We start from the raw sequence: 72,089 nt of genomic DNA, 5'->3' as shown, positions 1-72,089 counted from the left end.
TTTCATCCGAGACGCTGAAACAAACAAGAACAAGAGCCAGGTTCCTCCCACTGGCGTAGGCCCGGGGTCCTCCACAACTCCATGGCCCAAAGGCCGCCGCTTCCGGCGGCTTCGATGGAGGGAGGGTACTTAGAGGAACTCTAGCAGACCCCGCAAAAGCTCGACCCTCAAAACACGTTTGCAGTTTCACGAAGATCTCGTTTGCGGGTCGAAAACTAGCGTGGCCGAATAGAAACCTTATCTAAAACTGCATAATTTGAAAAAACAGTTTCGCGGGAGAAATTGCACCTCATTGACGCGAGTAGTTCATCACATACTACATAGATTTTACATGATTAAACACTACAAACATAGTTCATACTACATACTACGTTAATACTAGTACTAGAGGGGTGGGGATCTGACGGCGGCGAGGTCGCAGCCATGGACGATGCCATAGAGGAGAAGGATGCTCAATCCTCCTCGCGGGAGCTGCAGATGTCGATGTACTTCGCCCTCTGCTCCTCGTGGATGCGGCGCCACTCCTCGTCCTTCTCCTTGGCGGCGAGGTTGGCGGCGACCGCCTACCGCCACTGGAGGTCTTCAAGCTCCTCGGCGTAGCGCCGGCGCGCCGCCTCCTCGCGCATGCTCCGCTCGGCGATGACGGCCGCAGCGGCGTCGACGTTGGCGACGTAGTCTTCCGGCCCGACGACTCCACGACGGCCGAGCGGAGCGGGCTCCTCGGGCTCCTCCTTGATGGGGACGAAGTCGAACCCATCCGGCTCCTTGATAATCCACAAGTATAGGGGATCGCAACAGTTTTGGAGGGTAGAGTATTCAACCCAAATTTATTGTTTCTACACAAGGGGAGCCAAAGAATATTCTCAAGTATTAGCAGTTGAGTTGTCAATTCAACCACACCTGGAAAACATAATATCTGCAACAAAGTATTTAGTAGCAAAGTAGTATGGAAGTAACGGTAACGGTTGCAAAAGTAACAGTAGCAGTTTTGTAGTAATTGTAACCGTGGCAATGGTAAAGTAACTAAGCAAAGATCAATATGTGAAAAGCTCGTAGGCATTGGATCAGTGATGGATAATTATATCGGATGCGATTCCTGATGCAACAGTTATAACATAGGGAGACACAGAACTAGCTCCAGTCCATCAATGTAATGTAGGCATGTATTCCGAATATAGTCATACGTGCTTATGGAAAAGCACTTGCATGACATCTTTTGTCCTACCCTCCCGTGGAAGCGGGGTCCTATTGGAAACTAAGGGATATTAAGGCCTCCTTTTCATAGAGTACCGGACCAAAGCATTAACACTTAGTGAATACATGAACTCCTCAAACTATGGTCATCACCGGGAGTGGTCCCGATTATTGTCACTTCAGGGTTACCGGATCGTAACACATAGTAGGTGACTATTGACTTGCAAGATAGGATCAAGAACTCACATATATTCATGAAAACATAATAGGTTCAGATCTGAAATCATGGCACTCGGGCCCTAGTGACAAGCATTAAGCATAGCAAAGTCATAGCAACATCAATCTCCGAACATAATGGATACTAGGGATCAAACCCTAACAAAACTAACTCGATTACATGATAAATCTCATCCAACCCATCACCGTTCAGCAAGCTTACAATGAAATTACTCACGCACGGCGGTGAGCATCATGAAATTGGTGATGGAGGATGGTTGATGATGACGACAGCGACGGATTCCCCTCTCCGGAGCCCCGAACGGACTCCAGATCATCCCTCCCGAGAGAGATTAGGTGTAGCGACCAGAACTCAAATAGTCTGATCTACCGTGCACCAGTGTCATCCCTGGATCAGTAATGCTGACACGCACAGTACTTGGAGGATTTATAATAGAGTAGCAATCACACACTTATTACATCGAGTATCTCAAGAGAGAAATAAGTACGACAAATATGGCTTAAGGCCATCTAAAAACGATAACAGCGGAAGACTTGGAAGATAAGTGAGTCCATCAACTCCAACGGCATCACTGAGTATAAGACCACGACCTAAGGCACCTTACTCGTCGTCTGAAAAGTCTGCAACATGAAACATTGCAGCCCGAAAACGGGTCAGCACATGGAATATGCTGGCAATGTAACACATAGAGAGTAATGAACATAATAATGCTATACTACATGCATATATGGCTGGTAGAAGGCTCTATGGTTACGGTTTTGCGAAAAGCCAATTTTTCCCTACTGCAAAGGAATAAATTTTATTTAACTATCATGGTGGTTGTTAAACATTGAGAATGGTGGACAGCATTCTCAATCCCAATTAAGTATCATCATCAAACCCAACAAAATTAATTAAAGTAACATGATGAGATTCACATGATAATCCAAGTACTAGATACTCAAGATGTCCATAACCGGGGACACGGCTAATCATGATTAGTTTGTACACTCTGCAGAGGTTTGCGCACTTTTCCCCACAAGACTCGGTCGCCTCCGCTTGATTCTCGCACTACATGATGTTTGAGAAACGGATGACCGAGACACAGTCTTTCAGAAACAATAACTCTTTACTCCGGGTGGACAGTTACACCTACTTTCCCCTACATATATAGCCCACCTCTTCAAGAGATCATGTAACCTACTCAACTATGCTAGAGCCCATAATAGCTTGTGGCTGCACACGGAAGTTTCTAGCATGAATAATCTCATGATCCCTTTGAACCTGGGTGGCGGTCCAAAAGGAAAACAGGCAATCCTGGAATACCCAGGTACCTCAATCGACCCAGATGTGAGTTTTAGTTGCCACCTTAAGGTTAACCCTTAATTAACAATCTCACATCTTTCATGGTAACACTCAAACCCAATCCACGTCTACTAGCATAGCATAGAAATATGAGCAACCGTAGAAGTAACTCCCAAAGGTTTGATAGTAAACAGGTAATAGGTACTACCTCAACTACTTCCCAATACCCACAATTTAATTAGATCCTAATCATGCAATGTTTGAGGATTGGTCTAATGCAATAAAACTGGGTAGTAAAAGAAGTATGATCAAAGTGTTACTTGCCTTGCTGATGATCCGTGAAACCTAGAGATTCGAAGTAGCAAGCGGCGCACTCCGGGTACTCTATTGCAAATAAACAAGCAAACAATAAGCACTCATCTAATGCACAGGTAAAACTCAAATAAAGATCTAACCAGAAAGTTCAACTTAAGAACTCCGGTTTGCAAAAAGAATCGAATCAAACGAAGCAACGAAAGTCAAACGACGAAAGAAACAAGCTTCATTTACTAATCTGGATCTGAGTCAAATTTTACAGTAGCAAAAACTTGTTTGAATAGGTTAAATGGAAAGAGAATTTCGAGACGAAACTCTAGGCGCTTGAATTGCCTGATTCTGATAAACGAGCTAAAAGATATACCAGAACGAAAATCTGATCAGAAATCGCGATCTGGAATAATCGCGGAAATCCGACGAAAAAGAAAACTGATGAACAGTTAAACGAACGGACGTTCGTTAACTGCGACTAACCGGCGAACACGTTCGTTAAAATGAACGGGTCGGTGAACATTCAGGCGGGGTCTTCGGGTGCGGTGGGGTGCGGGGAGGCGACGGGAGGCGGCGGGGTCATCGAGGGGGCTCCAGGCGGCAGCGTTCGGGCTCCGGGCGGCGAGCTCCTTCGGCGGCGGGGTCGGGCGGCTCCGGCGCGGCTCCTGGCGGCTTCGGGGCGGGGGCGGGGTGAGGTGAGGGCGGCGGCGGGGTGGGGAGTATATATGAGGGGTGGGGTGCTGCCTTGGGGGAGGGGCAAGGGGCGGCGGCGACGAGCGGGACTCGGGCGGCGGCGGTCTCCAGGTCGGGGACGGCTCGGGCGGTGGGCTGGGCCGCGCGGCTGGGCTTCGGCCCAGTCGGCTCTTGCGCGTTTTTTTAATAATTTTGCCGAACCTAAAAAAATCATAGAAAAATAAGTAAAAATCCAAAAATGCCAAAACAAATTTTCACCGTCTAATTAAAATAAATAGAACGAGATGAACATTTTCTTGGCCCAAAAATGCAGTTTTGAAAACGTGCAATTTTTCTAATGCAATTAAAATTGCAAATAAAATCCGAATAAAATCAAATATTTGATTTTTAATATTTTTCCTCCAATATTTCAATTATTTTGGAGAAGTCATATTTTCTCCTCTCATTTATTTTAATACGAAATATTTTTCGGAGAGAAAAATAATTAAAACCAAAAATCCTCATTTCATTATTTGATAAAAATCAAATATGAAAACCGCGAAAAATCCCCAACTCTCTCCGAGGGTCCTTGAGTTGCTTAGGATTTTCGAGGATTTTGCCAAAATGCAATAAAATATGCTATGCAATGATGATCTAATGTATAACATTCCAAATTGAAAATTTGGGATGTTACAAATCTACCCCCTTAAGATGAAATCTCGCCCTCGAGATTCGGGTTGGCTAGAAAATAGGTGAGAGTGGTTCTTCCGTAGATCTTCCTCTCGCTCCCAGGTGGCTTCGTCCTCGGTATGGTGACTCCACTGAACTTTGCAAAACTTGATAACCTTGTTGCGGGTGACTCGCCTGGCATACTCAAGAATCTTAACTGGTTTCTCCTCATAGGTCAAGTCACTATCCAGCTGAATCGCTTCCAATGGTACCGTATCTCTCAGTAGTATCTCAGCCATCCCTGCGTGGCACTTCTTCAACTGGGAAACATGAAATACATCATGAACTCCTGACAATCCTTCAGGCAATTCCAGTTTGTAAGCAAGTTCGCCCATACGCTCCAAAATTTTGTATGGTCCTACAAAACGTGGCGCTAACTTTCCTTTAACTCCAAAGCGCTTCACTCCTCGAAGTGGTGATACTCGTAGGTAAACTCTGTCTCCGACTTCGTAAACTATCTCCTTGCGTTTAGAATCCGCATAACTCTTCTACCTAGACTGGGCTACCTTGAGCCTATCGCGAATCAATTTCACCTTCCGTTCAGACTCTTTAATCAAATCTGGTCCAAACAACTGGCGGTCTCCAACTTCGTTCCATAACAATGGTGTTCTACACCTCCTTCCATACAAAGCTTCGAAAGGGGCCATCTTCAAACTGGATTGATAACTGTTGTTGTAAGAAAACTCTGCATACGGCAAATTGTCGTCCCAACTAGATCCATAATCTAGCGCACAAGCTCTCAGCATATCTTCCAAAATCTGATTGACTCTCTCGGTCTGTCCGTCTGTCTGTGGGTGAAAGGCTGTACTGAACTCTAGCCTGGTACCCAAAGTTTCATGTAACTGATTCCAAAACTTTGAAGTAAACTGGGTTCCTCTATCTGATACAATGGTCCTCGGAACTCCATGCAGACATAAGATCCTGGTCATGTATATCTTTGCCAACTTAGCACTGGTGTAAGTGGTCTTCACTGGGATGAAATGAGCTACTTTCGTCAAACGATCGACTACAACCCATATTGAGTCATAGCCTGAACGAGTCCTGGGCAATCCCGTGATAAAATCCATGCCTAGTTTATCCCATTTCCATTCGGGTATCGGCAACGGCTGTAGCAATCCTGCTGGCTTCTGATGCTCTGCCTTCACTCTCTGACATACATCACAAATTGCTACATACTCCGCAATATCTTTCTTCATTCCGATCCACCAGAAAGTATCCTTCAAATCCAAATACATCTTGGTATTTCCTGGGTGAATCGAATACGGTGAATCATGGGCCTCTTGCAAGATCAACTTCCTGATCTCCGGATCATTGGGCACATAAACGCGGTCCTCAAACCATAAGGTATCGTGCTCATCCTCATGAAATCCCTTGGCTTTTCCTTTGCTCATCCTTTCCTTTATCTCGTCAATCTCCTTGTCTGTCTTCTGAGCTTCTCTGATCTTTTCCATCAGGGTAGACTGAATCTCCAACGTTGCTAAATAGCCTCTTGGAACTATCTCCAAACATAGCTCGCGAAGATCCTCGGCTAATAATTTCGGTAACTCTTTGGTCATGAGGGTGTTAACATGGCTCTTGCGGCTCAACGCATCAGCTACTACGTTAGCCTTCCCTGGGTGATAATGCAATCTCATATCATAATCCTTAATCAGCTCCAACCATCTCCTTTGCCTGATTGAACTCCTTCTGCGTAAAAATGTACTTCAAACTCTTGTGATCCGTGTACACCTCACAGTGATTTCCAATGAGAAAATGTCTCCATGTCTTCAAGGCATGTACTACGGCTGCTAACTCCAAATCATGGGTGGCATAATTCTTCTCATGGGGTTTAAGTTGTCGTGAAGCATATGAAACAACTCTTCCCTCCTGCATTAGCACTGCTCCAAGTCCTCGACGTGAAGCGTCGCAATATACTTCATAATCCTTGCGTTGATCTGGCAGAATCAGCACTGGTGATGTAACCAAATGTTTCTTCAACTTTTGGAAACTAGCTTCGCATTCCTCAGTCCAATTGAATTTGGTGTCCTTCTTTAACAGCTCTGTCATGGGCTTAGCAATCCTCGAGAAATTCTCAATGAACCTTCGGTAGTATCCTGCAAGTCCAAGAAAACTCCGGATCTCTCCAACTGATGCGGGTGATTCCCAGTTTGTCACAGTGTCGACTTTGGTGGGGTCTACTGCTATTCCTTCTCCGGATATAACATGTCCGAGGAATCCAACTTCCTTCAACCAAAACTCACATTTGCTGAACTTGGCGTATAACTGATGTTCTCTGAGCTTCTCAAGTACCAAACGCAAATGTTCCTTATGCTCCTCTTCATTCTTGGAGTAGACTAAAATGTCATCAATGAACACTACGACGAACTTATCCAAAAACTCCATAAACACTTTGTTCATCAGGTTCATGAAATAGGCAGGTGCGTTAGTCAGACCAAATGACATAACGGTATACTCATATAGCCCATACCTGGTGGTAAAAGCCATCTTAGGTATATCCTGCTCTCGAATCTTTAACTGATGGTATCCTGATCGTAGATCGATCTTGGAAAATACCTTAGCTCCTTGTAGTCGGTCAAACAAATCATTGATCATCGGCAGTGGATACTTATTTTTGATGGTCACTTCATTCAATCCATGGTAATCAACAACCATCCTCAACGATCCATCTTTCTTCTCCACTAGAAGTACGGGTGATCCCCAAGGTGAAGAACTTGGGCGAATATAGCCTTTATCCAGTAACTCCTTAATGTGCTTCTTAATTTCTTCCAAATCCTTAGCGGGCATCCTGTACGGTCTCTTAGATATCGGCCCTGTGCCTGGCAAAAGTTCAATCAAAAACTCTATGTCTCTATCTGGTGGCATGCCTGGCAACTCTTCTGGAAATACATCCGGGTAATCCTTCACCACTGGTACTTCCTCCTGTACAACTCCTGATAAGGAATTCACCCGAGTCCTCTTCGGCATATGCCGGGATACATACTTAATCCTTCTTCCTTCTGGGGTGGTAAGCAAAATCGTCTTACTGGCGCAATCGATGTTTCCCCCATACATCGATAGCCAATCCATACCCAATATTACGTCCAAACCTTGCGACTCCAAAACTATTAGGTCTGAGGGGAAAACATGCCTACCTATGGCCAATGGCATCTGAAAACATCCTTGGCTTGCCATATACTCTGCTCCCGGTGAGGTTACTAACATAGGTGTTCTGAGAACTTTGGTGGGCAACTTAAACTTATCCACAAATCCATTCATACATATCAAGGGGATTCAACATCAAGAAACGGGCTAAGTGGTCAACAGGTGGTGGTGGTGGGTTGTTGTTGTTGTTGTTGCCTTGGTTCTGTACTAACACTTGCATCAGGGCATTCTGCTGCTGAATCAACTGAGTGATCTCCGGTGGGAAAACAAATCCGGTGTCGCGTCTCGGAGGCATCTGATAGGTTTAGAAGAGATGAGAATTTAGAATAGAATGAGGTCTAGAGGGAAAACACTACCCATATGCACATGAGACAAACACAAACAATATCACTCAATCAAGCAAGGCATACAATCGACCTAACTATCGTTACAAAGTGCTCGGACTATACTATATACATGGGGGAAATACTACTACTGATTATGGGGGTCTACTAGAAATTTTGATCGGTCGAAAACTCCATGATATCTGCTCCAGCTTCATCAACAAAATCTTCTTCACTGGGGTCCGAGTCGGTGTCGTCGATGATGATGTAGTTATCCGGGCAAGTAGAATCGTCATCTTCTCCTCCTGGTGCTGGGTCTCCCATGAATACTCCGATCTTCTTTATCAGGTCGTCATTCTTCTCCAACAACGTGGCGATCTCCTCCTCATATCCATCGCACGTAGACTTGAGTTCTTCCTCCAACTCCGTGATCTTGGTCAATGCCTTCTTCAGATCTATCATGTCTGCGCACATCTGGTTCTCCTGGCGACGAATGTGTTGGTTTTGCTCCTGGATGAAAGCTGCAATTGATCCATCCTTCTTGGTGCTGATCATCTCCCATTGCTCATCTCGGCGTCCACAAATCTGATAAATAGTATCCTTAAGCTCCCTGTGGTAGACTTCTCCAATGCGTCCCATAGAGATGTGGGCTGCCATGCTCTTCCCTAAACTCCAAGTTGGTGCATCAAAGGAAAACTCTATAGGCTCAGTGACTAGCGTAAACGTCCTTCCTGGAACTTGAACTTGAATCTTCCAGCGCTCGTCTTCTGGTAGTGTGGCTTTGTAAGTCCCGGTGAAGCTTGGTATTCCGATGTTCAGGTACTTAGTGACTTCCTTCAAGTGTCGTCCAAAAGGTGCATCTTCATCCGGTTGCATGAACTTGTTCCTTGCATCCGCCATTCCTAAAAGAGTAGAAAGTGGAGGAGAGTAAGAAATGAGAAGAGAGTAGTGTTCTAGGGTTTAAGCTTAGTGGTCGTGTCCTACAGTCAGCGTGTGCTCTGATACCACCATTGTAGCGACCAGACCTCAGATAGTCTGATCTACCGTGCACCAGTGTCATCCCTGGATCAGTAATGCTGACACGCACAGTACTTGGAGGATTTATAACAGAGTAGCAATAACACACTTATTACATCGAGTATCTCAAGAGAGAAATAAGTATGACAAAGATGGCTTAAGGCCATCTAAAAATGATAACAGCGGAAGACTTGGAAGATAAGTGAGTCCATCAACTCCAACGGCATCACTGAGTATAAGACCACGACCTAAGGCACCTTACTCGTCGTCTGAAAAGTCTGCAACATGAAACGTTGCAGCCCGAAAACGGGTCAGCACATGGAATATGCTGGCAATGTAACACGCAGAGAGTAATGAACATAATAATGCTATACTACATGCATATATGGCTGGTAGAAGGCTCTATGGTTACAGTTTTGCGAAAAGCCAATTTTTCCCTACTGCAAAGGAATAAATTTTATTTAACTATCATGGTGGTTGTTAAACATTGAGAATGGTTGACAGCATTCTCAATCCCAATTAAGTATCATCATCAAACCCAACAAAATTAATTAAAGTAACATGATGAGATTCACATGATAATCCAAGTACTAGATACTCAAGTTGTCCATAACCGGGGACACGGCTAATCATGATTAGATTGTACACTCCGCAGAGGTTTGCGCACCTTTCCCCACAAGACTCGATCGCCTCTGCTTGATTCTCGCACTACATGATGTTTGAGAAACGGATAACCGAGACACAGTCTTTCAGAAACAATAACTCTTTACTCCGGGTTGACGGTCCAAAAGAAAAACAGGCAATCCTGGAATACCCAGGTACCTCAATCCACCCAGATGTGAGTTTTAGTTGCCACCTTAAGGTTAACCATTAATTAACAATCTCACATCTGTCATGGTAACACTCAAACCCAATCCACGTCTACTAGCATAGCATAGAAATATGAGCAAACGTAGAAGTAACTCCCAAAGGTTTGATAGTAAACAGGTAATAGGTACTACCTCAACTACTTCCCTATACCCACAATTTAATTAGATCCTAATCATGCAATGTTTGAGGATTGGTCTAATGCAATAAAACTGGGTAGTAAAAGAAGTATGATCAAAGTGTTACTTGCCTTGCTGATGATCCGTGAAACCTAGAGATTCGAAGTAGCAAGCGGCGCACTCCGGGTACTCTATCGCAAACAAACAAGCAAACAATAAGCACTCATCTAATGCACAGGTAAAACTCAAATAAAGATCTAACCAGAAAGTTCAACTTAAGAACTCCAGTTTGCAAAAAGAATTGAATCAAACGAAGCAACGAAAGTCAAACGGCGAAAGAAACAAGCTTCGTTTACTAATCTGGATCTGAGTCAAATTTTACAGTAGCAAAAACTTGTTTGAATAGGTTAAATGGAAAGAGAATTTCGAGACGAAACTCTAGGCGCTTGAATCGCCTGATTCCGATAAACGAGATAAAAGATATACCAGAACGAAAATCTGATCAGAAATCGCGATCTGGAATAATCGCAGAAAATCCGACGAAAAAGAAAACTGGCGAACAGTTAAACGAACGGACGTTCGTTAACTGCGACTAACCGGCGAACACGTTCGTTAAAACGAGCGGGTCGATGAACGTTCACCAACTAACTAAACCGAAGAAAAAATAAACCGATCTATTTTAAAAAATAAATCTAGGGTTTCGGAAAAAAATAAACCGAACGGTTTTAAAAAAAAACCGGCACAGCGGCGGCGGCTCGGCTATACCTCCGGCGGGCGGGACGGGGCTCCGGCGGGGTCTTCGGGTGCGGCGGGGTGCGGGGACGCGACGGGAGGCGGCGGGGTCGTCGAGGGGGCGACGTGCGGCGACGTTCGGGCTCCGGGCGGCGAGCTCCTTCGACGGCGGGGTCGGGCGGCTCCGGCGCGGCTCCTGGCGGCTTCGGGTCGGGGGCGGGGTGAGGTGAGGGCGGCGGCAGGGTGGGGAGCATAAATGAGGGGGGTGCTGCCTTGGGGGAGGGGCAAGGGGCGGCGGCGACGAGCGGGACTCGGGCGGTGGCGGTCTCCAGGTCGGGGATGGCTCGGGCGGTGGGCTGGGCCGCGCGGCTGGGCTTCGGCCCAGTCGGCGATCGCGCATTTTTTTTAAATAATTTCGCCGAACCTAAAAAAAATCATAGAAAAATAAATAAAAATCCAAAAATGCCAAAACAAATTTTCGCCGTCTAATTAAAATAATTAGAACGAGATGAACATTTTCTTGGCCCAAAAATGCAGATTTGAAAACGTGCAATTTTTCTAATGCAATTAAAATTGCAAATAAAATCCGAATAAAATCAAATATTTGATTTTTAATATTTTTCCTCCAATATTTCAATTATTTTGGAGAAGTCATATTTTCTCCTCTCATTTATTTTAATATGAAATATTTTTCGGAGAGAAAAATAATTAAAACCAAAAATCCTCATTTCATTATTTGATAAAAATCAAATATTAAAACCGCGAAAAATCCCCAACTCTCTCCGAGGGTCCTTGAGTTGCTTAGGATTTTCGAGGATTTTGCCAAAATGCAATAAAATATGCTATGCAATGATGATCTAATGTATAACATTCCAAATTGAAAATTTGGGATGTTACATTAGGGCTTGGCGGCGGCTCCGTATCGTAAAACGCGATGAATCCTTCTCTCTGATTTTTTCCTCCCCGAACGTGAATATATAGAGTTGGAGTTGAGTTCGGTGGAGCCTCACGGGGGTGGGCGCACCCTCCACCCTCGTGGATAGGGTGTGGGCCCCCTGGTGTTGATTCTTTTGCCAGTATTTTTTATTTATTCCAAAAATATTCTCCGTGAAGTTTCAGGTCATTCCGAGAACTTTTATTTTTGCACAAAAATAACACCACGGCAATTCTGCTGAAAATAGCATCAGTCCGGGTAAGTTCCATTCAAATCATGCAAGTTAGAGTCCAAGACAAGGGCAAAAGTGTTTGGAAAAGTAGATACGTTGGAGACGTATCAACTCCCCCAAGCTTAAACCTTTGCTTGTCCTCAAGCAATTTAGTTGACAAACTGAAAGTGATAAACAAAAACTTCTACAAACTCTGTTTGCTCTTGTTGTTGTAAATATGTAAAGCCAGCATTCAAGTTTTCAGCAAAGATTATGAACTAACCATATTCACAATGACACTTAGGTCTCATGTTTACTCATATCAATGGCATAATCAATTAGCGAGCAATAATAATAAATCTCGGATGACAACACTTTCTCAAAACAATCATAATATGATATAACAAGATGGTATCTCGCTAGCCCTTTCTGAGACCGCAAAACATAAATACAGAGCACCTCTGAAGATCAAGGACTGACTAAACATTGTAATTCATGGTAAAAGAGATCCAGTCATAGTCATACTCACTGTAAATTAATAGTAATGCATGCAAATGACAGCGGTGCTCTACAACTGGTGCTTTTTAATAAGAGGATGATGACTCAGCATAAAAGTAAATAGATAGGCCCTTCGTAGAGGGAAGCAGGGATTTGTAGAGGTGCCAGAGCTCGAGTTTTGAAATAGAGATAAATAATATTTTGAGTGGCATACTTTCATTGTCAACATAACAACCGAGAGATCTCGATATCTTCCATGCTACACACATTATAGGCGGCTCCCAAACAGAATGGTAAAGTTTATACTCCCCCACCACCAACAAGCATCAATCCATGGCTTTCCTGAAACAACGGGTGCCTCCAACTAGCAACACTCCAGGGGGAGTTTTGTTTGCAATTATTTTGATTTTGTTATGGGACTGGGCATCCCGGTTACCGACCATTTTCTCGTGAATGAGGAGCGGAGTCCACTCCTCGTGATAATAACCCACCTAGCCTGGAAGATACAGACAGCCCTAGTTGATACATGAGCTACTTGAGTATACAAAACATAATTTCATTTGAAGGTTTAGAGTTTGGCACATACAAATTTACTTGGAACGGCAGGTAGATACCGCATATAGGAAGGTATGGTGGACTCATATGGGATAACTTTGGGGTTTATGGTAGTGGATGCACAAGCAGTATTCCCGTTTAGTACAAGTGAAGGCTAGAAAAAGACTGGGAAGCGACCAACTAGAGAGCGACAACAGTCATGAACATGCATTAAAATTAATCAACACTGAGTGCAAGCATGAGTAGGATATAATTCACCATGAACATAAATATCGTGGAGGCTATGTTGATTTTGTTTCAACTACATGCGTGAACATGTGCCAAGTCAAGCCACTCGAATCGTTCAAAGGAGGATACCAGCCTATCATACCACATCACAACCATTTTAATAGCATGTTGGCACGCAAGGTAAACCATTATAAACTCCTAGCTAATTAAGCATGGCATGAGCAACTATAATCTCTAATTATCATTGCAAACATGTTTCATTCATAATAGGCTGAATCAGGAATGATGAACTAATCATATTTAAAAAACAAGATAGGTCGAGTTCATACTAGCTTCTCTCATCTCAATCAGTCCATCATATATCGTCATTATTGCCTTTCACTTGCACGACCGAACGGTGTGGATAATAATAATAATAGTGCACGTGCATTGGACTAAGCTGGAATCTGCAAGCATTTAATACACAGGAGAAGACAAGGTAATATGGGCTCTTTGTTAAATCAACAATAATGCATCTAAGAGCCACTTCAACATTTTCATCATGGTCTTCTCCTCTTGACCCCCAAAGAAAAGGAATAAAACTATTTACACGGGAAGGCTCCCAACAAGCAAAAGAAGAATGAGAAATCTATTTGGGTTTTCTTTTAATTACTACTACTACAGGCATGGAAAGTAAACTAGCTAAAAGCTACAACTAATTTTTTGGTTTTTCATAAGGTTTTTCAAACACACAAGAAGAAGGCTTAGAAAAGAAAATAAACTAGCATGGATAGTACAATGAAAAAGTATGAGCACCGACAACTGACATGAGTGTGTGAACATGAATGTAATGTCGGTGAGAAATACGTACTCCCCAAGCTTAGGCTTTTGGCCTAAGTTGGTCTAGGGCCACTGCTGGCCTGGCGGATATCCGAAGTTGTAGCTGGGGTCGTATTGAGATGCAGCGGCTACTGCCGACGAGCTGCAGCTTGGAGGCGAGCTGCCTCCGTCCTCCTCTCATACTCGTTCGCCTCCTCCCTGGTTATAACATATCTCCTTTTTGCCTGAAAGTCAAATAAAGTAGGAGCAGGGAGAGCAACATGGATAGTGCGACGTCTGTCGAAGATTAGTCGGTACTGGAGGAACTGTTCATTCCTCTCAACAAACTGATGGCGAACCATAGAGATATAATCTAGATAAGCAGGAGGTGACTCCAAATCATTTCTACGTATGGGTACATCAAGATAATTAGCTACACGAGTTGCATAAATTCCACCAAACAAATCTCCACTTGTACCGTTATGATGCAACCTTCATGCAACAATAGCCTCCAAGTTATATTGTTTATCACCTAATACCGCACTTTTGAGGACACAAAGGTCTGGAACACACATGTGACAAGCTTCATCTTTACCGTGAATGCATTTACCTATAAAGAGAGCAAAATAATGTATGGAAGGCAAGTGAATGCTCCCTATGGTAGCTTGTGTGATTTCTCTAGATTCCCCCACAGTGATACTAGCAAGAAAGTCTTTATATTCAGATTTGCGAGGTTCACTAACATTGCCCCCACTGCGGGACTTTGCAAGCATGATTAAAATCTTCTAGATCCATGGAATATATGATTTATCATAAAGATCAAATAAAACAGTGTGAGAATTGCGCGAGGATGTAATTTAAACCTTCTCACAAAGGAATCAGTTAGGTAGTGGTATTGCGGGCACTTATCTGACACGAAGTCCTCAAGATCAGCATTACACACATACGTGTCAAATTCATCCTTGATACCTGCCCGGACCATAAACTCTTCTGACGGCCATTCACAAGGCCGCACTTGAGCTTCCCTTGGTAGTTCAATGTCCGGCTCACGTATCGCGAGCCTGGGGCCTTGCTTCCTTGAGGAACCACCTTGGTACATTTTCCAAAACATATTTCTTCCTCTGAAAAATTTCTGAAATTTTTAGTGACTCAAAAATAAAAGTGAACCAAACTCAACAGGATTGATAGCAACTACTCCCACAAGTGCCTAGAGGCTATATCATGCATTAGAACTACTTGGGACCATATAAATTTGACATGCAAGCTCAAGAACAGGGTCACCTAGCAGCAAAAATTTGCAATAAATAAAGCACTAGAACAAAAACTAATGGGACCATTGGAGGAGTCACATACCGAAGAACAATCCCCCAAAGTAGTTTTGACATAGTTTCTTTTAATGGAGCATGGTATAGTTGGTACTCCTGGATCTCCTAGTTTCTTAGGTATTCCACCTTTAAAAGTATAATTGGCAAGCATGGTGGAAATTTTAGCTTCCGGTATCTTTCTTTTATTTGTAAGAATATCTTTCATATACTTAGCATAAGGATTCATTTTAAGCATATCAGTCAAGCACATACGCAAAAAGATAGGTCTAATCATTTCAGCAAAGCGCTCAAAATCCTCCTCATCCTTTTTCTTGGATGGTTTAGGAGGAAAAGGCATGGGTTTCTGAACCCATGGTTCTCTTTCTTTACCGTGCTTCCTAGCAACGAAGTCTCTCTTATCATAACGTTGATTCTTTGATTGTGGGTTATCAAGATCAACAACAGGTTCAATCTCTACATCATTGTTATTGCTAGGTTGAGCATCAACATGAACATCATCATTAATATTATCACTAGGTTCATGTTCATTACCAGATTGTGTTTCAGCATCAGAAATAGAAATATCATTGGGATTCTCAGGTGTGTCAACAACAGGTTCACTAGAAGCATGCAAAGTCCTATCATTTTTCTTTTTCTTCCTCTTAGAAGGACTAGGTGCATCAACATTAGTTGTCTGAGAATCTTGCTCAATTCTCTTAGGGTGGCCCTCAGGATACAAAGGTTCCTGAGTCATTTTACCCCCTCTAGTCATAACTCTAACAACATTACCATTTTTCTTGTTATTTAATTCATTGAGCAAATCATTTTGAGCTTTAAGCACTTGTTCTACTTGAGTGGTAACCATAGAAGCCTGTTTACTAATAAGTTTAAGTTCACCTTTAACTCTAGACATATAATCACTCAAGTGTTCAATCATATAAGCATTACGTTTCAATTTTCTACCAACATAAGCATTGAAGTTTTCTTGTTCAACAATAAAATTACCAAACTCATCTAAGCATTGGCTAGCAGACTTATAACGAGGGATATCACCTCCATCAAATCTATAGAGAGAATTTACCTTTACTACCTGTGTCGGGTTATCAAGACCATGTATTTCTTCAATAGGTGGTAAATTCTTAACATCTTTAGCTTTAATACCCTTTTCTTTCATAGATTTCTTTGCCTCTTGCATATCTTCAGGATTGAGAAATAGAATACCCCTTTTCTTCGGAGTTGGTTTCGGAGTTGGTTCAGGAAGTGTCCAATTATTATCATTACTCAACATATTATCAATAGAAATTCAGCTTGATCAACTGTTCTTTCCCTGAAAACACAACCAGCACAACTATCCAGGTGGTCTCTGGAAGCATCGGTTAGTCCATTATAAAAGATATCAAGTATTTCATTTTTCTTGAGAGGATGATCAGACAAAGCATTAAGTAAATGGAGAAGCCTCCCCCAAGCTTATGGGAGACTCTCTTCTTCAATTTGCACAAAATTATATATTTCCCTTAAGGCAACTTGTTTCTTATGAGCGGGGAAATATTTAGCAGAGAAGTAATAAATCATATGTTGGGGACTACGCTCACAACCAGGATCAAGAGAATTAAACCATGTTTTAGCATCACCCTTTAATGAGAACGAAAATAAATTAAGGATATAGTAGTAACGAATTTTTTCCTCATGAGTAAATAGGGTGGCTATATCATTTAATTTAGTAAGATGTGCCACAACAGTTTCAGATTCATAGCCATAAAAAGGATCAGATTCAACCAAAGTAATCAACTCAGGATCGATAGAGAAATCATAATCCTTATCAGAAATACAGATAGGTGAAGTGGCAAAAGTAGGGTCATATTTCATTCTAGAATTCAAAGATTTTTCTTTCAGCTTAGCTAACAGTTTCTTAAGATCATATCTATCTTTGCAAGCAAAAAAGTCTCTAGCAGTTTCTTCATCCATAACATAACCCTCAGGTACATCAGGCAATTCATATCTAGGGGAGAATCTTCATCATCACTTTCATCAATATTATCAGTTTCAATAATTTCATTCTTTCTAACCCTAGCAAGTTGTTCATCAAGAAAATTCACCTAATGGCACAGTATTATCAAGCATAGAAGTAGTTTCATCATAAGTATCATGCATAGCAGAAGTGGCATCATCAATAACATGCAACATATTAGAATCAATAGCAGGAGTAGGTTTAGGTGTCACAAGTTTACTCAAAACAGAAGGTGAATCAAGTGCAGAGCTAGATGGCAGTTCCTTACCTCCCCTCGTAGTTGAGGGATAAATCTTGATTTTTTTCATCTTTCAAGTTCCTCATAGTGATCAGCAGATATAAATCCCAATTGACTCAAAGAATAGAGCTATGCTCCCTGGCAACGGTGCCAGAAAATAGTCTTGATAACCCACAAGTATAGGGGATCGCAACAGTTTTCGAGGGTAGAGTATTCAACCCAAATTTATTGATTCGGCATAAGGGGAGCCAAAGAATATTCTCAAGTATTAGCAGTTGAGTTGTCAATTCAACCACACCTGGAAAACTTAATAGCTGCAGCAAAGTATTTAGTAGCAAAGTAGTATGGAAGTAACGGTAACGGCGGCAAAAGTAACAGTAGCAGTTTTGTAGTAAAGTGGCAATGGTAAAGTAACTAAGCAAAGATCAATATGTGAAAAGCTCGTAGGCATTGGATCAGTGATGGATAATTATGTCGGATGCGATTCCTCATGCAACAGTTATAACATAGGGTGACACAGAACTAGCTCCAGTTCATCAATGTAATGTAGGCATGTATTCCGAATATAGTCATACATGCTTATGGAAAAGCAATTTCATGACATCTTTTGTCCTACCCTCCCGTGGCAGCAGGGTCCTATTGGAAACTAAGGGATATTAAGGCTTCCTTTTAATAGAGTACCGGACCAAAGCATTAACACTTAGTGAATACATGAACTCCTCAAACTACGGTCATCACTGGGAGTGGTCCCGATTATTGTCACTTCTCTCTGATTTTTCCTCCTCGAACGTGAATATATAGAGTTGGAGTTGAGGTCGGTGGAGCCTCGGGGGGGGCCACGAGGCAGGGGGAGCGCGCCCCAGGTGAAGGAAATATGCCCTAGAGGCAATAATGAAGTTGTTATTTATTTCCTTATTTCATGATAAATGTTTATTATTCATGCTGGAATTGTATTAACCGGAAACATAATACATGTGTGAATACATAGACAAACAGAGTGTCACTAGTATGCCTCTACTTGACTAGCTCGTTGACCAAAGATGGTTAAGTTTCCTAACCATAGACATGAGTTGTCATTTGATAAACGGGATCACATCATTAGGAGAATGATGTGATTGACTTGACCTATTCCGTTAGCTTAGCACTTGATCATTTTAGTTTACTGCTATTGCTTTCTTCATGACTTATACATGTTCCTATGACTATGAGATTATGCAACTCCCGAATACCAGAGGAACACTTTGTGTGTTACCAAACGTCACAACGCAACTGGGTGATTATAAAGGTGCTCTACAGGTGTCTCCGATGGTACTTGTTGACTTGGCATAGATCAAGATTAGGATTTGTCACTCCGATTATCAGAGAGGTATCTCTGGGCCCTCTCGGTAATGCACATCACTATAAGCCCTGCAAGCAATATGATTAATGAGTTAGTTGCGAAATGATGCATTACGGAACGAGTAAAGAGACTTGCCGGTAACGAGATTGAGCTAGGTATTGAGATACCGATGATCGAATCTCGGGCAAGTAACATACCGATGACAAAGGGAACAACGTATGTTGTTATGCGGTTTGACCGATAAAGATCTTCGTAGAATACGTAGGAGCCAATATGAGCATCCAGGTTCTGCTATTGGTTATTGACCGGAGACGTGTCTTGGTCATGCCTATATAGATCTCGAACCCGTAGCTAGGGTCCGCACGCTTAACGTTCGGTGACGATTGATAATATGAGTTTATGTGTTTTGATGTACCGAAGGTAGTTCGGAGTCCCGGATGAGATCGGGGAGATGACGAGGAGTCTCGAAATAGTCGAGACGTAAAGATCGATATATTGGACGACTATATTCGGACATCGGAAAGGTTCCGAGTGATTCGGGTATTTTTCGAAGTACCGGAGAGTTACGGGAATTCGCCGGGGAGTATATGGGCCTTATTGGGCTTTAGGGGAAAGAGAGAGGGAAGGCTGCGCCCCCCCCCCCCAAGGCTTAGGGCAATTCCTAAACGGCGCCCGTTGCGCCAGTTACAGGCAACCGCGCAACCGGCCGCACACCCCCCACCTCTCTCATCGGGCTATATGGGCCGGCCTTCTAACCATTTTTCTGTTTAATTTTCCAAAAAAGGTGCAGCCGCAGGATTCGAACAGCAGACATGTTCTATAGAAGGACATCGCATTAACCACAAGGAAAGCTAGCGCTTTGTGCCTATTAGTTCGTTTCTCCCTTTTAGTCCGCTTCAGTTCACCCGAAGCCTCGGTTCCCAGCCGGTTTTACTTTTTTTTATCTGGTTTTTTTGGACCATTTTATTTGTTTTTCTTTTTTGTTTTTTACTTTCGTTTCCTTTACTTTTTTATTTTCTCAAAAGGCATGAACTATTTTCAAATTCGATGAATTTCTTTGAAACTCGATGATTTTTTCTTTGGTTTTGATGAACGTTTTTCAAATTTGATGAACTTTTTTTCAAACTCGATGAACTATTTTCAAGTCGATGAACTTTTTTTGAAAATTCAGAATTTTTTCAATTTTGATGAACTTTTTTCAAATTCGATGTACTTTTTTTCAAATTCATGAACTTTTTTTCAATTTTGATGAACATTTTCTAAATTTGATGAACTTTTTTTCAAATTCAATGAACTTTTTTTCAAATTCAATGAACTTTTTTAAACTCGATGAACTTTTTTTGAAAATTATGAACTTTTTTTTCAATTTTGATGAACATTTTCCAAATTCCATGAACTTTTTTTCATATTAGATGAATGTTTTTCAAATTCGATGATTTTTTTTTTCAAACTCGATGAACTTTTTTTGAAAATTCATGAAGTTTTTTTTAATTTTGATGAACGTTTTCCAAATTCCATGAACTTTTTTTTCAAATTATATGAACTATTTCAAGTTTTATTATACTTTTTGGAAATCCATTACAAAATTCAAATTTGATGAACGTTTCTCAAATTTGGCGAACTTTTAAAATATTTGACGAATTTTCTTTTCAAAGCCCACGAACATTCTTTCATATTTGATGAACTTTTTTTTTTGAAGATTGATGAAACTTTTCAGGTTTGTGAACTTATTTCCAAATCCATGAACTTTTACAAATTCATGTTTTTTTCCAAATAATTCAAAAATAATTAAGCGATACAATAGATTGTTCGGTGCTACTATTAAATAGTGCGGCGTTATTGTTTATTATGAATTTGTCGCTGATGCAAATCACTAATGGTAGGTAGCTTGAGTGGCTAGTGGGACTCACGGCGACCTTGATGTGCATGAGTTCGAGACCTGTAGATGTTTTTTGCGGTTTTTCCATTCGCTGTCTGCGCGTTTTTGTGGGCCGGCCCATCTAAGCGGCGTAGCGAGCGCCAGGGAGGAGTTCGGGCGCCTGAAGCGCCCGATAGGATCTCCCAAGGCTTAGTCCGAATTGGACTAGGGGGAGGGGCGGCGCCCCCTCCTTCCTTCTCTTCTCTTTTCCCTTTCCTTATCTCCTACTCCTACTACTTGGAAGGGCTCCTAGTTCTACTAGGAAAGGGGGAATCCTACTCCCGGTGGGAGTAGGACTCCCCTAGGGCGCGCCATAGAGAGGGCCAGCCCTCCCCCTCCTCCACTCCTTTATATACGGGGGAGGGGCACCCCATAGACACAAGTTGATCATTGATCTCTCTTAGCCGTGTGCGGTGCCCCCCTCCACCATAATCCACCTCGGTCATATCGTAGCGGTGCTTAGGCGAAGCCCCTCGGTAGCATCATCATCACCGTCATCACGCCGTCGTGCTGACGGAACTCTCCCTCGAAGCTCTGCTGGATCGGAGTTCGTGGGACGTCATCGAGCTGAACGTGTGCTGAACTCGGAGGTGCCTTGCGTTCGGTACTTGGATCGGTCGGATCGTGATGACATACGACTACATCAACCGTGTTGTCATAACGCTTCCGCTTTCGGTCTAAGAGGGTACGTGGACACACTCTCCCCTCTCATTGCTATGCATCACCATGATCCTGCGTGTGCGTAGGATTTTTTTTGAAATTACTACGTTCCCCAACAGTGGCATCCGAGCCAGGTTTATGCGTAGATGTTATATGCACGAGTAGAACACAAGTGAGTTGTGGGCGATACAAGTCATACTGCTTACCAGCATGTCATACTTTTGTTCTGCGGTATTGTTGGATGAAGCGGCCCGGACTGACATTACGCGTACGCTTACGCGAGACTGGTTTTACCGCCGTGCTTTGCACACAGGTGACTAGCGGGTGTCGGTTTCTCCAACTTTAGTTGAATCGAGTGTGGCTACGCCCGGTCCTTGAGAAGGTTAAAACATCACTAACTTGACAAACTATCGTTGTGGTTTTGATGCGTAGGTAAGAACGGTTCTTGCTCAGCCCGTAGCAGCCACGTAAAACTTGCAACAACAAAGTAGAGGACGTCTAACTTGTTTTTGCAAGGCATGTTGTGATGTGATATGGTCAAGACATGATGCTAAATTTTATTGTATGAGATGATCATGTTTTGTAACAGAGTTATCGGCAACTGGCAGGAGCCATATGGTTGTCGCTTTATTGTATGCAATGCAATTGCCCTGTAATTGCTTTACTTTATCACTAAGCGGTAGCGATAGTCGTAGAAGCAATAGTTGGCGAGATGACAATGATGCTACGATGGAGATCAATGTGTCGCGCCGGTGACGATGGTGATCATGACGGTGCTTTGGAGATGGAGATCAAAGGCACAAGATGATGACGGCCATATCATATCACTTATATTGATTGCATGTGATGTTTATCTTTTATGCATCTTATTTTGCTTAGATCGACGGTAGCATTATAAGATGATCTCTCACTAAATTTCAAGGTAAAAGTGTTGTCCCTGAGTATGCACCGTTGCCAAAGTTCGTCGTGCCGAGACACCAAGTGATGATCGGGTGTGATAAGCTCAACGTTCATCTACAACGGGTATAAGACAATTTTACACACGCAGAATACTCGGGTTAAACTTGACGAGCCTAGCATATGCAGATATGGCCTCGGAACACTGGAGACCGAGAGGTCGAGCGTGAATCATATAGTAGATATGATCAACATAGTGATGTTCACCATTGAAAACTACTCCATCTCACGTGATGATCGGACATGGTTTAGTTGATATGGATCACCTGATCATTTAGATGAATAGAGGGATGTCTATCTAAGTGGGAGTTCTTAAGTAATATGATTAATTGAAATTTAATTTATCATGAACTTAGTCCTGTAGTATTTGCATATCTATGTTGTAGATCAATAGCTCGCGTTTAGCTCCCCTGTTTTATTTTTGATATGTTCCTAGAGAAAACTAAGTTGAAAGATGTTAGTAGCAATAATGCGGATTGGATCCGTGTTCTGAGGATTATCCTCATTGCTGCACAGAAGAATTATGTCCTTGATGCACCGCTAGGTGATAGACCGATTGCAGGAGCAAATGCAGACGTTATGAACGTTTGTCAAGCTCGATATGATGACTACTTGGTAGTTTAGTGCACCATGCTTTACGGCTTAGAATCGGGGCTTCAAAGACGTTTTTGAAACGCCACGGAGCATATGAGATGTTCCAAGAGTTGAAATTAGTATTTCAGACTCACGCCCATGTCGAAAGGTATGAGACCTTTGACAAGTACTTTGCCTACAAGATGGAGGAGAACAGCTCAGCTAGTGAGCATGTGCTCAGAATGTCTGAGTACTACAATCACTTGAATCAAGTGGGAGTTAATCTTCTAAATAAGATAGTGATTGACAGAGTTCTCTAGTCACTATCACCAAGTTACTAGAACTTCGTGATGAACTATAATATGCAAGGATAACGGAAACGATTCCCGAGCTCTTCGCGATGCTAAAGGCTGCGGAGGTAGAAATCGAGGAGGAGCATCAAGTGTTGATGGTCAACAAGACCACCAGTTTCAAGAAAAAGGGTAAAGGGAAGAAGAAGGGGAACTTCAAGAAGAACGGCAAACAAGTTGCTGCTCAGGAGAAGAAACCCAAGTATGGACCTAAGCCTGAGACTGATTGCTTCTACTGCAAAGGGACTGGCCACTGGAAGCGGAACTGCCCCAAGTATTTGGCGCATAAGAAGGATGGCAAAATGAATAAAGGTATATTTGATATACATGTTATTGATGTGTACTTTACTAGTGTTTATAGCAACCCCTCATTATTTGATACTAGTTCAGTTGCTAAGATTAGTAACTCGAAACGGGAGTTGCAGAATGAACAGAGACTAGTTAAGGGCGAGGTGACGATGTGTGTTGGAAGTAGTTGCAAGATTGATATGATCATCATCGCACACTCCCTATACTTTCGGGATTAGTGTTGAACCTAAATAAGTGTTATTTGGTGTTTGCGTTGAGCATGAATATGATTTGATCATGTTTATTGCAATACGGTTATTCATTTAAGTTAGAGAATAATTGTTGTTCTGTTTACATGAATAAAACCTTCTATGGTCATACACCCAATGAAAATGGTTTGTTGGATCTCGATCGTAGTGATACACATATTCAAAATATTGAAGCCAAAAGATGCAAAGTTAATAATGATAGTGCAATTTATTTGTGGCACTGCCGTTTAGGTCATATTGGTGTAAAGCGCATGAAGAAACTCCATGCTGATGGGATTTTGGAATCACTTGATTATGAATCACTTGATGCTTGCGAACCATGCCTTATGGGCAAGATGACTAAGACTCCGTTCTCCGAAACAATGGAGCGAGCAACTGACTTATTGGAAATAATACATATTGATGTATGCGATCCGATGAGTGTTGAGGCTCGCGGCGGGTATCATTATTTTCTGACCTTCACAGATGATTTGAGCAGATATGGGTATATCTACTTGATGAAACAAAAGTCTGAAACATTTGAAAAGTTCATATAATTTCAGAGTGAAGTGGAAAATCATCGTAACAAGAAAATAAAGTTTCTACGATCTGATCGTGGAGGAGAATATTTGAGTTACGAGTTTGGTCTTCATTTGAAACAATGTGGAATAGTTTGGCAACTCACGCCACCTGGAACACCACATCGTAATGGTGTATTCAAACATTATAACCGTACTTTATAAGATATGGTGCAATCTATGATGTCTCTTACCGATTTACCACTATCGTTTTGGGGCTATGCATTAGAGACAGCTGCATTCACGTTAAATAGGGCACCATTTAAATCCGTTGAGACGACACAATATGAACTGTGGTTTGGCAAGAAACCAAAGTTGTCGTTTCTTAAAGTTTAGGGTTGCGATGCTTATGTGAAAAAGTTTCATCCTGATAAGCTCAAACCCAAAATCGGAGAAATGTGTCTTCATAGGATACCCAAAGGAGATAGTTGGGTACACCTTCTATCACAGATCCGAAGGCAAGATATTCGTTGCTAAGAATGGATCCTTCCTAGAGAAGGAGTTTCTCTCGAAAGAAGTGAGTGGGAGGAAAGTAGAACTTGATGAGGTGACTGTACCTGCTCCCTTATTGGAAAGTAGTTCCTCATAGAAATCTGTTCCTGTGACTCCTACACCAATTAGTGAGGAAGCTAATGATGATGATCATTTAACTTCAGATCAAGTTACTACCGAACCTCGTAGGTCAACCAGAGTGAGATCCACACCAGAGTGGTACGGTAATCATGTTCTGGAGGTCATGTTACTTGACTATGATGAACCTACGAACTATGAGGAAGCGATAATGAGCCCAGATTCCGCGAAATGGCTTGAGGCCATGAAATCTGAGATGGGATCCATGTATGAGAACAAAGTATGGACGTTTGTTGACTTGCCCGATGATCGGCAAGCCATAGAAAATAAATGGATCTTCAAGAGGAAGACGGACGCTGATAGTAGTGTTACTATCTACAAAGCTAGACTTGTCGAAAATGGTTTTGACAAAGTTTACAATGAGATTTTCTCACTCGTAGCGATGCTTAAGTCTGTCCGAATCATGTTTGCAAATTGCCACATTTTATGAAATCTGGCAAATGGATGTCAAAACTACATTCCTTAATGGATTTCTTAAAGAAGAGTTGTATATGATGCAACTAGAAGGTTTTGTCGATCCTAAAGGTGCTAACAAAAAGTGCAAGCTCCAGCGATCCATCTATGGACTGGTGCAAGCATCTCTGAGTTGGAATATACGCTTTGATGAGTTGATCAAAGCATATAGTTTTATACAGACTTGCGGTAAAGCCTGTATTTACAAGAAAGTGAGTGGGAGCACTGCAACATTTCTGATAAATATATGTGAATGACATATTGTTGATCAGAAATAATGTAGAATTTTCTGGAAAGCATAAAGGAGCATTTGAAAGGAGTTTTTCAAAGAAAGACCTCGGTGAAGCTGCTTACATATTGAGCATCAAGATCTATAGAGATAGATCAAGACGCTTGATAAGTTTTTTCAATGAGTACATACCTTGAGAAGATTTTGAAGTAGTTCAAAATGGAACAGTCAAAGAAAGAGTTATTGCCTGTGTTACAAGGTGTAAAATTGAGTAAGACTCAAAGCCCGACCACGACAGAAGATAGAAAGAGAATGAAAGTCATTCCCTATGCCTCAACCATAGGTTCTATAAAGTATGCCATACTATGTACCAGATCTATTGTATACCCTACATTGAGTTTGACAAGGGAGTACAATAGTGATCTAGGAGTAGATCACTGAACAGCGGTCAAAATTATCCTTAGTGGAATAAGGATATGTTTCTCGATTATGGAGGTGACAAAATGTTTGTAGTAAAGGGTTACGTCGATGCAAGTTTTGACACTGATCCAGATGACTCTAAGTCTCAATCTGGATACATATTGAAAGTGGGAGCAATTAGCTAAAGTAGCTCCATGCAGAGCATTGTAGACATAGAAATTTGTAAAATACATACGGATCTGAATGTGACAGACCCATTGACTAAGCTTCTCCCACAAGCAAAACATGATCACACCTTAGTACTCTTTGGGTGTTAATCACATAGCGATGTGAACTAGATTATTGACTCTAGTAAAACCCTTTGGATATTAGTCACATGACGATGTGAACTAATCACATGGTGATGAGAACTATTGGTGATAAATCACATGGCGATGTGAACTAGATTATTGACTCTAGTGCAAGTGGAGACTGAGGGAAATATGCCCAAGAGGCAATAATAAAGTTATTATTTATTTCCTTATTTCCTTATTTCATGATAAATGTTTATTATTCATGCTGGAATTGTATTAACCGAAAACATAATACATGTGTGAATACATAGACAAACAGAGTGTCACTAGTATGCCTCTACTTGACTAGCTCGTTGATCAAAGATGGTTAAGTTTCCTAACCATAGACATGAGTTGTCATTTGATAAATGGGGTCACATCATTAGGAGAATGATGTGATTGACTTGACCCATTCCGTTAGCTTAGCACTTGATCCTTTTAGTTTATTGCTATTGCTTCCTTCATGACTTATACATGTTCCTATGACTATGAGATTATGCAACTCTCGAATACCAGAGGAACACTTTGTGTGCTACCAAACGTCACAACGTAACTGGGTGATTATAAAGCTGCTCTACAGGTGTCTCCGATGGTACTTGTTGAGTTGGCATAGATCAAGATTAGGATTTGTCACTCCGATTGTCGGAGAGGTATCTCTGGACCCTCTCGGTAATGCACATCACTATAAGCCTTGCAAGCAATGTGACTAATGAGTTAGTTGCGAAATGATACATTACGGAACGAGTAAAGAGACTTGCCGGTAATGAGATTGAGCTAGGTATTGAGATACCGACGATCGAATCTCGGGCAAGTAACATACCAATGACAAAGGGAACAACGTATGTTGTTATCGGTTTGACCGATAAAGATCTTCGTAGAATATGTAGGAGCCAATATGAGAATCCAGGTTCCGCTATTGGTTATTGACCGGAGACGTGTCTCGGTCATGTCTACATAGTTCTCGAACCCGTAGGGTCCGCACGCTTAACGTTCGGTGACGATCGATAATATGAGTTTATGTGTTTTGATGTACCGAAGGTAGTTCGGAGTCCCGGATGAGATCGGGGACATGACGAGGAGTCTCTAAATGGTCGAGACGTAAAGATCGATATATTGGACGACTATATTCGGACATCGGAAAGGTTCCGAGTGATTCGGATATTTTTCGGAGTACCGGAGAGTTACGGGAATTCACCGGGGAGTATATGGGCCTTATTGGGCTTTAGGGGAAAGAGAGAGGGAAGGCTGCGCGCCCCCCAAGGCTTAGTCCGAATTGGACTAGGGGGAGGGGCGGCGCCCCCTCCTTCCTTCTCTTCTCTTTTCCCTTTCCTTCTCTCCTACTCCTACTACTTGGAAGGGCTCCTAGTTCTACTAGGAAAGGGGGAATCCTACTCCCGGTGGGAGTAGGACTCCCCTAGGGCGCGCCATAGAGAGGGCCAGCCCTCCCCCTCCTCCACTCCTTTATATACGGGGGAGGGGGCACCCCATAGACACAAGTTGATCATTGATCTCTCTTAGCCGTGTGCGGTCCCCCCTCCACCATAATCCACCTCTGTCATATCGTAGCGGTGCTTAGGCGAAGCCCTGCGTCGGTAGCATCATCATCACCGTCATCACACCGTCGTGCTGACGGAACTCTCCCTCGAAGCTCTGCTGGATCGGAGTTCGTGGGACGTCATCGAGCTGAACGTGTGCTGAACTCAAAGGTGTCGTGCGTTCGGTACTTGGATCGGTCGGATCATGAAGACGTACGACTACATCAACCGCATTGTCATAACGCTTCCGCTTTCGGTCTATGAGGGTACGTGGACACACTCTCCCCTCTTGTTGCTATGCTCACCATGGTCCTGCGTGTGCGTATGAATTTTTTTTGAAATTACTACGTTCCCCAACACCAGGCGGTGGGGGCGCCCTCCACCCTCGTGGATAGGGTGTGGGGCCCCTGGTGTTGATCCTTTCGCCAGTATTTTTTATTTATTCCAAAGTATTCTCTGTGAAGTTTCAGGTCATTCCGAGAACTTTTATTTCTGGACAAAAATAACACCATGGCAATTCTGCTGAAAACAGCGTCAGTCCAGGTTAATTCCATTCACATCATGCAAGTTAGAGTCCAAAACAAGGGCAAAAGTGTTTGGAAAAGTAAATACGTTGGAGACGTATCACTCCTCCGGCTCCTCCTCGTCCTCCGACCACTCCCTCTTCACGGGGAGAAGGCCCGCGCCGGAAGGTCTCGTTGCGGAGGAGAAGGACGCGCGCCGGCGGTCGTACTCCTCCGTTCACGGACGCGGAAGCTCGCCGGCGGCGACATGCCGCGGTTGGTCCACTTCCGGGCCCCGCGCTTCCTCACGCCGTCCGACCGGACGCGCCACTCGTGCTCTGGGTCGCTTCCTCTGCCGGATCTGCTGCCGGAGCCGCGTCCGGAGCTCCACATGCGGCCCCACATGGCGGCTGGAGGCGGGAGGTGGTTGCCGGCGGTGAGAAATGTGGAGAAAGGGGTGGGGAATCGCGTGGCTCGGCGGCGGCGGGGGATAGGGTTTCGACCCGCAAACGAGCCGCGGAACCGTATATATAGCGGTCGAGGCGTGCGGTTTGCGGGACGTGGCAATTTTTTTACGGGCCTGTCACATCCCTAGTTCTGGTAATGCTTAGTGCTAGCATCTTGTGTTGCATCATGTTTAAGTTTCAATTAATGTTGAAATGGGGATGGCAGAAACCCTCAACACCACTTAATCCAACTAGGGTTACCAAAATACTTTTTCAATGAACCTGAAATGCCCTTCAAAATGTTCATCATCTTTGCCTTGGTCTAGAACCTCTAACAAAAATGGTTCACATTTTTGTAGGACATCATTGGGTCACTGAATTAAATCATATGCTATTTGCATTTGGGCATTTAAATGCTATATAATATTTTAAATGTCCAAATATTCATGAACTAAAATGTTTACTATTGGAAATATTCCAAACAGTAGCCTTGAGCAGTTTCATGAATTTTGAGACTGTTTTGGTATTTTTTAATAAAGCCCTAAAGTTACAGAATAAAAGAAAACATAAAATAAAAGAAAAAGGAGACTTACCTGGCCAGACTCACCTCGCGGCCCACCACTGTGTTGGCCCATGCCAGTCAGCTGCTTCCTCCCGCCAGGCAGGCAGGGAGGTGAGCACCGGCGCGCCCGAGCTCGCCACGCACCTCCCAGCTCGCCTGCCTCACCCCGGACGCCGCTTCGCCGCGTGGATGGCCCCCTGGACGCCGCCCTTACCTCACCGACACCCCCTTTCGCCCCTGCACCTCTCCTTCACCCTCCCCCACAATTGTCAGCGCCGCTGCAACCGCACCGCCGTCGTAACCGGGGCCACCGTCGCCTCCTCGTCGCCCCGCCGTGCCCAGAAGCTCCGCCACCATCCGCTTCATCGAGCAGATCGAGCCCTGAGTGCTCGTTCGCCCCGGAGCCACCGCACTGACCTCGCTTCGCCTCGCCGTCGCCGGAGATCCACTTCGCCGCCCCGCTCGCTCCAGCTCGTCCCTGACCCCGCTGCCTAGCTCACCGTGACCGCTATGAGCTTCTGCCTCTCGTCCCCCTCTCCGTTCTCGCTGCTGCCCACCGTAGCGACTGCACGGAGCACACCCGGACGCGCCGCCGCCTGAACTCGCCGCCGGCGTGGCTCCGGCCACGCAACGGCCTCACCACCGTGCCCAACGCACTCACCGCACCGCGTAGGCCTTGTAGGAGCTAGCCCCGTGCCTCCACGTGCACCATAGCATCGAGTTCGAGCTCGCCCGTACTCCGGCAGCCGCCAAGCTCGTCGCCGGTGTCGTTTCCGGCGACCCGGAGCCCAACCACCACCACCAATCGACGCGGCTCACCTCCAGCTACACGTAGATGCCCTCCGCCGCCCTTTTGGTCGCCAGAGTGCGAAACCCGCATCCTCTGCCGCGTCTAGTCGTCGCCGGTGCATAAACACCAGCGATTTGACCCAGTTGACCTGGGATTTGACCCCCCGGGTCACTGACATGTGGGCCCCGCCCCTTGGTCAAACCTAGCTTAGCACTAAACTAACCCTAATTAGTTAGTTAACTAACTGTGTCACTGAGCAGTGTCTCCCACTGGTCAGGTTTGACCTGGACCGCACAGTTGACCTGATGTCATAGTGTTGACGCAATGCTGACGCAGTTATGGCCTTTTCTGGATTTATTCTTATTCACGAAATTCCAGAAGATAGTGCTAACTTCAAAAAAGCATAGAAATTAATCTGTAACTCCAAATGCAAAGATTTATATATGAAAAATTATCAGAAAAATGCAATATATCCATCTGTACCATTTTATGCATGACAAACTAAGTTATACCTGCTGTATAAGTGAAAACATGTTAATGGCATTTAAATAACCACATGTGGAGTTTGAATTTGAATCTTGGATTCAAACCAACTTCATTTAAATTGTTGCTAGTTGCATTAGCTCAAACCACAACATATTGCCATGTCATGATCATGCATCATATTGTTGCATTGCATTGATTGTGTTCTTTCTCTGTTTGCCGGTATTTGTCCCCTCTCAAGGGACGTAGTTCCGACGATGAATTCGACGACACCGATGAAGAGCTATACTATCTTTAGAAGTGTCAGGCAAGCAAAACCCCCTTGTTCATTCCGATACAATCCCACTCTCTCGCTCCTGCTCTCTTTTACCGCATTAGGACAACAACGATTCAACTGTTACATGCTACGGTAGTTGAACCCGTTTCCTTTGCATGACCTGTCATTGCCACAGTAAATAGATGAAACCCACTAGCATGAGTAGGAGTTATTTGAGCCCTGATGTGCCTACTAATTCATGCTTGTTGTCATGCCTGCTACTGCTTAGAGTTGAGTCAGGTCTGATTCATCGGGGATGAATTGGAAACTTGTGAACATGTCCTACTATTGAGAGCTAAGTGTGTGAACACGATTTGGTTAAGGTAGCCGTGAAAGGCCATGTAGGAGTACATGGTGGGTTGTCTCATTGAAACTGTCCTCAGGAACTGAGTTCTATGTTTGTGATCCATGAACAGCTACTACCACACATTGGGATCCTTAATTAACTATCTCTACTTATTAACCGCCCCTGTCCTCTGTCCAGGAGTTGCAAGTAGTTTCTGGTGTTTGTAGTATGATGGAGGCCGTGCACAGCGTTGACCCGAGGGGTGGGCTGTGATGCGGTAGGCACGTGGCCCGGTGTATCGAGTCGCCCGTTTGGTGCCTCGGGAACCCTGTACACATCGTTCGGGGCCGTATGTGGAAACCTCGGCTGGACTCCCTGCGGATGGAACCTGAATAGGTGATAAACCTGGACTAGGGACTTGTGTGGTTAGTCAGGTCGTGGCCGACACCCCCGCCAGGCTTCCGCTTGAAGGTTGACGAGATACATGACGTGTACATGGCGGTAAGTGGCGACAACGTGTGTGAAGAAGTACACCCCTGCAGGGTTATAAATGATCTATTCGAATAGCCGCGTCCGCGGTAAAGGACCTCTGGGTTGCCTATACAGTTCACAGACAAGTGAAAGTGGATACTCTAAAATGCGCAAGATAAGCGTGAGTGCTATGGATGGCCTTCTCGTAGGGAGACGGGAGCGGATCCATAGTGGTGTATTGATATGGTGAATATGTGGACTCGTGTGCCTCACCTCAAAGAGTTACTTGCAGTCGTAGTTCAGGATAGCCACTGAGACAAAGCTGGCCTGTTGCAGTTAAACTCCATCACCTCCCTTTGTTGATACTAATGCATATGTAGATAGATCTGATGTAAGTCTTGCTAGGTACATTTGTACTCACGTTTGCTTAATTTATGTTTTTGCAGAGAGACTTCAGTCTCGCTAGTAGTTCCGCATGGACTTCGACGTTTAGCTTGTTACCTCAGCTACGATCTTGTGCCCTCGGCAGGGTCTTGTAGATAGTCAGGCTTCTCAGCCTTTTCATCTGTAGTTGTCTGTACTCAGACAAGTTAAGCTTCCGCTTGTGCTTGTTGCGTGTATGACTTGAATGTTGGGTCATCAGACCCATGTCTGTAATATCTGGCTCTTCAGAGCCTAATGAATAAATACTTTGAGTTGTAGAGTTTTGTTGTGATGCCATGTTGTATTTGCACACATCGAGCATATTGTGTGTATGATTTGAAATGCTTGGTATGTGTGGGATCCGACAACCTAGTTGTTTATCTTGGTAGCCTCTCTTATGGGGAAACGCCTCCTAGTGCTTTCACTGAGCCATGGTAGCTTGCTATTGCTCCGGAACACTTAGGCTGGCCGGCATGTGTCCTTCTTCATTCCTGTGTCTGTCCCTTCGGGGAAATGTCACACGGTGTCTACCGGAGTCCTGTTAGCCTGCTACAGCCTGGATTCTCCGGAGTCCTGTTAGCCCAGCTGCTACAGCCCGAATTCACTCGCTGATGATCGACACGTTCGTTGTTGGGTCATGTATGCCTGTCCCTGTAAGTTCGTGCCACTTTGGATTCACGACTAGTCATGTCGGCCCGGTTTCTTTGTCATATGGATGCTAGCGACACTATCAAATACGTGAGCCAAAAGGCGCAAATGGTCCCGGGCCAGGTAAGGTGGCACCCATGGGAATACCGTGCGTGAGGCCGCAAAGTGACATGATGTGTTACATGCTAGATCGGTGTGACTTAGCATTGGGGTCCTGACAGCTTTGGTATCAGAGCCTGACTGCCTGTAGGATTACCAAGCCAAACTGGTCGAAGTTGAGTCTAGAAATGCTTTAGTTATATAAGGGAAGTGATTGTGGATGGGAACGTAAGGCTCTTTTTACTCCTTTACCTTATGCCCTTCTGATCTGAGTCACCCTCTTCTCTTCTACGGGGATTAAGAACTAGGCTTCTCATCTTTCTATCAGGATCACATGTTACTAATCCATATACTTATAGGATTGATGGATTCAAGTCTCAGTTCGGTTTCTACTACTTCCGTATGTTCATAGCTGGCCTCAGAACCCTGATATTGTGATGTTGCGTGGTCATGCCATTATTTCGCAGGATGTCTCAAATCTTTTTGAGCATTTACAGCCGTTATGCTGTCCGAGTCATCCCAGGTTTCTAAATAGTCGGATGCAATTGCAACTCCCTTCTTCTGTTCCCGATGTTCCTTTGGGTCAGATTAAGCACACTAATCGGTGTGTTGAGGTACTCCATTGCCTCGACGTATATGTTGAAGCTATTACCTTGACACTAGGGTATCTTAGAGAATCAGCTAGTAATCTAGCCATGTTTTGTGTTCCCAGTGTGATGATTCTGGCCATCATTCTCGAAAGCATCTCGTGATGCCATTTAGTTAGTAGGTATTCTATTCCTGGGTTCTTGAACCCGAGATTCACTCTACTTACTTCATGTTGATAGTGTTTGCTAGTTCCTTTAGGATATTAGTAACCTTTGTGATAGTCTTCGAGGTCCGTGGTATATCGTTCTTCCAATACCATGAACCATTATGGTAGAAGTTCTTTTGAATCAAAGTTCACAATCAGAGTGCTCTTGATGAGTTCTCCATCATGTTTGTGACTCTGCCAGTCCTACCTCTCTGCATGGATTATCTGGAAGAAACCTGTTGAACTTGGTTCGACATACTATTCTATGCATCCACAACTCAAAAAGTTATATGTTCCTTTGAGTTGTCCCTCTCTTTAGTTGTATCCTGATCTCTATCTATCATTTGATAGTCAAGAGCATGTCATGCATTCATGCTCATCGATACCTCATATTCTTGTGGTCTGTCAAGCCATTCTATTCTGGAATGACTAGGAGAAACAAACTCCAGTACCTTGTCCACTTTGAGGATTGGGTCAAGTAGTTGTGTTCCATGGATCAAAATGCCAATCCAGCTTTTGCTCTGTTCTACCATGGAGTGTTGTCGTCTTTATGTCAAGAATGTCATGAGAATTGCACCACCCCTTATGAATTCTTGACGCAGTGATACTTCTCGCCATCATTATTCATTCCTCGGTCCCATGTTGTTGTGACCGGAATGCCAACAAGTGAACTGTGATGTGTGAAATCAATACTCCTAGCAACCTCGTTGCTTGGTAGTTAATGGACAATACTCTCACTCTTAGCGTTCTGGTTATTGAATCATCATCCTAATATTGATCGTGCTACCTAGTCCTTATTTCTGGTGGACTCTTGGATCAATGAGTTAGGATTGTGTCAATCCCTCACTCTTTTGATCATATCGTCTTGCCCTTAAAAGCAAGATTGTTCTCGAGCTTAATAACATATCAGTGGTTCGTGATTTTCTGAATATCTTCTCGGAAGTATTACCAGGTTGTTCCCTGACCGCTATGTTGAGTTCATGATCATGTTGGTTTTTTTCTAAACCAGCCATTCTCCAAGAATCTGTGTTGGATACCCCTGAGCTAGTTGGTTAAGCTAAACAACAACTTGGAGAGTTGGAAGATAAACGCTTGCCTAACTTAGTTCGTTCTATGGGATATCCTTGTGTGTGTGTGTGTGTGTGTGTGTGTGTGTGTGTGTGTCGAACAGAGATGATATCTTCATCGATTGTTCCTCGTGATCGGTTGTTGAATCTATCGTCTTGTCCAAACCTTGATTTGAGTGTGGGCTATCATCAAATCAAGTTAGAACCAACGATATTTGTAATGTTGTCTTACTCGTGGTTGTTCCTCGAGCATACACCATTACATCTTTTGGTCTGACCAATACTATCACATTGTTCACATAATGGTGGAATTCCAGTGATATGGAAAATTCCGATGAGTTGCTGTTGAGCCCATCAACAGCATTTTGTCTCCTCCATGATTCATGTTGAACATCAACCTAGTGTTGGAAACTTTGTAAGCAATGCCTTCGTGTTCCATTCATGAAGCTTATGCTTGGATGGAAGAAGTGACTTCCTCGAATTCATGTGCATTTGGTGCAAGTTGCCGCCGTGAGTTCAAGAAAGATTGTTTTTGTTTCCTCTGGTACCATCCCAAGTCAGTTATGCATGTGCGAATGTATCCTATGGTTTGGTAGATTAATTACCTCCACTTCATATGTATTTCCTAGCAGACCAAGCCACTGATTGACTTGTTCAAGGAAAACAAGTCTAGCGCGCGTAAAGACTTCAAAATCTTTGATGATGGATCCTAACCTGAACTCGATAGTCTTTTACTATAAGACTACTATGTGGTCATTCTTGTCTTGGACAACATGCTCACATGTATGTAGCAGAACCAGCTTGTGTTTTGGAGCTTGCTATCGTAGTTCATTCCCGAGAATCTCGCAACGTCATCTCGTCGATTTGTGTTGCAAACTTTCTTTTCCAGACATGCTGTCTGAAATATTCCGTTACCAACCAGATCTGGATCTCAGGCAGATATGATGGTTGGAACTTTTCCAAGATCTATGATGTAGGTCCCGACAAGGTTGATGTTGGCCGACACACCTAGCCGGAAGATCTATTATTGTAGCATCTTGATTAAGCAATTTGACCATCTTCTCCATGAGGATTTGGTTTGACATATTCCACAAGTTGTTACTTATGGATTTTTGTGCTCTCGAAGTCCGACCTACACTTGATGGCCATGTTAATACTTTTAAGTATGATCATGGTATCTAGTACATCAAGGAGAACATTAGAAGCGGAGTGCTAAGTGTCTCTCGGTTGATCATTCAGGTATTGTTCCTTGGCATCTCTAAGGACAAATCTGAGAAAGTGTTGTGTTCCTTTGCATCTGCATCGCCCTTCACTATTCGTCATGGTAGTATGATGTGTTGCCAGGATCCTCGACACGGATGTTGGTAAGACTTTGATGAGTATGGAGATTCTCAAGTTCTTGAAAGCACAGTCAGACACTAGGTTATATCCCCGGTATCAATTGGAATGTGCCTCCCATATGCCGAGCTGTTCTATAACCGTAGTTTCCTTTCCGAACTGAGTATGCCATTTCTTTGAACTCCGTCAAACGATCAATTATGAATTGCCTTAGGCTGGTATGAAGAGTTCCAATGATCTATGTATCCAAAGTAATCCTTTTTGCCACCTAAGGGATAATTCCATGAGTCGCCTTCCCCCAAGGTGTCCCATTATGGAGTCATGGCAATTATTCCTCGCTACTTTGAAACCATGCACCATATTCTAAGCATGGAATTGTTGCCTACTAATCTGAACCTTTGTCACCTGCTTCTTTCCATTGCTCCTCATATGTGTTTTGTCCCTCAGCTCAAGAGATGTTTCTACGTCTCGTTCTGTGAGTTGATCATGTGATCATTAAGATGATCCATCCCTGTAGAGTTATCTCGCTCTTCTGTCCTCGTCTTGGGTGAAGATCTCGAAAGCAAGGATGTCAAGTTCAAGATGATGCAATGAATCAATATCTTCGATGAGGACAGTTGGATCATGAAGATTGTGATAGTTTGAGTCCCCTCTTCCTTTTTACCCTACGCTTGAATCTCGGGACGAGATTCTTGTTTAGTGGGGGTGAGTTGTCACATCCCTAGTTCTGGTAATGCTTAGTGCTAGCATCTTGTGTTGCATCATGTTTAAGTTTCAATTAAAGTTGAAATGGGGATGGCAGAAACCCCCAGCACCACTTAATCCAACTAGGGTTACTAAAATACTTTTTCAATGAACCTGAAATGCCCTTCAAAATGTTCATCATCTTTTCCTTGGTCTAGAACCTATGACAAAAATGGTTCACATTTTTGTAGGACGGCATTGGGTCACTGAATTAAATCATATGCTATTTGCATTTGGGCATTTAAATGCTATATAATATTTTAAATGTCCAAATATTCATGAACTAAAATGTTTACTGTTGGAAATATTCGAAACAGTAGCCTTGAGCAGCTTCATGAATTTTGAGACTGTTTTGGTATTTTTTAACAAAGCCCTAAAGTTACAGAATAAAAGAAAACAGAAAATAAAAGAAAAAGGAGACTTACTTGGCCAGACTCACCTGGCAGCCCAGCACTGTGCTGGCCCATGCCAGTCAGCTGCTTCCTCCCGCCAGGCAGGCAGGGAGGTGAGTGCCGGCACGCCCGAGCTCGCCACGCACCTCCCAGCTCGCCTGCCTCACCCCGAACACCGCTTCGCCGCGTGGATGGCCCCCTGGATGCCGCCCTAACCTCGCCGACACCCCCTTTCGCCCCCTGCACCTCTCCTTCGCCCCCCACCATGGCCAACGCTGCTGCAACCGCATCGCCGTCGTAACCGCGGCCACCGTCGCCTCCTTGTCGCCCCGCCGTGTCCAGAAGCTCCGGCACCGTCCGCTTCGTCGAGAAGATCGAGCCCTGAGCGCTCGTTCACCCCGAAGCCACCGCACCGACCTCGCTTCACCTCGCTGTCGCTAGAGATCCACTTCGCCGCCCCGCTCGCTCCAGATCGTCCCCGACCCCGCTGCCTAGCTCGCCATGACCGTTGTGAGCTTCTGCCTCTCCTTCCCCTCTCCGTTCTCGCTCCCGCCCACCGTAGCGACTGCACGGAGCACACCCGCACGTGCCGCCACCTGAGCCCGCCGCCGACGTGGCTCCGGCCATGCAACGGCCTTACCACCGTGCCCAACGCACTCACCGCACTGCGTAGGCCTCGTAGGAGCTAGCCCCGCGCCACCACGTGCACCGTAGCGTCAAGTTCGAGCTCGCCCGAACTCCGGCAGCCGCCAAGCTCGTCGCCGGCGTCATTTCCGGCGACCCCGAGCCCAACCACCACCACTCGACGCGGCTCGCCTCCAGCTACGCGTAGATGCCCTCCGCCACCCTTTTGGTCGCCGGAGTGTGAAACCCGCATCCTCCGCCGCGTCTGGTCGTCGGCGGCGGCTAAACACTGGCGATTTGACCCAGTTGACCAGGGATTTGACCACCCTGGTTCACTGACATGTGGGCCCCGCCCCTTGGTCAAACCTAGCTTAGCACTATACTAACCCTAATTAGTTAGTTAACTAACTGTGTCACTGACAGTGGCTCCCACTGGTCAGGTTTGACCTGGACCGCACAGTTGACCTGATGACACAGTGCTGACGCAATAATGGCCTTTTCTGGATTTATTCTTATTCAGGAAATTCCAAAAAATAGTGCTAACTTCAAAAAAGCATAGAAATTAATCTGTAACTCCAAATGCAAAGATTTATATATGAAAAATTATCAGAAAATGCAATCTATCCATCTGTACCATTTTCATGCATGACAAACTAAGTTATACCTGCTGTATAAGTGAAAACATGATAATGTCATTTAAATAACAACATGTGGAGTTTGAATCTGAATCTTGGATTCAAACCAACTTCATTGAAATTGCTGCTAGTTGCATTAGCTCAAACCACAACATATTGCCATGTCATGATCATGCATCATATTGTTGCATTGCATTGATTGTGTTCTTTCTCTGTTTGCCGGTATTTGTCCCCTCTCAGTGGACATAGTTCCGACGATGAGTTCGATGACACCGATGAAGAGCTATACTATCTTCAGAAGTGTCAGGCAAGCAAAACCCCCTTGTTCATTCCGATACAATCCCACTCTCTCGCTCCTGCTCTCTTTTACTGCATTAGGACAACAACGATTCAACTCTTACATGTTGCGGTAGTTGAACCCCTTTCCTTTGCATGACCTGTCATTGCCACAGTAAATAGATGAAACCCACTAGCATGAGTAGGAGTTATTTAAGCCCTGATGTGCCTACTCATTCATGCTTGTTGTCATGCCTTCTACTGCTTAGAGTTTAGTCAGGTCTGATTCATCGGGGATGAATTGGAAAGTTGTGAACATGTCCTACTGTTGAGAGCTAAGTGTGTGAACACGATTTGGTAAAGGTAGCGGTGAGAGGCCATGTAGGAGTACATGGTGGGTTGTCTCATTGAAACCGTCCTCAGGAACTGAGTTCTGTGTTTGTGATCCATGAACAGCTACTACCACATATTGGGATCCTTAATTGACTCTCTCGACTAATTAACCGCCCCTGTCCTCTGTCCAGGAGTTGCAAGTAGTTTCTGGTGTTTGTAGTATGATGGAGGCCGTGCGCAGCGCTGCCCCGAGGGGTGGGCTGTGATGCGGTAGGAACGTGGCCCGGTGTATCGAGTCGCCCGTTTGGTGTCTCGGGAACCCTGTACACATCGTTCGGGGCCGTATGTGGAAACCTCGGCCGGACTCCCTGCGGATGGAACCTGAATAGGCGATAAACCTGGACTAGGTACTTGTGTGGTTAGTCAGGTCGTGGCCGACACCCTCGCCAGGCTTCCGCTTGAAGGTTGCCGAGATACATGATGCGTACATGGCGGTAAGTGGCGAGAGCGTGTGTGAAGAAGTACACCCCTGCAGGGTTATAAATGATCTATTTGAATAGCCGCGTCCGCGGTAAAGGACCTCTGGGTTGCCTATACAGTTCATAGACAAGTGAAAGTGGATACTCTAAAATGCGCAAGATAAGCGCGAGTGCTATGGATGGCCTTCTCGTAGGGAGACGGGAGGGGATCCATAGTGGTGTATTGATATGGTGAATATGTGGACTCGTGTGCGCCACCTCAGAGAGTTACTTGCAGTTGTAGTTCAGGATAGCCACGGAGTCAAAGCTGGCTTGCTGCAGTTAAACTCCACCACCCCCCTTTGTTGATACTGATGCATTTGTAGCTAGATCTTTTGTAAGTCTTACTGGGTACATTTGTATTCACGTTTGCTTAATTTATGTTTTTGCAGAGAGACTTCAGTCTCTCTAGTAGTTCCGCGTTGACTTCGACGTTTAGCTTGTTACCTCAGCTACGATCTTGTGCCCTTGGCAGGGTCTTGTAGATAGTCAGGCTTCTCAGCCTTTTCATTTATAGTTGTCTGTACTCAGACAAGTTAAGCTTCTGCTTGTGCTTGTTGCGTGTATGGCTTGAATGTTGGGTCATCAGACCCATGTTTGTAATATCTGGCTCTTCGGAGCCTAATGAATAAATACTTTGAGTTGTAGAGTCTTGTTGTGATGCCATGTTGTATTTGCACATATCGAGCATATTGTGTGTATGATTTGAAATGCTTGGTATGTGTGGGATCCGACAACCTAGTTGTTTATTCTTGGTAGCCTCACTTATGGGGTAATGTCTCCTAGTGCTTCCACTGAGCCATGGTAGCTTCCTACTGCTCCGGAACACTTAGGCTGGCCGGCATGTGTCCTTCTTCGTTCCTGTGTCTGTCCCTTCGGGGAAATGTCACGCGGTGTCTACCGGAGTCCTGTTAGCCTGCTACAGTCCGGATTCTCCGGAGTCATGTTAGCCCAGCCGCTACAACCCGAATTCACTCGCTGATGACCGACACGTTCGTTGCTGGGTCATATGTATGCCTGTTCGTGTAAGTTAGTGCCACTTTGGATTCACGACTAGTCATGTCGGCCCGGGTTCTTTGTCATATGGATGCTAGCGACACTATCATATACGTGAGCCAAAAGGCGCAAACGGTCCCGAGCCAGGTAAGGTAGCACCCATGGGAATACCGTGCGTGAAGCCGCAAAGTGATATGATGTGTTACATGCTAGATCGGTGTGACTTAGGATCGGGGTCCTGACAGAGGCAGGCGTATACGCGGGCTCTATTCTGGCCGGAAAATTAGGCCGAGGCCGCATCCTCGCCACAATTTTACGGGTCCGCGTGTTTTGTGGGGTCTGCTAGAGTTGCTCTTACCGCCGTCATTCCTCTGATAAGTATGTCATCAATTTGATGCCGTACCTTAACTGTGTCTGCTCTATCTCGGATCGCCCCGCAATGGCAAAGCTGCTTGGCCTCGAAGGTGGAATGTGCTCGTTATTGAAGATTGAATTATTGTCTCATTACCTCAGAAAAAAAATTATTGTCTCATTCGTTCGGCTCGTTTTCATCCCTGGCAAACGTGCTTGTGGAGTCTTTTCTTTTTTTGAACACCGTGCTTCTGGAATCTTAAAAAGGGATAGAAATATCAACTGCAGAGGCATATTCCCCAACGCCATACTTGCTCGCATATACGCACGCACAACACATTGCGCTCTTTCTCCGTCCAGATTTTTCTTCTCCAAATCAATTTTTATGAGGTTTCATAATTCACTTTCTCAAGGTCTTATACTAAAGCCTGCCTACCTAGGCGCCGCTATTGTTTACGTCATAGATCATCGTATTATTTCTATAGTCGCTGGAAGAAATTCCAGGCCTTGACAATTTGTTTGACGAACGTTCGACGCGGCAAGCAGTTGCATCCTATGCGACGCGTCTGCTGGTCATTTTTTTGGACGGAAAGGGGTTTCCCCCCGCCCCATTTTATTAGTCCATTTCTGCATTTATCCGTGTAGTACGTGCGATGACTCCATTGGCCTTTTGGTCCGTTTCAGTCTTTCAGATAACCACTATCCATCAGTGGCCGCGTGCGATGACTCGATATGCTGATCGGCCCATGGTGTGGACAGCGCTGATGTGGCACGAAGATCAATCCGCGGGGCTCGGGATGGATGGATTCATGGGATGGCTACCGCTGGAGGAGACCCCACGTGTTGCGTAAGACGCGACGTGCCCTTTGCGAGCTTTGCTGTCGTCAGACGCGCACATGTGAGCAGTGAGCTCCAGCCGAGGCTAGTCGTACTAATCATCATTAGTTAGTCATATCCTCAGAGTTCAATGACTCCTTTTTCACGACGCGCAGACGGAGAGATATATACTCCTACATCACATGAGATGTTTTCTTTATTAGGAATGCCATCCTAGCTTACTTTATTCATAATGCAAAATGCTTACATCGTTACAAGAGATTCAAGAACCAAAGGTGAAGGATCATCTACCCAATTACGAAGATATATGATTCTCGTAACAATATTTAGTTAACTCGTGAGGAGTGCCATTGGCTTCCTGCAAGCAATGTCTAAACTGAATATGCCCAGAATCCACCGTATCGCCGAGCTAATAAGGGCATCTCCAACGGCCATCCTCAAACCGCCTGCATACATCCGGACCGCGCTGTTAGGACGTATTGTACATCTAATATGGGTCAGTATTACTTCGGACGTGTTTTTTCCCGCAAACCAAAGACAAGCGTGGGGAGGGGGGGCTTTGCGGGCGTTCGGACCGCTCCCAAGCCCGCGTCTGACTGCCCTGGCCCACCCAAACCCCCACCCGCCCCTCCCGCGCTTTTCATCCCACGCGCCGTGTCGCTTGCCGCGTCACATTCATGCTGGCCGAGAGCATGCCCGCGATCTGACCAGACGGGAAGGCAGCGCAGACGGACGCGACCTCTCGGACATCTTCGCTTCAATGCGGATGCAGCGTCCCGAGAAACCAACTCAGGCCGATGCGCCGCATTGAAGCCAGCTGACCCACCCTTCGCCTAGCCTGGGCGCGGCTATTTAAGCCATGCACCAGCGACGAACAGATCCACACCCTCCCCCCTCACGAGCACCGCACTGTCCTCCTCCCCCTCGCCGAGCCCTTCCTTCTCTTCGAGCCTAGCGGCGACACCTAAGTCATGGTTCTCCGCGCCGGTAGGCGAGGCCGGTGGAAGTTCCTCGTCAGGCGAATCGTGGCATCACCGCCCTCGCTCACCGGGACCATCTGCATCCACGATGGCGGGCTCCTCCGGCGACGAGGAGGACCAGTTGCATCAGCGGCCCTGTCTCCTCTCGAGGGCAGCTCTGATGGACGAAGAATTTGTTCATCAGATGGAGATCATGACGGAGCATTCGCTCCGTTAGATGGGCACGGTGCCACCATCGCTGGCACGCGTGAAGGAGGAGCCACCGCCTGAAGGTGTCCCAGACTAGGGGGTGCACATCATGTTGGCCCATCACTTGTTGGCCGGGCTGAGGACCCACTAGTGGTCGATGAATGGGTCCTGACTAGTCTGGTCCTTGTCTTCATCTAAATGAAGATCTCCAAAGACTTGGCATACACTTTATGATGCATCTGAAGTATCGGAATACTTATCCCTAGATTACAACCAAGGTAGTTCTGCTGAAAACAGCGTTAGTCCGGGTTAGTTTCATTCAAATCATGCAAATTAGAGTCCAAATCAATAGTAGAAGTGTTTGGAAAAGTAGATACATTGAAGATGTATCATACACTTCACGATGCACCTGAAGTATCGGAATACTTATCCCTAGATTATAACCAACCATTTGTAAACCCTACATATCCCCGGTGCCTATATAAGTTGTGGGGTATAGTCCGTAGAGGCACTCATACGCTGTTTAGAGCTTAGAACTCCCACATATGATCTCGAGGTAGATAACATTGTACTTTGTACCCCATCACAATCAATATATAAGAAGCAAGACATAGGGTTTTATCTCATCAAGAGGGTCTGAATCTGGGTCAAACATCGTGTCCCTATTTTTCCTATTACCATCTAGCTTAGATCGCCAAACTTGGGACCCCCTACCCGAGATCTGCTGGTTTTAGCACCGACATTGGTGGCCCATGCAAGTCCCGCCAGGTGATCACGTGAGCTCGATGGCGAACTTTCAAATCGACGACAACATCCTCTACGAGGGCATCTTCATTCCCGACCAGCTTTTCACCTTCGGTAGCACAACGTTGCACACCGAATCGATTGGCCGTCTCCGCTATGCAGAGGATCTTTCCTTGTGCCAAGCCATCCGGTTTGGAAGTCCATAAAACACCGTCGATTCACGTGGCAAGCTTACTTCCTCGGGGCCTGATGTTAGATCTGGCCTAGAAGCCCATGTATGTCGTCACCCGCATGCCAGATTCGATCTCGGAGCGGGCCCTCGATATAAACTCTCTCTCTCTCTCTCTCTCTCTCTCTCTCTGATACAGCCTCGAGCTCGGATCCAATAATTTCCTCACTTGTTCGGGCATTGAGCCTATCCGATGAAAACCCCGAGGTAGCATCCTACAACACCTCGATCTGAGTCCAGCCCGGCGTTGCCTGCTATCAAAGGATGGGTGAAAGTGACTTTCTTGCTTCTAAGAAGATGCTGGACCGAACCCAAAATCTCAGGATCTCAGACGGGCAGACCTCGGGCCATGATGAGATCAGATTTAGATCCGGAGGTGCAGAATTTTTGTCCCACCCACCACCCACCTGGTCTTCACGATCGAAGACTTAACCGATGTGCTGGACTACACTTCCGAGGAGGCCATTGACATGGAGGAGGACATCAACGATATGTCATATACTGCATCACCTCTGACACCCGGTTACACCGGGAATTGGGCAGCTACCTCCACACATGATGTATACATGGTAGACACTCCCAAGGAGGATGAAGGAGACAAGGATCCTCCCAAGCGTTGATGTCGAAGACACCGTAATATAGGAACTGGCAACGGCAGCGAGCTACTGATAACGACGATGCCGCCAATAATGGTGACACACCGGACGGCACCGATGACCAACACCCGGGCGATATTGTCGGCGATGGTCCTACGTATGACATCGCGCCCAATGGATATGATGATGACCGTGTGGACCATGACTATTATCAAGAGTACGAGGAAGATTTAAGCCTCCGGCCCGACGGATTCGATATCCCCGAAGAGCCACTCGACGATCCTTGATTACATGCCTTCTGCCTTCGGCTACTTAGTACCTCCAAGAGGATGAAGCTAAAATCTCAGAAGCTTCGAGCCGAACAGGACAGGTGATGACCCACAAGTATATGGGATCTATGTAGTCCTTTTGATAAGTAAGAGTGTCGAACCCAATAAGGAGCAGAAGGAAATGATAAGCGGTTTTCAGCAAGGTATTCTCTGCAAGCACTGAAATTATCGGTAACAGATAGTTTTGTGATAAGATAAATCGTGACGGGTAACAAGTGATAAAAGTAACTAAGGTGCAGCAAGGTGGCCCAATCCTTTTCGTAGCAAAGGACAAGCCTGGACAAACTCTTATATAAAGCAAAACGCTCCCGAGGACACATGGGAATTACTGTCAAGTTAGTTTACATCATGCTCATATGATTTGCGTTCGTTACTTTGATAATTTGATATGTGGGTGGACCGGTGCTTGAGTGCTGCCCTTCCTTGGACAAGTCTCCCACTTATGATTAACCCCTCTCGCAAGCATCCGCAACTACGAAAGAAGAATTAAGATAAATCTAACCATAGCATGAAACATATGGATCCAAATTAGCCCCTTACGAAGCAACACATAAACTAGGGTTTAAGTTTTTGCCACTCTAGCAACCCATCATCTACTTATTACTTCCCAATGCCTTCCCCTAGGCCCAAACAATGGTGAAGTGTCATGTAGTGGACGTTCACATAACACCACTAGAGGAAAGACAACATACATCTCATCAAAATATCGAACGATTACCAAATTCACATGATTACTTATAACAAGACTTCTCCCATGTCCTTAGGAACAAACGTAACTACTCACAAAGCATATTCATGTTCATAATCAGAGGGTATTAATTATCATTAAGGATATGAAAATATGATCTTCCACCAAATAAACCAACTAGCATCAACTGCAAGGGGTAATCAACACTACTAGCAACCCACAGGTACCAATCTGAGGCTTTGAGACAAATATCCGATACAAGAGATGAACTAGGGTTTGAGAGGAGATGGTGCTAGTGAAGATGTTGATAGAGATTGACCCCCTCTCAATGAGAGGATCGTTGGTGATGACGATGGCGATGATTTCCCCCTCCCGGAGGGAAGTTTCCCCGGCAGAACAGCTCCGCCGGAGCCCTAGATTGGTTTTGCCCAAGTTCTGCCTCGAGACGGCGGCGCTTCGTCCCGAAAGCTTCCTTCTGATTTTGTCCAGGTCAAAACACACCATATAGCAGAAGATGGGCGTCGGAGGCCTGCCAGGGGGCCCACAAGGACGGGGGGCGCGCCCGGGGGGGTAGGGCGCGCCCTCCACCCTTGTGGATAGCAGGTGGCCCCCCTCTAGTACTTTGTTTGTCGGAGTAATTGGCCACGGGTAGCCTCATCGGCCCCCCATGGCGCTTCAAGACATCGGGGCCGGCTGTGCCCCTCGAAAAACCAAAGACCCAAGCGTCGCCTTCTCGCAGCTGACTGGTCCAAGCGGCCGGCTGCTAGAAGACGGCAAGGCTCAGCAGGCAGCCACGAGGTAGGCCGGCTCCTAGCAGGCGGCCTCCAGAGACGCCGGCTCCTAGCAGGTGGCCCCAAGCGTCCTCAGAGTCTGTGCCCACATAAATGCGATGAGACAGGGCGTGGCCTCGGCACGCCCTGCCACCCCCAAATCCAGGGCCAAGCGTGGCCAGAGTGCCCCGTACCGGGCGAAGATCTCCCGTCCGACGCGGCACTGTTGCCACTCCACCCATGGCGTCACCTATGGCAGAGAAGGCCATGCCTCCAGTACGGGCTGTCGGTACGGCCGACAGATGGTGGGCCTTACCTATCAAAGAGAAGCCAGAGGGCGGCGAGCACGCACCAGTCGGCGTGAGGGGTGGCCGACTCCTACCAGGCAGCCCTCTCCCTCCCTCAAAGTCCGTGCGCCATTAATCAGAAGCAATAGGGGATGGCTACAGTGATCGCCCACCAGGCGGCGGTACTGTAGCCACGCCTCCCCCGACAAAGCATGCATCATTAGTAGCACAGCTACAGTGCTGAGCAGCCGGTAAGACCCGCAAGCGGCGGGCGCGGCCGGTCGGCCAAGTACGAGACAGTCGGTGGGACCCACTAGGCGGCGGGCCCCACCAGCCAGCGGAGAAGCCGGCGACCAGTGACACCGACAGCCAAGTCCTACACCTGGCCAGATTACCTTTGTACCCCTAGGGGTAGGCCTATATAAACCCCCCAGGGCACCCATGCAAAGGGTTCAGACTCTAGTTCATCCACACACCCATATAGAGAGAGGAAGATAGGGCTAGACTTGTTCTCCTTCCCCCTCTAGGGAAACAGCTCAAGGAGCAAGCTTGTAGCCACCATTGTTGCTTGAGTGATCATGCAGAGACCCCGCAGAGCAGGAATAGGGGTGTTATCTCCTAGGAGAGCCCCGGACCTGGGTAATGTCAGCGTTCTGGGAACGCGGGTCCCCAGACTTGCCTGCCTGCGGCCTGTGGCGTGGCTAAGTCAGCGGGTCGTACAGCCCATCTTCATCAACAAAGCATTCAAGACCCTCGCGTGGGGCCAAGCCTCACGAGGCGGACAACGCAAGACCTCCTCAGGAGTGGCCTAGCCAGGCAGGCTCACGAGGAGCGGAGATATCAAGGCGGGGCAAACCTCATGAGGCCCTCGTGACGTGAGCCATGACGATCGGCACCAGGCGGGCGCCAGCGCGCGCAGCGTCGTTGTTTCCTCTTTGGTGCTAAGGAGGCCAGCGCAGGCGAGGAGTACCGAGGCATCAGGCAAAGGTTGCCATATCGGTGCAACGAGACCAAGACCAGAAGGACGGCAGGACGGAGGTCACCGTGGAGCCCAAGACGGCGTCACCACCAGAGCCTTTCGCAGGCGAAGACCACTTTTGTCAGGATAGCTTGTACTAGCTGTCCCCTTTCAAATTTGGCCGCCGTTGTTGGCTCCCTTCCCGCTCAATATTTGGGGAGAGGACCAGGGCCTATATAAGTAGAGCTAGCCACCACAGTAGGGGCATCGAGTCCTCACTCACACAAGTTCGGCAAGCACAAGAACACCTCAACCTCAGGAGGCTATTCTTCCCCTTGTATTGTTCATCATCATCCCAAGAGGCAATCCACCACCACACACACTGGAGTAGGGTATTACACCACAACGGTGGCCCGAACCAGTATAAATCTCGTGTCTTTCTGTGTTGCGAGTTCGTCGAGTTCGTCTGCGAGATCTTAGTGAGCTAGGGCGTGGATCGATAGGAGGGAAAGACTTCGCGCGCACCCCAGAGTTTGAACCTTAAGGGTTTGCCGGAACCTCACATCCGACATTTGGCGCACCAGGTAGGGGTGCGCCGGAGCTTCTTCTTCGACAATCGACCTGCCAACGCTCCATGGCCAAGATGTCCGGCGACCCAAGAGCTGACTCCGACCGCTGGGCAGCCTGGCCGGCCCGGGCGACGACGCCTGCTCATGAAGACCTCGACCCCGCGCTCTAGGCGGCGCAGGCGCCGTCCAACACTGCGGGGCGCGGGCGGCATGGCCAGGCGTCGTCCACCCTCATTCCACGACAGGTGCGAGCCGCTGCAAGGGCAGCAAGCCACGCCGCGGCGACGGCGCCGCACTCGCGGCGGGAGCAGGCAAACATGCAGGCGGCACTCACCGTGGCAAGGGAGCTGCTGCGGTGCCGGCTGATGGAGAGCGGCCGGGACGCGCTGCTGGAACGCGTTGCCGAGCTGCTGGACGCGGCGGCCTCGGGAGCGCCGCCTTTCTGTCGGCTCCCTTTTCAGGCCGATACGGGGCCTCATGGCGGGCCTCGCCGCAACCACGCGCTGTCGGGTGCGCATGGGGGCTTCGTTAACACCAGCACGGCCGGCGGCGCCGGAGGCTCCGCCGCCCCCATACCGCCCGCGAGAAGCACGGGCACAAGCGTCGCCCCCCATGGACCAGGCGAGATGCCACGCTAATATCCTTAGGACGCCACGGTGGGCCGGGCAACATGGAGTGTGGGGCACTACGGCGAGGTGTTCGGGGTAACAGCCCCGGAAGCCTACGTGCCCCGCCTGATGGACCAGGAGTACGCACCGGAGGACGACCCCGGCTCGTTCGTTGGAGAAGATTGGGAAGAAGGGGCGCTAGGAGTCGAAGCCTTCCAGGAGCCAATAGAGAACCGCGATGATCGCACCATCAACGACAACTACAGGGTACCGCTAATCTATCAGGAGCAAGCTTACGCTAACCATGGGCTTCCAGTGAACCAGGTTACAGCCTCGGCAGATCACCCTGGCGTAGAAACACCTCTTCCGCCAGGGGAAGCTCGTTGGGGGTTGCGCGGAGGGAGCCAGGAACAGGGCACCTCCCCACGTCGCGCGAAGCTGGGCGGCACCCGGAGGTAGGCCTTCTGCCGGGGAGGCTTCGACGACCCTTCCCCCGGCAGAGGACCTGTGGTCGCCGAGGGCACCGCTGGCATCCCCTTTCCCCCCTTTGTGTCGTCCAGGTTGCCGGTCGGCTCAAAGGTGGTCGAGGGTGGCGCAAGGCGGGGCCCTATCTGACGATATGAAGCAAGGCCGGTACCTGTGAAGAAGGCCCAATGCCTATGAAGCTCGCCGCCCATGACACTCTCACGTAATAATGAGTTGGGGTTGTACACGCCCCGGAGTCTCAGGGGTGCCGGCCTCAGGCCCTGGGGCTCCCTCCCACGACTAGTGGCAGCACTTCGCTCCGCGTTGGTGAGAAGACTTGAAGACCAGAAGACTAGACTAGGTGTCGGACGCAGCCATTTGCTTTGGATCTCTCTTTCTGTAGCTTTGCTTTCTGGATCTGGATTTAAGTTGAAGCCGAGTTTTTGTCGATACATGCGGGGGGTGCCTCTTCTCGTTCGAGCAGTTTCTTGCTTTCTGGATTTCGTTTTGTCTGGGACTCATGTCCATCGCCTTCCCCTCACGAGCCCCTCGCGAGCGGGACTGCGCGAAGTACACGCGCGCCATGCACGCGCTAACGCTGCAACTAACGCTTGCCTCTTGCGGAGCCCCTTCTGACAGGTCGACCAGCTCTGCAGGATTCAGAGAAACTCGTAGCCTCGTGGCCCAGCTCGAGGCTGGCGCTGACTAAGGTAAACCACAACGGGGAACTCACCCCTGGACTCATGAGTCCACAAGGGCACAGATTCAATACCGCATAGGAAAGTAAAGGCTGCGACTTGCTTACATGAGGGGCTCCCCCTCTCAAAATGCTCTTACAAGTTTTCCAAGGGCCGCGCCCGAGTTTTTGCTTACAAGATGCAATGACAGGAGAACATGGGATCAACCGGATATGTCGCTCGCTACATCGCCCTTGGACACGTCGCTCGCATCATCTTCGTCTTCGCCGGCACCATCGCCGCCTTCGGCGACGCGTCTGTCGCCATCGTCAACCATGTCGCCTTCGTCATCGGCGACCACCACCGCGTCGCCGTCAGAGGCAAAGGCTCTAACCAGCGCGTCCACATTGTCCTCCACCCACCGCGCCAGATCACCCCGGACGGCCTGCGGTACGGGGGCAATGGCGACGTCGAAGTCGAAGTCGGGGAAGGTGTTCCTGAGGTGGCTGAAGACACGGGAGAATGCGCGCCCGAGCAGGCCCCGATTTCTCTCCTCCACGAGCCGGCGAGCCCTGTCAGACCGGGTTTCCAGGCGCGTCACCACGTCGATGAAGAAGGTCAGATGGCTGGCATAGTCATTCGAGTGGGGGGCAGGAGCATTCTCGTCGCAGATGTAGCCCAGGGCGGTATTGGCCCTGTTTCGGAGATCCTGAAGCATAGGACCATGCTCGCGCTCCAGCGTCCGATGTTGGAGCACTTCCTCCCTATTTTGCCGTGCGACGGCCTCGGCGTCGTCAACCCGCTCCCGAAGAGAAAGCGGCTCGGCGCGGGCGGAGGCCAAGTCCACCTGCGCCGTGACCAGGGCGGCAGCCGTGGCCTCCGCACGCCTCTCAGCCTCGTCCAACCTAGGCCTGAGAGCAGCAGCCCTGCCCGCACCCTCCGTACCTGCGAGCTTCAACTTCAGGTCATACCTTCCCTCCAGGTCTGCGCGGACCTCGGCCACCCGGTGGTCCACCTCCTCCTGGACCCTGGCCTCACAAACCCCGACAACATCTTTTGCTTGGGTAACTTGACGCTCCCTCGTCTCCAATTGCTCAAGCTCGAGGCTACGCTCCACGGCCTCCAGCAACAACGCCTCCTCGCGCTTCCGGACCTCTTCCTCTTCAGCAGGCGTCCCCCTCGGCGACGCAATGGCGGCTCTGCGCGCCTCCACTTGCTGCTCTAGGGACGCGCTCCAGGCGTGGAGCTCCCACGCGCGCTTCTCCGCAACCTCGCGACGGCGGTCGGTCTCATGAGCCTCCTCCAAGGCTCGGGAGCAAGCCTCGCGGGAAACCTTGAGAGATGTCTCCGCCTTCACATTGTCAAGATCGCGCTGGTATCGGCCGAGGTTGATAGCCACCCTCAGCTTGCACCATTCCTCCGTCAACCGAAGACCTTCAGCCTCAAGGCACGAGTCGACACCCGCGAGCTCTTCACCAAGTTGGCTCATTGCGCCCAGTGCCTCATGGAAGAGCTCGTGACGAACTACGCTCCGCCCGCGCTCGAGCTCGAACGCTCGGTCCACCTCGTCCTCCACCTCGGGGGCTGCGGGTGGGGCACCAAGTGGAGCGCCACCTCTCGGCAGGGGGCTGGGGGTTGGCGCTGCACCTGACATCAACCAGTCCTCGCGAGGAGCCCAAGCCGATCGGGGCTCGCTTCTTGAAGAGGAACCGAAGATCGAATCCAACCAGCTACTGATCGTGACCAAAGGAGGGGTCTTGGGCACGCCCGCCAAGCTCCACGCCAGACCATGGGGGAGGGGCGACCAAGCCGCGGGTTCAGCGCGCCATGAAGGCAAGAGTGCTCCTTCGACTGACCCTGCTCCAGGGGCAGCAAGCGGACCCGGAGCGCTCGAGGCCGACGGGGGAGTCGAGGAAGGAGGAGGCCGTTTCTCAGAAGATGCAGCCGCCTCAACGGAAGGAGCCCTGAAGAACTAACGTCAAGAAATGGAAACAACACACAAGGAGCCACAGCGATACGGTACTTACACGTTGACGGCGATGTACTTCCTCCGCTTCAGCGGCCCAAAGATGTTGCTGCCGCTTGGGGATCCTTTCCTCTTGCAGAGCTCCTTGAAGTCCATGGAAAGAAGACCGAAGCACTGGACGTGACGGCCGGTGCGCGGCGGGGGCGAAGAAGAGCTGGGAAGGACAACTTCAGGGGTGCCCGGCTGCGGCGAACAGCCGAGCGCCGTCTCGCCACAACCTCCCGAGGCTGACGGGGCCTTGGCCTCGGGAGCCGCATGCAGCGTCGCCTCAGCAACTGACGCCCCAGGGGAGGGGTTGCAAGCACCCAAGGCCGACGCCCCAGGATCACCATGCAGCATGTGCTCCTTAGCACTCGAGCCACCAGCTCCCACTGGAGCTCGCCCTCCTGCATCCTCACCTAGGGCGAGCTCGGCACCGGCGGCGAGGAAGGGGACCACGTCGATGGGGTTCTCGCGGGACCCCACCAGGCCGATTGGGCGCAGCCCCCACTCATCAAAGGAAGGCATGCTTGCGGCAAATGCGGCCTTGTTCTCGCAGCGGTACAGCATGCAGCTGTTCCTGGGCATGTCGTCCGGCAAAGGGACACCCGATAGGACCGTAAGCACCGTTTGCCGCGTCGCAAGAGGAAGCCCCTTCTCCTGAAACCTCATATGGTCCTGGCTGCTGAGCAAGTCCCACAACGGGCGGGAGTGGCGCTGAAGCAGAGCGACTCGACGCTTGACGAACTCCTTCACCACCATAGGTGCAGTCACGCCTCGGCCCTTCAACCTCCTCAGCCTGGCCCAGACGGGAGCAAGGCGGGGGCTCGTGAGCTTCTGATGGCCCCAGCCGGAGTTTGGAACAGCAGGCCCCGCCGGAACTTGGATCAGAGGGCTGAGCACGCCGGCGTCAACAAACACCCATCGTGTACGGAACTCGCTCGTGGATGAAGGAAGCTCGAAGTCAATCCCCGCGCCCGCTATCGCGGCCACGGCTTGGAAGCCCACGCATCCCAAGCTCTGCCGGGGACCGGTCAGATGCAATGAGAAGAAATGGTGGAGGAGGGCCACAGAAGGAGCGATGCCCACCATGGCCTCGCACAAGAAGGCGAAGACGGCAAGAAGGGTCACATATTGAGGGCCGAGATGAAGCATGTGGATCTGATAATGCTCGATCACCGCGTTGAAGAAGGCGGAGAAGGGAGGAATCAGGCCAGCCCAGAGGGCATCTATGAAGATCGGGACCTCAGTAGCTGCCCGTGCCATGCGAGTGTGAGATGCGGGCCAAGCCACCGTCTCTCCCCACTCGTTGAAACTGGAGGCAAGCATGGGGCGCACCTTGTCCATGGCCTCGTCGTTGAGCACCCGAGGCCGGCCAAGCGCAGGCTCAAAAGACGGAGGCGCACTTGGCAACGACAGAGGTTTCTTCCCCTTTTCAGCCTGTTTCGGCGCCATGGCGATGAAGCAGGCGGAGCGCAAGTCAGATTGGAAGGGCAAAGCAGGGTCTCGAGGACGCAGGGAGATTGGAGGTGCCAGGCGTGGGCGAAGGAAGAATAACTGTGTGAGATGCGGGGGCCGCATAGCCAGGCGGATTCAAGGGCAGCGTGGGGAAGCGGAGGCGCCCACGTCCAATCAACCGCCACGCGTCGACCGAGGCCGCAGGCTTTTGGGGCCCGCGGTGCTCCATACTTGACCCTTGGCTTCGCCTCAAAGCCAAGCCCGGGCGCACCTTGGGCCCGGGGGCTACTGTCGGCGTTCTGGGAACGGGGGTCCCCAGACTTGCCTGCCTGCGGCCCGTGGCGTGGCTAAGTCAGCGGGCCGTATGGCCCATCTTCATCAACAAAGCATTCAAGACCCTCGCGAGGGGCCAAGCCTCGCGAGGCGGACGACGCAAGACCTCCTCAGGAGTGGCCAAGCCAGGCAGGCTCACGAGGAGCGGAGATATCAAGGCGGGGCAAACCTCACGAGGCCCTCGTGACGTGAGCCATGACGATCGGCACCAGGCGGGTGCCAGGCGGGCGCCAGCGCGCGCAGTGTCCTTGTTTCCTCTTTGGTGCTAAGGAGGCCAGCACAGGCGAGGGTAGCGAGGCATCAGGCAAAGGTTGCCATATCGGTGCAACGAGACCAAGACCAGAAGGACGGCAGGACGGAGGTCACCGTGGAGCCCAAGACGGCGTCACCACCAGAGCCTTTCGCAGGCGAAGGCCACTTTTGTCAGGATAACTTGTACTAGCTGTCCCCTTTCAAATTTGCCTGCAGTTGTTGGCTCCCTTCCCGCTCAATATTTGGGGAGAGGACCAGGGCCTATATAAGTAGAGCTAGCCACCACAGTAGGGGCATCGAGTCCTCACTCACACAAGTCCGGCAAGCACAAGAACACCTCAACCTCAGGAGGCTGTTCTTCCCCTTGTACTGTTCATCATCAGCCCAAGAGGCAATCCACCACCACACACAATGGAGTAGGGTATTACACCACAACGGTGGCCCCAACCAGTATAAATCACGTGTCTTTCTGTGTTGCGAGCTCGCCGAGTTCGTCCGCGAGATCTTAGCGAGCTAGGGCGTGGATCGATAGGAGGGAAATACTTCGTGCGCACCCCAGAGTTTGAACCTTAAGGGTTTGCCGGAACCTCACATCCGACAGGTAAGATTCGCCGGCGTGCATGTCTTCACCTCATCCCGTTTCCTGGCACCGGCGATGTCTTACTAGCCCCCTCCATGATAAGCCATCCTTTGGCATATGTCGCATGACACCCCCGACATTTGGCGCCCACCGTGGGGCTAGGTGCACCGTCGTCCGGAGATCTATTCTGGACGGGAACCCTCTTCCTCCCCAGCGAGCATTGCCAGCCTGGCATGCCCGACGGCGTTCGCGCCGACGCGCTGCAAGGTGATGATCTCGCCTACGCGGCGAGCTGCCTCGCTAACGTTGTCGGCGAGGTCCGCCTCTTCGACGACCTCGCGCCCGACGCGGGACCAGCCAGCTCGGAGAGCTGCCTCCTCGACCTCCTTAGCAAGCTCGACATCGCCAACGAGCCCGCCTCCGACCTGGAGTCGATCGGCTCCACCGACCCGATGCTTGTCGAATCCGACACATCGTCGCTCGACGCCTTCCCCACCAACGTGGTGGTCATCAACGACCCTCTCCCTTGCGCCGACAGCAGCGGCAGCACCGTCATAGAGGTGCTCGTCATCAGCCACGACGAAGCCACTGGTGGGAATGCCCAAGACCCCCTCCAGGCAGCTCTGCGAGATCTCTCAGCGCCCATCCCAGAGGACGCCGATGCCGAGACGCTGGAGGCCCACCGCGTCTCGCTCGTCGAAAGTGCCAAGAATTTGGCCACCATGAGACGCCTCTCAGAGGCCTACCAGCGCGAGATCGACCGCGCCATTGGCGGCACGCCGGCTGCCGATGGACCCACCCGCATTGGCATGGTCCAGCAGCGCGGCGCTGCCATCGCCAACATGTTCGGGGCAGACCGCCCTGTCTATGCCACGCCCAAGGAAAACATACGAGCTGCCCAGGCGGCAGCAGACGAGCTGGACCACCTCGAGGGCGACGAGCGTCGCTACATGACCGAGCGCGTCCTGCAGCGCATTGACGCGGCCGCCGCGCAGCAAGAAGCCGGGTGCCGCGCCGAAGAACCCGAACAGCGGGTTGAGAACCCCCCCCCTCGCCGAGAGCACGGTGCGACCTCTCGGATGCCGACTGGCGGCGTCCGCGACGAACGTGACAAGGAGCCGGCTGCAAGCCGCAGCCGGACATGCGTCACCATCGAGCGCGACCAAGACAGTCACCCTCGTGCAGTGAAACGACGGGATGACTGTCCGCCTCCTCCCCCATCTCGGAGGGAGAGGCGTGCTTCCCCACCGCCTGTTGACCACCCAACTCTCGGTGACCGGCTGGGCCACCGAGAAGGAATTGGAGAGAATGATGCCCGCCACCGGATCGACCGTCTCAATCGATCCCTGGCGCTAGAAGAAGAAGACGCGCCGGGCCCGCCTTGTTTCGGCCCCCGCATTCGTGACGAGCCCTTTCCCAAAGGGTTCACGCTCCCACGAGATACGCCCAAATACAACGGCTCTATGAAGCCGGAGGACTGGCTGGTCAACTACTCCACGGCCGCCAGCATAGCGAACGGCAACAAGCGTGTTGCCGTGAAGTACGTTTCGCTCATGCTCCAGGGCACGGCCCGGACATGGCTGAACAGCCTGAAGCCCCGCAGCATCAACAGCTGGGTAGATTTCACTGAGGTCTTCGTCCGCAACTTCACCAGCACCTACAAGCGGCCTACCAAGCCACGCCAGCTCTCGATGTGCGTTCAAGGCCCCAACGAGTCCACCCGCGACTACCTGACGTGGTGGGCTGAACTGCGCAACTCCTGCGAAGGGGTGCATGAGGTCCAAGCTATCGAGTACTTCACTGCCGGGTGCCGAGAGGGAACCTTACTCAAGCACCGGCTCCTCTGCGATGAGCCAGCCACACTTGACAAACTGCTGATCATAGCAGACAAGTAAGCCACTGCCGACTCCTCCATGGGGTCGGAGCTTCGAGTGGACGCTTCTGGGAAGGTGCTCCCTCCAGCTCCTCGAACGCCGGCTCGAGACAGCAGTCGGCGCCAGCAGCCAAATGAAAACAAGCGCAAAGCCCCTCAGCCGGCTTCCACCAGCCGGCAGGTGGTGACAGTTGAAGATCAGCAACCTGAAGGGCAGCCACCCCCCAAGCATCAGAAAGGCGGCAAGCCGGCCTGGTTGCCCGCTTTCTCCTTTGAGCAGACCCTCGATGCCCCCTGCAAGTTCCACAGCGGCACGAAGCCGTCCAACCACACAACCCGGAAGTGTCACTGGCTCGTCCGTATCGCCAAGGGAGAAGGACTCCTCCTCCACCTGCTGGCCCGCCGGCTCTGCCTCCTCAGCAGCCGGCCGCCCGTCCAACAGTCGGCCAAGTCCAAGATGATTACCCCGAAGAGCATGGTGCTTATGTTGTCTTCACCAGTGTGGCCAGCGATAGACACAGCCGGTGTCAGCAGCACCGCAAAGTGAACGCAGTTGCCTCAACTGCTCCAGAGTTCATGCATTGGTCTGAGAAGCCCATCAGCTGGAGCCGTGCTAACCACCCGGAAGTGATGCCTTCTCCAGGGTCTTATGCCCTAGTGTTGGATGCGACCCTTGCAACGGAGAGGCGAGCTGCTCGTTTCTCCCGGATCTTGATAGATGGTGGTAGCAGCATCAACATCCTTTACTGCGACACCATGGAGAAGTTGAAGATCAAAGAGAAGCAGCTGCTGCCCAGTCGGACTGTGTTTCATGGCATTGTGCCCGGCTTGTCCTGCTCACCAATCGGCAAGATCAAGATAGACGTCCTCTTCGGAGACAAGGATCACTTCCGTCGTGAAGCCATTTGGTTTGAAGTGGTCGACCTGGAGAGCCCATACCATGTGCTCCTAGGCCGGCCCACCTTGGCCAAGTTCATGGTGGTGCCTCATTATGCCTACCTCAAGATGAAGATGCCAGGAACCAAGGGCATTATCACGATCAATGGAGACTATGAGAAGTTGTCCGCCTGCGCTGCAGCCAGCAGCTGGCTGGCCGAGTCCCTTGTGATTGCGGCTGAGAAGAAGCTCCTGGAACGGGTGGTGGCCATGGCTGGCAAGCAGCCGGACATGTCCCCAGAACCCAAAGAGTCAGAGACCCAGGGCTCCTTCAAGCTGGCCAAAGGAACAAAGAAGATTCCCTTGGACCCTGAGCACCCGGAGAGGCACGCTGTCATAGGTGCCAACCTTGACAGCAAATAGGAAAGCAAGCTTGTCGATTTCCTCCGTGAGAATCGGGACATCTTCGCATGGTCCCCCAAAGACATGCCTGGTGTTCCGACGGATTTCGCCGAGCACAAGCTACATGTTAGAGCAGACTCCAAACCAGTAAGACAGCCCCTCCGCCGACTGTCGGAGGAGAAGAAAAGAATTGTTGGAGAAGAAATCACCCGCCTATTGGCAACCGGCTTCATCATGGAAGTTTTCTTCCCAGAGTGGCTCGCCAACCCAGTCCTCGAACTGAAGAAGAATAACAAGTGGCACATGTGCATTGATTACACCAGTCTCAACAAAAGCCTACCCCAAGGATCCATTTGCCTTGCAACGAATTGATCAAGTGACAGACTCCACAGCCGTATGCGAGCTGTTGAGTTTCTTGTATGCCTACTCAGGTTACCACCAGATCAAGTTGAACCCGGCAGACCGCCTGAAGACCGCCTTCATCACACCATTCGGAGCCTTCTGCTACCTGACCATGACATTCGGCCTGAGAAATGCCGGTGCCACGTTTCAGCGCTGCATGCAGAAGTGCCTCCTCAAGCAGCTTGGCAGAAATGCCCACGTCTATGTAGACGATATTGTGGTGAAGACGGAGAAGCGCGGTACCCTCTTGGAAGACCTCAAGGAAACCTTTGGGAATTTGCGCCGGTTTCAGATCAAGCTCAAGCCAGAGAAGTGCGTGTTCGGAGTACCAGCCGGTCAGCTCCTTGGCTTCCTGGTCTCAGAGCACGGCATTGAGTGCAACCCTGTGAAGATCAAGGCCATCGAGAGGATGGAGAAACCCACCCGACTGAGAGATGTTCAGAAGTTCACCGGCTGTTTGGCATCCATCAGTGATACGTCTCCAACTTATCTATAATTTTTGATTGCTCCATGCTATATTATCTACTGTTTTGGACATTATTGGGCTTTATTATTCACTTTTATATTATTTTTGGGACTAACCTATTAACCGGAGGCCCAACCCAGAATTGCTGTTTTTTGCCTATTTCAGAGTTCCGCAGAAAAGGAATATCAAACGGAGTCCAAACGGAATGAAACCTTCGGGAACGTGATTTTTAGGAAGATTATGATCCAGGAGACTTGGTCCCTACGTCAAGAAACAAAGGAGGAGGCCACGAGGTAGGGGGCGCTCCCACCCCCCTAGGGCGTGCCCTCCACCCTCGTGGGCGCCCTGTTGCTCCACCGACGTACTCCTTTCTCCTATATAAACCTACGTACCCCCAAACGATCAAATACGGAGCCAAAAACCTAATTCCACCGCCGCAACCTTCTGTACCCACGAGATCCCATCTTGGGGCCTCTTCCGGAGCTCCACCGGAGGGGGCATCCATCACGGAGGGCTTCTACACCATCACCATAGCCTCTCCGATGAAGTGTGAGTAGTTTACCTCAGACCTTCGGGTCCATAGTTATTAGCTAGATGGCTTCTTCTCTCTTTTTGGATCTCAATACAATGTTCTCCCCTCTCTCGTTGAGATCTATTCGATGTAATCTTCTTTTTGCGGTTTGTTTGTTGAGACCGATGAATTGTGGGTTTATGATCAAGATTATCTATGAACAATATTTGAATCTTCTCTGAATTCTTTTATGTATGATTGGTTATCTTTGCAAGTCTCTTCGAATTATCAGTTTGGTTTGTCCTACTAGATTGATCTTTCTTGCAATGGGAGAAGTGCTTAGCTTTGGGTTCAATCTTGCGGTGTCCTTTCCCAGTGACAGTAGGGGCAGCAAGGCACGTATTGTATTGTTGCCATCGAGGACAACAAGATGGGGTTTCTATCATATTGCATGAATTTATCCCTCTACATCATGTCATCTTGCTTAAGGCATTACTCTATTTTCATGAACTTAATACTCTAGATGCATGCTGGATAGTGGTCGATGAGTGGAGTAATAGTAGTAGATGCAGGCAGGAGTCGGTCTACTTATCTCGGACGTGATGCCTATATACATGATCATACCTAGATATTCTCATAACTATTCTCAATTCTGTCAATTGCTCAACAGTAATTCGTTCACCCACCGTAAAATACTTATGCTCTTGAGAGAATCCACTTGTGAAACCTATGGCCCCCGGGTCTATCTTCATCATATTAATCTTCCAACACTTTGTTATTTCCTTTGCTTTTATTTTACTTTGCATCTCTATCACAAAAATACCAAAAATATTATCCTATCATATCTATTAGATCTCACTCTTGTAAGTGACCGTGAAGGGATTGACAACCCCTTATCGCGTTGGTTGCGAGGAGTTATTTGTTTTGTGTAGGTACAAAGGACTCACGCGTAGCCTCCTACTGGATTTATACCTTGGTTCTCAAAAACTGAGGGAAATACTTACGCTACTTTGCTGCATCACCCTTTCCTCTTCAAGGGAAAACCAATGCAGTGCTCAAGAGGTAGCAAGAAGGATTTCTGGCGCCGTTGCCGGGGAGGCTTACGCGAAGTCAAGTCAAGATTTGGACTCCCGACAACGAGCCATTTCTGGCGCCGTTGCCGGGGAGTCTACGCAAAAGTCAACATACCAAGTACCCATCACAAATCCCTTATCTCCCGCATTACATTATTTGCCATTTGCCTCTCGTTTTCCTCTCCCCCACTTCACCCTTGCCATTTTATTCGCCCTCTCTTTCCCGTTTGCCTCTTTTTCGCTTGCTTTTTGTTTGCTCGTGTGTTGGATTGCTTGTTTGTCACGATGGCTCAAGATAATACCAAATTATGTGACTTTACCAATACCAACAATAATGGTTTCCTTAGCACTCCGATTGCTCCTCTTACCAATACTGAATCTTGTGAAATCAATGCTTCTTTGTTGAATCTTGTCATGAAAGATCAATTCGCCGGCCTTCCTAGTGAAGATGCCGCTACTCGTCTAAATAGCTTCATTGATTTGTGTGATATGCAAAAGAAGAAAGATGTTGATAATGATATTGTTAAGTTGAAGCTATTTCCTTTTTCGCTTAGAGATTGTGCTAAAGCTTGGTTTTCGTCTTTGCCTAAAAATAGTATTGATTCATGGAATAAGTGCAAAGATGCTTTTATCTCTAAGTATTTTCCTCCCGCTAAGATCATCTCTCTTAGAAACGATATTATGAATTTTAAGCAACTTGATCATGAACATGTTGGACAAGCTTGGGAGAGGATGAAATTAATGATACGTAATTTCCCTACTCATGGTTTGAATTTGTGGATGATTATACAAAAATTTTATGCCGGATTGAATTTTGCTTCTAGAAATCTTTTAGATTCGGCCACGGGAGGCACTTTTATGGAAATCACTGTAGGAGAAGCTACTAAACTCATAGATAATATTATGGTTAATTATTCTCAATGGCATACTGAAAGATCTACCAATAAAAAAGTGCATGCGATAGAAGAAATTAATTTTTTGAGTGCAAAGATGGATGAACTTATGAAATTATTTGCTAGTAAGAGTGTTTCTTCTGATCATAATGATATGCCTTTGTCTACTTTGATTGAGAATAATAATGAATCTATGGATGTGAATTTTGTTGGTAGGAATAATTTTGGTAACAACACGTATAGAGGAAACTTTAATCCTAGGCCTTATCCTAGTAATTTCTCTAATAATTATGGAAATTCCTACAAAAACTCTTATGGAAATTTTAATAAGATGCCCTCTGAATTTGAGACTAGTGTTAAAGAGTTTATGAATTCGCAAAAGAATTTCAATGCTTTGCTTGAAGAGAAATTGCTTAAAGTTGATGAATTGGCTAGGAACATTGATAGAATTTCTCTTGATGTTGATTCTTTAAAGCTTAGATCTATTCCTCCTAAGCATGATATCAATGAGTCTCTCAAAGCCATGAGAATTTCCATTGATGAGTGCAAAGAAAGAACCGCTAGGATGCGTGCTAAGAAAGATTGCTTTATGAAAGCGTGTTCTTCAAATTTCTATGAAAATAAAGATGAAGATCTAAAAGTTATTGATGTGTCCCCTATTAAATCTTTGTTTTGCAATATGAATCTTGATGATGATAAGACTGAATATGATCCACCTTTACCTAGAAGGCGTTCCAAAAATTCGGAGTTTTTAGATCTTGATGCTAAATTTGATGAAAGTGGGATTGAAGAAATCAAAACCCTAGATGTCGCTAAACCCACTATTTTGGATTTCAGGAATTTAATTATGAAAATTGCTCTTTGATAGATTGTATTTACTTGTTGCAATCCGTGCTAAATTCTCCTCATGCTTATAGTCAAATAAAGCGTTTACCCAACATATCGTTGATGCCTTGATGCAATCTTATGAAGAAAAACTTGAGTTGGAAGTTTCTATTCCTGGAAAACTTTATGATGAGTGGGAGCCTACTATTAAAATTAAGATTAAGGATCATGAGTTCCATGCTTTATGTGATTTGGGTGCTAGTGTTTCCACTATTCCCAAAACTTTGTGCGATTTGCTAGATTTCCGTGATTTTGATGATTGCTCTCTAAACTTGCACCTTGCGGATTCCACTATTAAGAAACCTATGGGAAGAATTAATGATGTTCATATTGTTGCAAATAGGAACTATGTGCCCATAGATTTTATCGTTCTTGATATAGATTGCAATCCTTCATGTCCTATTATTCTTGGTAGACCTTTCCTTAGAACGATTGGTGCAATTATTGATATGAAGGAAGGGAATATTAGATTCCAATTTCCATTAAAGAATGGAATGGAACACTTCCCTAGGAAGAAAATAAAATTACCATATGAATCTATCATGAGAGCCACTTATGGATTGCCTACCAAAGATGGCAATACCTAGTTCTATCCTTGCTTTTTGTGCCTAGCTAGGGGCGTTAAACTATAGCGTTGTTGGGAGGCAACCCCATTTTATTTTTAGTTTTTTTGTTTTTGCTTCTGTTTAGGAATAAATATTGGATCTAGCCTCTGGTTATATGTGTTTTTATGTTTTAATTAGTGTTTGTGCCAAGTTAAACCTATAGGATCTTCTTGGATGATAGTTATTTGATCATGCTGTAATTTCCAGAAACTTTCTGTTCATGAAAAAAATTGTTACAAATTACCAGAACGTGATAAAATATTGATTCCAATTGATGCTGATCAATAAACAAATTTTCTAGTTCCTCCTATTTTGGCTGATTTTTTGGAGTTCCATAAGTTTGCGTTAGTTACAGATTACTACAGACTGTTCTGTTTTTGACAGATTCTGTTTTTCGTGTGTTGTTTGCTTATTTTGATGAATCTATGGCTAGTAAAATAGTTTATAAACCATAGAGAAGTTGGAATACAGTAGGTTTAACACCAATATAAATAAAGAATGAGTTCATTACAGTACCTTGAAGTGGTCTTTTGTTTTCTTTCGCTAACGGAGCTCACGAGATTTCTGTTGAGTTTTGTGTTGTGAAGTTTTCAAGTTTTGGGTGAAAGATTTTGATGGATTATGGAACAAGGAGTGGCAAGAGCCTAAGCTTGGGGATGCCCATGGCACCCCTAAGATAATCTAAGGACACCATAAAGCCAAAGCTTGGGGATGCCCCGGAAGGCATCCCCTCTTTCGTCTACTTCCATCGGTAACTTTACTTGGAGCTATATTTTTATTCACCACATGATATGTGTTTTGCTTGGAGGGTCTTGTATGATTTGAGTCTTTGCTTTTTAGTTTACCACAATAATCCTTGCTGTACACACCTTTTGAGTGAGCCATACATGATTTGGAATTTATTAGAATACTCTATGTGCTTCGCTTATATCTTTTGAGTTATATAGTTTTGCTCTAGTACTTCACTTATATCTTTTAGAGCACGGTGGTGGATTTGTTTTATAGAAACTATTGATCTCTCATGCTTCACTTAGATTATTTTGAGAGTCTTAAATAGCATGGTAATTTTCTTAAATAATCCTAATATGCTTGGTATTCAAGATTTGTAAGAATTTTTATGAGTGTGTTGAATACTATGAGAAGTTTGATGCTTGATAATTGTTTTGAGACATGAAGATGGTGATATTAGAGTCATGCTAGTTGAGTAGTTGTGAATTCGAAAAATACTTGTGTTTAAGTTTGTGATTCCCGTAGCATGCACGTATGGTGAACCGTTATGTGATGAAGTCGGAGCATGATTTATTTATTGATTGTCTTCCTTATGAGTGGCGGTCGGGGACAAGCGATGGTCTTTTCCTACCAATCTATCCCCCTAGGAGCATGCGCGTAATACTTTGCTTCGATAACTTGTAGATTTTTGTAATAAGTATATGAGTTCTTTATGACTAATGTTGAGTCCATGGACTATACGCACTTCTCTTCCTTCCACCATTGCTAGCCTCTCTAATACCGCACACTTTTCGCCGGTATCATACACCCACCATAAACCTTCCTCAAAACAGCCACCATACCTACCTATCATGGCATTTCCATAACCATTCCGAGATATATTCCCATGCAACTTTCCACCGTTCCGTTTATTATGACACGCTCCATCATTGTCATATTGCTTAGCATGATCATGTAGTTGACATTGTATTTGTGGCAAAGCCACCGTTCATAATTCTTTCATACATGTCACTCTTGATTCATTGCATATCCTGGTACACCGTCGGAGGCATTCACATAGAGTCATATTTTGTTCTAAGTATCGAGTTGTAATTGTTGAGTTGTAAGAAAATAAAAGTGTGATGATCATCATTTTTAGAGCATTGTCCCAAGTGAGGAAAAGGATGATGGAGACTATGATTCCCCCACAAGTCGGGATGAGACTCCGGACGAAAAAAAAGAGGCCATAAAAAAGGGAAAAGGCCCAAATAAAAAAATGAGAGAAAAAGAGAGAAGGGACAATGTTACTATCCTTTTACCACACTTGTGCTTCAAAGTAGCACCATGATCTTCATTATAGAGAGTCTCTCATTTTGTCACTTTCATATATTAGTGGGAATTTTTCATTATAGAACTTGGCTTGTATATTCCAATGATGGGCTTCCTCAAAATGCCCTAGGTCTTCGTGAGCAAGCGAGTTGGATGCACACCCACTTAGTTTCTTTTGTTGAGCTTTCATATACTTATAGCTCTAGTGCATCCGTTGCATGGCAATCCCTACTCACTCACATTGATATCTATTGATGGGCATCTCCATAGCCCGTTGATAAGCCTAGTTGATGTGAGACTATCTTCTCCCTTTTTGTCTTCTCCACAACCACCATTCTATTCCACATATAGTGCTATATCCATGGCTCACGCTCATGTATTGCGTGAAGATTGAAAAAGTTTGAGAATGTTAAAAGTATGAAACAATTGCTTGGCTTGTCATCGGGGTTGTGCATGATTTAAATTCTTTGTGTGGTGAAGATAGAGCATAGCCAGACTATATGATTTTGTAGGGATAACTTTCTTTTGGCCATGTTATTTTGAGAAGACATGATTGCTTTGTTAGTATGCTTGAAGTATTATTATTTTTATGTCAATACTAAACTTTTGTCTTGAATCTTTCGGATCTGAATATTCATACCAAAATTGAGAAGAATTACGTTGAAATTATGCCAAGTAGCACTCCGCATCAAAAATTCTGTTTTTATCATTTACCTACTCGAGGACGAGCAGGAATTAAGCTTGGGGATGCCTGATACGTCTCCAACGTATCTATAATTTTCGATTGCTCCATGCTATATTATCTACTGTTTTGGACATTATTGGGCTTTATTATTCACTTTTATATTATTTTTGGGACTAACCTATTAACCGGAGGCCCAACCCAGAATTGCTGTTTTTTTGCCTATTTCAGAGTTTCGCAGAAAAGGAATATCAAACGTAGTCCAAACGGAATGAAACCTTCGGGAACGTGATTTTTAGGAAGATTATGATCCAGGAGACTTGGACCATACGTCAAGAAACAAAGGAGGAGGCCACGAGGTAGGGGGGCGCGCCCACCCCCCCAGGGCGCGCCCTCCACCCTCGTGGGCCCCCTGTTGCTCCACCGACGTACTCCTTCCTCCTATACATACCTACGTACCCCCAAACGATCAGATACGGAGCCAACAACCTAATTCCACCGCCGCAACCTTCTGTACCCACAAGATCCCATCTTGGGGCCTGTTCTGGAGCTCCGCGGGAGGGGGCATCCATCATGGAGGGCTTCTACATCATCAGCATAGCCTCTCCGATGAAGTGTGAGTAGTTTACCTCAGACCTTCGGGTCCATAGTTATTAGCTAGATGGCTTCTTCTCTCTTTTTGGATCTCAATACAATGTTCTCCCCCTCTCTCGTGGAGATCTATTCGATGTAATCTTCTTTTTGCGGTGTGTTTGTTGAGACCGATGAATTGTGGGTTTATGGTCAAGATTATCTATGAACAATATTTGAATCTTCTCTGAATTCTTTTATGTATGATTGGTTATCTTTGCAAGTCTCTTTGAATTATCAGTTTGGTTTGGCCTACTAGATTGATCTCTCTTGCAATGGGAGAAGTGCTTAGCTTTGGGTTCAATCTTGCGGTGTCCTTTCCTAGTGACAGTAGGGGCAGCAAGGCACGTATTGTGTTGTTGCCATCAAGGATAACAAGATGGGGTTTTATCATATTGCATGAATTTATCCCTCTACATCATGTCATCTTGCTTAAGGCGTTACTCTGTTTTCATGAACTTAATACTCTAGATGTATGCTGGATAGCGGTCGATGAGTGGAGTAATAGTAGTAGATGCAGGCAGGAGTCGGTCTACTTGTCTCGGACGTGATGCATATATACATGATCATACCTAGATATTCTCATAAATATGCTCAATTCTGTCAATTGCTCAACAGTAATTCGTTCACCCACCGTAAAATACTTATGCTCTTGAGAGAAGCCACTAGTGAAACCTATGGCCCCCGGGTCTATCTTCATCATATTAATCTTCCAACACTTTGTTATTTCCTTTGCTTTTTACTTTGCTTTTATTTTACTTTGCATCTCTATCACAAAAATACCAAAAATATTATCCTATCATATCTATCAGATCTCACTCCCGTAAGTGACCGTGAAGGATTGACAACCCCTTATCGTGTTGGTTGCGAGGAGTTATTTGTTTTGTGTAGGTACAAGGGACTTGCGCGTAGCCTCCTACTGGATTGATACATTGGTTCTCAAAAACTTAGGGAAATACTTACGCTACTTTGCTGCATCACCCTTTCCTCTTCAAGGGAAAACCAACACAGTGCTCAAGAGGTAGCAATCAGCCGTTTTCATCAGTCGGCTGGGCGAGAAAGCTCTTCCCCTGTACCAGCTCATGAAGAAGACCACTCATTTTGAGTGGAATGACAAGGCGGATGAAGCTTTTCTCCTGTTGAAGAAGATGTTGACCACGCCGCCTGTCCTGGCGGCTCCGGCTGCTAAAGAGCCCATGTACCTTTACATCGCCGCCACTAGCCGGGTGGTCAGCACTGTCATGGTGGTAGAGTGCCCAGAGGACGGTAGAGCACAGCCGGTCCAGAGGCCTGTGTACTATTTGAGCGAGGTGCTGTACACCTCGAAGCAGAACTACCCTCACTACCAGAAGATGTGTTACGGCATGCACTTTGCCGCCAAGAAGCTGAAGCCATACTTTCAAGAGCACCCAATCACGGTTGTCTGCCCTGCCCCACTTGCCGAGATCATTGGCAACAGAGATGCATCTGGCCGAGTGGCAAAATGGGCCATCGAGTTGGCCCCCTACACCATCTTCTACCAGCCACGCACCGCCATCAAGTCCAAAGCATTGGACGACTTCCTCGTCGACTGGGCCGAGACCCAGTACATGCCGCCAGCTCCGGACTCCACTCATTGGCGAATGCACTTTGATGGTTCAAAGATGCGCACTGGTTTGGGAGACGGCATTGTTCTCACCTCTCCCAAAGGCGACAAGCTCAGATACACATTGCAAGTCCACTTTGCCGCCTCCAACAATGTAGCCGAATATGAAGAACTAATACACGGCCTCCGGTTGGCCAAAGAGATTGGCATCGGCCGGATCCTGTGCTACGGTGACTCCGACTTGGTGGTCTAGCAGTCGTCTGGCGACTGGGACGCCAAGGATGCAAACATGGCAAGCTACCGCTTCCTCGTCCAGCAACTCAGCGGATATTTTGAAGGGTGCGAGTTCCTTCACGTGCCACAGAATGAAAACGAGCCTGCTGATACCTTGGCACGGATCGGCTCCACCCGTCAAGCAATACCAGCCGGCGTTTCACTTCAGTGCCTCCGCAAGCCGTCAATCAAGCCTTCCCCAGAATCTGAGTCCATCTTCGTGCCGGCTCCTCCCGAAGCAGTCGGATCCGACTCGAGGGCTGCAGCAGGCGGCACGGGAACTTCGGCAGGCGGCACGGGGAGTGCAGCAGTCGCACCCGGCCCGGGGACTTCACAACCCGGCCTGGGGGCTGCGGCAGTCGGCCCGGGGACGTCACCAAGAGGCTCAAAGACTGCAGCAGTCGCACCCGGCCCGCGGACTTCACAACCCGGCCCGGGGGCTGCAGCAGTCGGCCCGGGGACTTCAGCAACACAGCAAGCGGCAATTGATTCCAACCCGCCGCCTCCTAGCCCAACCGCCCTCGTGCAAGTAGCCGTAGTGGCAGTAGAAGAAATTCAAGCACCGTCATGGGCAGAGCCCATCCTCAACTTTTTGGTGAATGGAGAGCTGCCGGCCGATGAGATCTGGGCCCGGCAAGTGCAGCACCGAGCAGGAGCCTACACGATAGTAAACCGAGAGCTTGTCAGACGCAGTGTGTCGCATTCTGGGAACGGGGGTCCCCAGACTTGCCTGCCTGCGGCCCACGGCGTGGCTCTGCTAGCAGGCCTGTACGACCCATCTTCATCAACAAGGCATTCAAGACCCTCGCGAGGGGCCAAGCCTCGCGAGGCGAACGATGCAAGACCTCCTCAGGAGCGGCCTCGCCAGGCAAGCTCGCGAGGGGCAGAGAGATCAAGGCAAGGCAAACCTCGCGAGGTTCTCGTGACGTGAGCCATGACGATCGAGACCAGGCAGGCGCCAGGCGGGTGCCAGAGCGCGCAGCATCCTTGTTTCCTCTTTGGTGCAAAGGAGGCAAGCGCAGGCGCGGAGTACCGAGGCATCAAGCAAATGTTTCCATATCAATGCAACGAGACCAAGACCAGCAGGACGGCAAGACGGAGGTCACCATGGAGCCCAAGGCGGCGTCACCACCGGAGCCTTTTGCAGGCGAAGACTACTTTTGTCAGGATAAGCTGTACTAGTTGTCCCCTTTCAAATTGGCCGTTGTTGGCTCCCTTCCCGCTCAATATTTGGGGAGAGGACCAGGGCCTCTATAAATAGGACTAGCCACTACAGTAGAAGGCAAGCAAGCCTGAGCTGATCGAATCCTCACACACACAAGTTCGCCAAGCACAAGAACACCTCAACCTCAGGAGGCTGTTCTTCCCCTTGTACTGTTCATCATCAGCCCAAGAGGCAATCCACCACCACCACACTGGAGTAGGGTATTACACCACAATGGTGGCCCGAACCAGTATAAATCTTGTGTCCCTTGTGTTGTGAGTTCATCGAGTTAGTCCGCGAGATCTTAGCAAAACTAGGACGTGGATCGGTAGGGGGAATCTTCGTGTGCACCCCATTGTTCGAACCTTGAGGGTTTTGCCGGAACCCGTGATCCGACATTTGGCGCGCCAGGTAGGGGTGCGCCGTAGCCTTCCCTCCGCCAATCTACGCTCCGCCACCACCGCGCTCCGCCCTCATGGCAGGCGCCCCGCTACCGACTCTGACGGCCGGGGTTGACGCCGGGGCCAGGGGGCTCCGAGCCCTGGCCCCCGCCTTGCGGCAGGTGCAGTGGCCACCCAAGTTCAAGACGGAGATGCCGCCGCGCTACGACGGCACGGCGGACCCGGCACCTTTCCTGCTGGCATACGAGGAGGCCGTCCTCGAGGCCGGGGGCGACGATAAGGTCATGGCCAACTGGTTTCCCATGGCCCTCACCGGCGCGCCGCGCGCCTGGCTGCTCAACCTCCCCGGATCCATGGTGGCATCTTGGGAGGAGTTGCGCGACCTCTTCACTGCGCGTTACGCAGCACCGATGCACCACGCGGTCGCGACCCTGCTAGGCGACTCTCAAGCGCCGCCTTCAGATCGCCATATCAAGCCATTCCTTCGCCAGATCGGCGCCGCCTCCAAGCGCTCGGGGGCTCCGCCGGGCTGGGCAGCGCCCGAAGCCGACCTCACCTTCGACTCAAAAGACCACCCCGTCACCACCGCCGGCTCGGGTATGCTCCCGATGCTTTGCATGCCCACCATCTGCAACGTGGCCGTCACCAAGACCCTCATCGACGGCGGCGCTGGCCTCAACGTGCTCTCCGTGGAGGCCTTCAGCCTTCTTCATGTGCCGCTCGAGCGGCTCAGCCTCGGCAAGCCTTTCTCAGGAGTTGGCGGCGGCACCGCCCACTCCTTGGGGCAGATCCGCCTCCCTGTCACCTTCGGCACGCGTGACAACTACCGCACCGAACTGGTCGACTTCGACATCGCCCGCATCGGCCTCCCGTACAACGCCATCCTTGGGTACCCAGCACTGGCCCAATTCATGGCAGCGACCCATCCGGCCTACAACCTCATGAAGATGCCTGGAAGCAAGGGCATCCTCACCATCAAGGGTGACGCCAAGGAGGCCCTGGCAGCGCTCAAGCTTGCCCTCAAGACCGCCACGACGGCACAGCCCGTCCACGCGGGCACCTCTAAGCCCGAGGGAGCCGCACCAACCAAGAAGAAGTAGTTGTTCACCCAAGACAAGGCGGAAACCAAGCAAGTGCCGGTCGACGAGGACGGGCCCTCAGGAGCCACCTTTACCATAGGTGCCAACCTCGACCCGGGCCAAGAGGAAGCGTTGGTGAAGTTCTTCCATGCAAACAAGGAGATATTCGCGTGGGAGCCCAAGCAGCTGGTGGGGGTCCCGAGAGAAGTGATTCAACATCACTTGAGGGTGTGCCCCAATGTACGCCCGGTGAAGCAGCGGGCGAGACGGCAGTCCACGGAGAAGCAGGCCTTCATCGTCCAAGAGACCCGCAAGTTGGAGGCAGCGGGTGCCATTCGCGAGGTTCGGTACCCCGAATGGCTGGCGAACCCCGTCGTAGTGCCGAATAAAAGCGGGAAGGAGCAAATGTGCGTCGACTTCACCAACCTCAACAAGGCTTGCCCCCAAGATCTATTCCCGCTCCCATGCATCGACCAGATCGTTGACTCCACTGCCGAGTGTGACCTGCTGTGCTTCCTGGATGCGTTCTCAGGGTATCACCAGATCAAGATGACGGTAGAAGATGTAGAGAAGACAGCCTTCCTGACCCCGTGTGGGGTGTACTGCTACACCTGCATGCCCTTCGGACTGCGCAACGCGGGCGCGACCTTTCAGCGGTTGATGCACATCGCCTTAGGGCGGCAGCTCGGGAGAAACACGGAGGCATACGTCAACGACATTGTGGTGAAGTCTCGGGAGGCAAGAACCTTGATCCAAGATCTGGAGGAGACCTTCGCGAGCCTGCGCCAGGTGAACTTGCGACTTAATCCAGAAAAGTGCGTGTTCGGTGTCCCTTCCGGCAAGCTGTTGGGATTCCTCGTGTCCCACAGAGGGATCGAAGCGAATCCGGAGAAGATCAAGGCCATTGAAGACATAAACCCACCGCAGACCCTCAAGGAAATGCAGAAGCTGGCTGGTCAGGTGACCGCGTTGGGGCACTTCATCTCCAAGCTGGGAGAGTGTGCCCTGCCCTTCTTCAAGCTGATGAAGAAGAAGGGCCCATTCGAGTGGACCCCGGAGGCCGACCGAGCTTTTCAAGACCTCAAGAGCTACCTGACCAGCCCCCCAGTGATGGTGGCACCATGACCTCTCGAGCCCTAGTACTTTACCTCGCCGCCACTCTGTACTCCGCCAGCGTAGCACTGGTGGCAGTACGGGAAGAGCACCAAGCCAAGGATGCGCCGCACAAAGCTACAGCCGAGGTGACGCAAGATCAGGAAGGCGCAGCAAGAGCCATAGCGGCATCAACAGGGGACCAAGCTCAGCAGGACGCTGCCGCCAAGGTCCAGACAAGCGATCAGGCGCCGGAGGTTCCATCACCTCAGGAGACATCCCAGCTTCCGCAAGACACGAGCCTCACCAACGCGCCAGCCCTTGTCAAGCACCCGGTGTATTTCGTCCGCACGGTGTTGCGGGACGCAAGGGCTTGTGGCACTACTTCCAGGGCCGCCCCATCAAGGTCGTCTCAGCCTACCCATTGGAGAGAGTGCTCAGGAGCCCCAACTCTGCTGGAAGGGTCGCTGAGTGGAACATCGAGCTGCATGCATTCCAGTTGGAGTTTAGCACTACCAGGGTCATCAAGGGGCTACACTCGCTGATTTCGTGGTAGAATGGACGGA

This window comes from Aegilops tauschii, chromosome 1 (genome assembly GCF_002575655.3).
Source record: "Aegilops tauschii subsp. strangulata cultivar AL8/78 chromosome 1, Aet v6.0, whole genome shotgun sequence".
Taxonomy (NCBI): Eukaryota; Viridiplantae; Streptophyta; class Magnoliopsida; order Poales; family Poaceae; genus Aegilops; species Aegilops tauschii.
Note: the sequence above shows the minus strand (reverse complement) of the source record.